Source organism: Camelus ferus, chromosome 6 (assembly GCF_009834535.1).
Source record: "Camelus ferus isolate YT-003-E chromosome 6, BCGSAC_Cfer_1.0, whole genome shotgun sequence".
Lineage (NCBI taxonomy): Eukaryota > Metazoa > Chordata > Mammalia > Artiodactyla > Camelidae > Camelus > Camelus ferus.
In genome coordinates this window covers 86,324,051-86,394,501 of record NC_045701.1, presented here as the reverse complement: position 1 = coordinate 86,394,501, position 70,451 = coordinate 86,324,051, and the positions used below count along the sequence as shown (strand labels likewise).

Below are 70,451 nucleotides of genomic sequence, written 5' to 3'. Positions count from 1 at the left end.
GGTTATGAGAAAGGTGCACTTGTATGATGCCTGGATTTTTAGCCTGAGTACCTGGAAATAGGAAGCTGCCATCAACTGAAATAGAGATGACAGGGTGGAGAAAGCCCATTTTTTGGCAGGGGAAGATCAGGAGTTCACTTTTGGACGTGTTAAGGTTGAGTTGGGTTGGAAATCAAGTGAGGTGTCAGGGGCTGTTAACTATACTGGACTGGTGATGGGGGACCAGGTCTGTGAGATAATGATACACAGCTGGGAGTTGTAATCACATAGATGGTGTTTGGTATTTAAAGGCAGAGGACTGGGTGAAATCACCAAGGGAGCATGGGGACAGAGAAGAGAAGCTGGTGGGCTGCCAGTTGATGGGTCAGGGGGAGACATGGGAAGCTATGGGCTAGGTGGCTCTGATGGCCCCGTGGCTCACTGAGTTCACACCTAGAGCGTATGGAAAAGCAGGGGTGCTCTTCTTTTGCTATTTATTTCAGGACACAAATCCGCAGCTAAATATTTGTTTTGTTATTTGGCAACGCTTTTAAACTTTGCAAGAAACCCTTGGAGTAGCAAAAAGCAAAAAAAAAAAAAAAAAAAAAAAGTTTAATGAATATTTAAGTCCTGAACTTCTGTCTCTCAAGGAAGTTGACTGTGAACGTGGACCGTGCACAAAGTGTCTGTTGATGTTTACATCATGATGGGGACTGGCGATTTCACTGACCACAAGGAAACCTGAGACAGAACTGCTATCAGAAGTTGGTGGGGCAGGGGCGAGGGTATAGCCCATGGCGTAGGGCGCATGTTTAGCATGCGTGAGGCCCTAGGTTCAATCCCCAGTGCCTGCTCAATAAACAAATAAGTAAACCTAACTACCTCCCCTCAAAAAACAAACAAACAAGCAAGCAAACAAAAAGAAGTGAGTCATTTTCAAAGCTGGTGCCCTAAGACATAGGGGCAGGGGATGCTGTCTAGGGTACTTTGGAAGGATAACTTTTTGCTTACAGCAAACAACTCTCCTTTAAGTTAATTCAGCTCATTTTTGGTTCCAAGTCATCCTGTGCACATACAAGGTGGAGGGATGGCTCATTAACATGTCTGCTCTCCAAGAGCTTCACGGACAGTGAAACGGTGCCACTTTAGTGGCAGCACCCTTAGACTCCTCAGGCAGAAAAATCAATCAGTCCCAGTCCTGATTCAGTTTTTTTCATCCCATTCACGGAATCAAAGCAAAACTATTGAAAGTTCACTCTGGCGAAGTGAAACAATGGACATTCTGTGAATACTGTCCTAAAGTCAGTTTACATGGTTCACGTTGGAAGTAAAGTTGTGTTTTTCTGATGACAGCGCACCCACAATTTGGCAGGGCACAGTGTCACGGTAACAGCAACGTCCTTGCTAACGTAGGAGGCCAGTGGGGCAGAAGGGCACTTTGGACAGGTCCTGGTGCACACACAATTTCTGTGCATAAATGAGTTTCACTATTTTACCGCTGAAATGGAAACTCAGGAACTGAATTCCGGAAGGCTGCGTTCCCGGAGGGCCTGTGTTCTTGGCAGTGGGCTTCTCATTTGTCTCCTGCCTCGGAGCCTGAACCACTGGGAGGTCTGAGAAGGAACCAGAAGGAGGGGAGGATGTTTGCCGTGGACACTGACTGAGTCCCCACATACGGTCTGCTTGGCTTCTCTCCCTTCCCTCCTCCAGGCCTCCTTGAATACGTAGGGCAGGGGGGCTGAGTCCCCTCTGAGGTGTAGGTGCCTGGGCAGGTAAGGGTGGCTCTTGGGGAGCACTGGAGGGGACTCCCATGCCCTCATGAGGGACCACAAGGTCAGTGAGGGGCAGGAGCTGCCCAGGCACCGCCAGACCAGAGCATGGGCGGTGCCCCAGGGGCACAGTGCTGACGGGAGGGGAGGCTGGCAGAATCACGGTCCCCAAAGAAGTTCATGTCTCAGTCCCTGGGACCTGCCAGGATGTTCCCTTATATGGCGAAAGGGACTTTGCAGGTGGGATGAAGTTAAGGATCTTGAGATGGGGAGATGGTGCTGGATTACGGAGAAGGACTTTATGTGATCACAAGTGGAAGTCATTTCATTTATAAGTAAAAGCAGGTGGCAGGGAGGGAGTCAGAGTCAGAGAGAGATTAGAAGATGCTGTGCTGTTGGCTTTGAAGATTCAGGAAGGGGCCACGAGCTTAGGAACACAGGCAGCCTCTAGAAGCTAGAAAAAGCGAGTCACAGCTTCTCCCTTCAAGTCTCCAGAAGGAGCACAGCCCTGCCAGCACCTTGACGTTAGCCGGATGTGGCTGATTTTGAACTTCTGCCCTCTAGAACTCTAAGATAATAGATTAGTGTTGTTCTAAGCCACAAAGCTTGTGTTCATTTGTTACAGCGTCAGCTGGACACTAATACAAAGGTCAAGACCTCACCCTTCCCAGGACACCAGGGACTGTCACCTACTCGACCAGCAGAGACCTCTTCCTGATCAGTCCAGCGGACGCTGCCCGCCAGCCCGCAGGACCCGGCTGCGTCTGCGGCCGGGCTTTTTTTCAGGAGGTTGCCTTTACCAGTTGCTGCCTGTGTTTACGTGAAGTTGGCCAGAGAGGAGAAATTACCCTTCGCTGCTTCCTAGTTCTAGCTCTGATATTTGCCTGACACGTAGTAGTCAATTAACAGCAGCTACTGATACTACTCCTAATATTGGATCCTACTTGAAAAACTTGGGGGTGATGTCAGGCAAGTCTACTAGAGATGATTCCACAACTTCTGTGTGATATTTTCTGAGTTCTGCGTATTTTAAAGCTGGCACCTGCTACTCGGGAGACAGCGTGCCCTTCATCAACAAATTAGCTTTCTTCAAATTAATTTCAGTTCCAACAGTGAGGTGATGGTAACGGCATTTGAAATACAGATACAGATATTAAAGAATGTCAACCTAGTTACATAATAAGATACTGTTTTCAAACCACAAATAACCCAACCAGTTATTGGCCTTATGGAAGTTTTGTAGGTGACTCTGGGGAGACCAATTTGATTTTTATAAATCAGAATTGGTAGATTGTAACTGGTCAGAGTTTACATGGAGCTCTGAGGGCTGTGTTCATCCTTGATGGGTTTCATATGACCCTGCTGTAAAGAACTGCTGAAAATGCCCTCCTGCTCCAAACCCTCCCCCTCCTCCTCCTCTTCTGGAAAAGCAACTAAAACCCAAAGGAGGCATGGAATACAAGTCTCTTTAATTGACCCAAAGTTACGTTTTAAAAAACCATACACTTACAGAAAGCTGAAAAGTCTGCCAATATTAGTTGTAAAAGGAAGGTTTGTGGATTTTTTTTTTCCTGAGATGGAGATCCTCTCTAACATCTTACTTGTATAAAAGAAAAAAAAAAGGTGGTCATTTACTTACTCAGACAAAATGAGAGCGATCACAACTTCAGTGGGGTTTTCTGATGGTGAGAGCTGGCTTTGGAGGTATTTTCTGCTCTGGGAAGCGCTGTGGAAGTGTGAGGGCCTTAAATTACATAACTCCCACACCAGTGATGTCATTGGTGGGGCTGCCAGAAAAGTGGGCCTTTCAGGAGGGAGCAAGCTGGGATTTTGAAAGGAAGCCTACTTTGCACTTTGGGGCTGGCAAGAGCTGACTCACCCACTATCTCCCTCTTTACTGTGGTAACATCTGGGAAGCCCCACGATCTTGCCCAAGAATGGTACAGCAGCCAACATGCCCTTCAAACACACATGGGCATCACTGAGTCCCCACGAGTGTCGCCCTGTATCTGTGGACACTGAGTGGTGACTTTGCCTATTCGCGCTGGGGGCCTGAATGCTTGGGGTTCTGCGGCAGCTTTTGTGGAAGCTGACTTGATTATCCCCTTTTGAATTTTGGCCATAAAGGGTATGGCGCCAAGAATCCATCACTGTGGACCCTGTTAAACAAACAGTAAGCCAGGAAAAGCTTGACTCATGCAATGTGCAGAGTTGAGTAAGATCGGATGCACTTTTCCCTAAACTCCCCTGGCAGTTCTGAAATCTGTCTTTGATGTAAGTCTGCACGTATCAAGTGGAGCCACTCAGGGCCTCGTGTTCAGACCATCAGAAACTGCTGGTTTTCTGTGAGTGTCAGGCCTCAAGATCCTTTGACTGAATGACGCCTACCTTCTGTCCTGGCTGCTAAAAATCAAGACCTTTCAAGCTCCCCCACCAAGTGCAGGAGATGCTTCTGCACCAGGGCTTTGATTCTGGAAAGTGGCCCCCAAATCTCAGGCCTCAGCACCCCACGCCCTAGTCCTGCCTCTTGGACACTCTGCTAGCCTCTCTTGATGTCACCTTGCACCCAGCGTCTCTGGAGCACAAAACGTCCCCTTTGTTTTCAGAATCTGGCCCCCTTGTCGTGTCTCCCTTTTCTGTTACTGACACCTCAATGGGGACAAACTACACTTTTGAATTTTCTAGCTGCTTTCACCCATTGCTGGACACCTTAAAATTATGGAAGCTGGTTATAGGGGGAAAAAAAAAAAAAGGACCATGCCTAGAGTCAGGAGTGGATCTGCGTTTTAGGAAGGAAGCTGGGATTTACCTTTAGGGAAGGGGTCTTCATGTCAGGAGAGACTTGGGATGTTTTCAGTCATGCTGATGTTAGGGAAGTGCCTGCCATCATTTTGGGATAAATTTTAGCCAGAAAAAGTTCTGCAAATCTCAGTCCTTTTTAGTGAGTAATGTCAACTGGGGTGTCGTCAGCCGGACCCCCTTGGCAGAGGCAGTCGGCTTTTCTCCCTTTGATGCGAGTTTAGACAAGACCGTTTCTGAGAGGTGTCTGTCCTCAGGAGATGTCTTCCTGCCCGGGCACATGTTTCCCCCCCGGAGAAGGAGACCAGCTCTGCCAGGACAGCAGTGCACAGGCCTGATCCTGGCTTTGCCTCGCGCAGAGGGCAGACTGTGAGAAGGGGCCAGTGCGTGGCGGGCCACGTGGCCGGGACTGCCAACGCCTCACGTGCCACCGGTAGGGGCTGCAAGTGGTCTTTTGGGGATGGACTCTCGGGCAGCCTTGCCAGGGCCGGGGGGTCCCCACCCCGTGGGTGGGATGGAAAGTCCTCTAAGGAAGATGGATGTTCTCACGGCCACTCACCAAGGTTGGGAAATAGGCAGTGGGCCTGGATCCAGGGAGGGGAGGGTGTGCCTCTGCCTCTGAGGCTGTGGGGTGTGGGAGCCTGAATTCTGGGGCTGAGGGCAGGATGAGGGAGCCTCACGTCTAGAAGGGCCCACAGGCCCCCAGAATGTGGAGACAATGGGAGGGGGCTATGAGACAGAGCTGAGGCTGTGAGCATTTATCTTTAACAGAGACCATGCTGGTCCCCATGATTGGGAATGCATCTGTGAGATGCAGAACTCAGGGTTTTCAGTTTTCAGAACTGAGTGCTGAAGAGAACTTTCACATTTCTGGAAGACTGAAGGTCATCCTTGACCTGCAAGCAAGCAGAGAAAACCACGTGTAGTTGTCACTGTGGTGAGTTCTATGAAGAAGCACTCAGGAGGCAGTGTGCCACAAAGCAGAGAGGGGGGTGAGCATTCATACTTCAGGATGTCAGGGAGACAGAGGGAACACTGGCGATATGAGGAGAAACCAACGAGCTCAGGGCAGGCAGAGGGAACAGCATAAGCAAAGGTCCTGGGGCTGCTCAAGGAACTGAAGAAGCAAGCGTATGAGGTGGAATGGCTGGAGAGAAGGTGGAGGGTGGGCAAGGCGAGCCCAGACAGAGCCTGGGACAGCAGTTTATGGAGTTCAGAGTTTCCCATGTCCAGTGACGTTGCAGGTTGCAGGTGAGCCACGGGGTCAGGACCTGGGAGAGCGACAGGAAGGAAGAAGGATTGAGCAAAGGAAGAACTGAGCTACAGGGCAGACTTAACAGAAGCCTCCATAGACCTGTGAACATTCTTGAATGGGATGACCCTTCAGAGCTGTCTGAGTTGGGACAAGAGGGCTGGGCTTCCCTCCTCCCCTCAGCCATCGAATGCAGGATGCCCTGGAAGGCGGTGGACCTCAGGTGAAGCAGCACCCTTCAGCTGAGCACTGTCTGCCTGCAGCATCCCTGGTAGTTGGGGTAACAGGTCTCTCGTTCCTTAAAGAATGGATGGCACATCCGCCAGAAACAGGCAGTCACCCAAAGGTTTGAAACATTTGAGAAGAACACCCTGACCCTTGTGTGGCAAATGAGTTGGAAGTATTCAAGGCTGGAAGAGGAGTTGGAACTGGGGATGGATTTGAGATGGTGCCTGGAACTGAGAGTGCCTGGTAGTGCATGGGGAAGGGGGAAGCATTACAGATTTTTCTAGGAGTAACTGGGTGGTACCATTTACCGAGATGGGGAAGATGAAGGAGGAATATGTTTTTTAAAAAGAGAATCAAAAAGGCTGGTTTTGGAATTAAGTTGGAGATGCATGTGAAATAACTAAATGGGGCTCTCCACTGGGCATCTGGGTCAGAGAAGGTTCCTCAGAAGAGAGCTGGTGGCAGAGATGTGCATCAGCCAGGGGTCCCCAGAGACACAGAGCCAATGGGATCTATCTGTCTGCCTGCCTATCTGTCTGTCTGTCTATCTCTCTATCTATGTATGTATGTGTCTACATATCTATATATCTATGTATCTATCTATCTATCTGTCTATCTGTCTATCTCTCTATCTATCCATCATCTGTCTATCAAGAGATTTATTTCAAGGAATTGGCTTACATCATTGTGGGTGCTGACAAGTCCAAAATCTGTAGGGCAGGCCAGCAGACTGGAAACTCAGGCAGGACTTGAGGCTGCAGTCTTGGCGCAGAATCTCTTCTTTTTCAAGAAACCACAGTTTGGACTCTTAAGGCATTCCTACTGCTTGGATGAGGCCTACATTAATGAGAATCATCTCCTTTACTTGAAGTCAACTGACTGGAGACGTTTGCCACATCTACAAAATACCTTCACAGCAGCATGTAGATTTGGGTTTGGTCAAATAACTGGGTGCTGGAGCCCAGGCATGTTAACACATAAGACCAAGCATCGCAGTGTTTAGAGCTGTGATCCTGGCTGGGATTATTTAGGTGGGCCACGTAGAGAGATGAGAAGAGGGTTTAGGATGGAAGGCTGAGGAATTCTAACACTTAAACCTCAGGTGGAAAAGGAGATGCTGGGTAAGGAGAATAGGAAGGAGCAGGCAGTGAAGATCAGGTTCTGTGCCAACCAAGTCTGGGAGCCCCCGGGTTAGGCAAAGTCGTGCATTAGACAAAGCACAGTGGACAGGACTCTTGTCTGCAGACCTTCTCAGGGCCTTGAATGTGTGTCTGTGCAGCCCCATGAGGAAGATGTTGTAGTTGCATTTCTCAGACTCATTTGACTAGTCAGGAGCCAGGCTTTTGTTCTTGTGGTGGTGGTTGTTTGAGAAACTTTCGGAAACCCTGCAGAAGTAAATAATGGCACCAAAATAGCTTGAACATTGGAAGGGGAGCCCTGCAGCTCCAGAAGAAGATGATGACAGGACTCAGGTGAAGAGGAAGAATTTGGGCAACTAACTGGAGCAGGGGTGCTGAGTGAGAGGCACTGTTCTTCGGTGATGGAGCACGAGGGGGCGGGTGGGCTACCCCGAGAGGCCTCTCAGCAGGCAGGATGCCGGGGTCTCACTGCCTTGTCTCCCTCCAGGTGGGCAGGAACTTGGTGAAAGAATCTGATCCCAAAGCCGGACCCCAGTCCTTAAGGTCTGATGCAGAAGTCACGGTGGGCAGGTCCCTGCCATGCAGTCGCTTTGTCAGGGTTTAAATCCCCGCCCCATCACCTCTGAGCTGGGTGGACTTGGACCACTTTCTATGCCACCTCCTGGAACCTCGGTCTCTTTTTCTTTTTCTTTTTCTTTTTTTTTGGTTAAAATTTTTTTAAGTTATTTTACTTTATTTTTAAAATTATTTTTATTATTTTTATTTTAAAATTAAATAAATTAATAAAATATTCATTTTTATATTTATTTTTAGTTAAAAATTTTAATTAAAACTTTTTACTTTTTATTTTTTAGTCTCAGACTCTTAGTCAGTGGAGCAGGCCTCTGCTCAGAGTTTGGGGATCGCATGAGATGGCGTGCTGACGTGGCGGCCCTTGGTCAGCAGCCAGCGGGAGCTGTCCCGGCTTTAGCCCCTTGCGGTGGTAGTGTGGGCACAGGAAGGGCTACATAAGCCGTCCTGCGTCTGGGCCGGGGCTGGGGAGAGGAACGGGCGTGCTCTGCTGCCCACTGAGTGGGCCGTGCCGTGACTCAGCCTGGAGGGAGGCGTCCAGAGGGGCCTCGGAGCCCTGTCCTGGGCCATCTTTCAGGCTTGTTTATAAACAGCCTCCCACTGAGGTGGGCTTGGTGGCTGGGCTGTCGGGAAGCCCAGAGCCTGGCCCTGTGGCCTCCTCTTAACCTGGTCCAAGACTCCCTCCCGGAATGGGCTTGCCTTTTAGGGAAGGAGGAGAGAAACGAGGCAGCCCAGGTCCCGGGTGAGCAGCGACGGGGCACTGAAACGCAGCACCACCGAGCCTGTGGTGCGCACACTGGGGCCCTGGGCCAGTCCCTAACATGCTGCGTCACCTTGAGAGAGGCCTCAGCACCCTCCTTTGGAAGAAATCTCAAAAATTCTGTAAGACGGCATATCCCATTCTCACTTAGGAAACCTTCTATTGCCAACTAGCAGCTCCAGCCCCCAGGAGACCTGAAGGAATCGTCTGGTCCCCTCTTCGTTTGTTAGGGGAGGGGTGTGCACGGACGACCTCCGTGGTGAGCAGGTGCTCAGAGCTGTTACAACTCCTGCATCAGTCTCCTGGAGCGGCCGCATCAAAGTACCCCAGAAGGTGTGGCTTAAAGGAACAGAAATGTATTCTCTCCCAGGTCAGGAGGCCGGAAGTCCAGAATCAAGGTGCTGGCAGGGTGGGTTCCTCCTGGAGGCTCTGAGGGAAAGTCTGTTCTAAGGCTCTGCCCCGTTTCCAGTGGCTCCAGGCAACCCTTGGTGTCCCTCGGCTTGTAGAAGCATCACTCCAGTGTCTGCCTTCCTCTTCTCAAGGCCTTGTCTCTGTGTCTCTGAGAGTCTTTTCTTCTTATCGGGACCCCAGTTACTGGATTCAGGGCTGATCCTTATCCAGTATGACCTCACCTTAACTTAATTACTTCTGAAAAGACCTTATTCCCAGATAAGGTCACTTGCTGAGGTGCTGCATGGACATGAATTTTGGAGGGCAGGGGACACTATTCAACCCACTAGGACACCTTCCTCTCGTTAATCTTTGTAACACCTGGATCCTCATTTTATAGGCAACCCCCCCAAAACTTGGAGCAGTTAACTGATCGTGTCCAAATCCCCACAGCTGGCAAGTGGCAGAGCTGGTGCGTGATCTGGGAACATGGCTCCAAGTCTGGGGGGGTCCCTGGCCTGTAGCTGTTGCCTCTTACAGGTTATAAAGCCCCCTTTCCAGAGTCATTAGCTCTGGGTGACCTAGGCATACTTATTCTATCATCTGCCCATTTCACTGATGAGGAAACTGAGGCAAAGGGCTTAGGCGGGAAATGAGTAAAGTGCTTTGCCAAGATCACATGGCAAGTAGGTGGCATGGTAGGGACTCAAGGCCTGGCCTCCGGGGTTCTTCCTCTACAATTAAATATTACATTTCAGTGTAGGCTGGGGAAAGAAGCCAGACACGGAGGCACAGACTGCATGATTCCATCTACATGTAATGTCCGGCACAGGCAAATCTAGAGACATAAGGAAAGTTAGTGGCTACCAGAGGCCGCGAGGAGCGAGGAATGCAGTGACTGCTAATGGGTGTGGGACTTCACTGTGGGGTGATGCCTGGGCTCTGGAATTAGAGAGCAGGGCTGGTTGCGTAATTCTGTGAATACACTAAAAGTCACGGGAATGGCTGAACTATGAGGCTGGTAAATCGTATCTCAGTAAAGCTGCTATAAAACATATCTCATTGTAAGGTATCAGCCACCAGCCTCTGGGGAGGTGACTTAGCAGGAAGCAGTCACTCACAAGCCCCAGAAGATGCAAAGTCTGTTCACTGGGGCAGAAACAGCCCAAGCTGAGACTCAGAAGCCCTCCATGCAGGAAGGCACCTTGAGCCCTTTCTCGGTCACAGAATTTGCATCCCTCTTTTAAGGCACGAATACACAGAGAGCAGGTGGGCTTCTGGACCACCCTCCCGAAGAACCGCACGGCCTTAGCAGGTTATTTCCCTCTCTGGGCCTCAGTTTCCACATCCCAAACTGGCAATGATACAGGCAGCTGCCTACCTGAGTGATCATGAGGGTCACAACTAAAAGGAACTCAGCAGAGTATAGACATTTTCCTTGATCTCAGCCAAAAACACACAAACAAACCATTAAACTTTCAGCCACTGCTATTGCCAAACTGTGACCTCCTTGCTCAAGCCTGTCCCCCACATCCTCCTGGGGCTTGGCGAGAGGTCAGGGCTGTGGGACGCTCGGCAGGGGCTCAGGGATTGAGGAACTAGGAGGTGGGCAGCACGTGGCTGGGGTCGACAGATGCAGACTCCACCTTCCGAATCATAAGAGCGGTGCTCAGGTGCCTTCATCATCAGCGGTAGCTGCCACCAGCCACAGCAGCATCAGCACCAGTTCCTGACTGGTCACCTGGCAGACAGTTTACACCTCTGCACCTGGCCGTCACCCGCTCTGTCTGAGCAGACTTGGGAGTGGGGCCCATCTCTCGTTTCCGAGTCCGCCAGAGGCTCCCCTGGGCTTCTCGCCATCACAGCAACTTGCTGGGGCCAAGGAGGGTCAGGAGTTGGGATCCGTTCGTGTTGCCTGGCTGGGGTGGGGCGAGGTGGGAGGGAGAGCCCTGCCCAGACTCCTCCAGATTGCAGACTTCCTTGAGTCATGACCCACTGTGGAAGAAGTGCCTTGGATGAGTGAGCTCCCTTGAGCACTTGTGGGCAACTTTCTCCAAGCTCAGGGCCTTGGTGGGAAATGTGGGCACTGAAGGGGGATGGAATATCTGCTGGGCACTGTCCAGGCACTTATGTCCAGTACGGCTGGAGGATAGAGAACGAGCCAGGGACTGGAGAGAGGGAAAGAGACAAGGCAGGGGCCAGCACATGAAGGGTCTTGCAAGCCATGTCACGAAGACAGAACTTTATCCCAAGAGTGGTGGGACCCTGTTGAAGGGTTTCCGGTTAGAGATGCCATCATCACCTTCCCCATCATCTTCATTACAGCCGTCACCCTCAGCATCACCATCATATCCATCACAGCCGTCATCATCACCATCCACATCATCACCATGGGTTGACTGCCAACTCTGTTCCAGGCTAAACACATTTATACTCAAATCCTGTTAACAGTGCTACGAGGTGGATGCCATTATTATCCCATCTTACAGTTGAGGAACTATAGGCTCAGAGAGGGTATGTGAGATGCCCAGGACACAGTAAATAAGAGTCTGAGCCAGAATAAGATGTGGTATCCAGGTCCGCCTGATCCCAAGGCCTTAGCTCCTAAACACTGTCCTTTACTTGTATAGCCTCCCTATTGGCGTATTTGCATTCTTAAAAGATGTCATTGGCTGCCGAGTGGAGAATAAGAATTGGGAGAAGGATGTGGTTAATATCAGAGATGGGGAGACCAATGAGAGATGATGGTTAGACACAGAAAGAAGCAGATAGATCCATGAAGCCCTTAGGTAGAATCTGAAATAGGTGCTAATTCATTGGGTGGAAAGGAAAATGGAGAAGGTGCACTTAACCATAAGCCCCAGGTTTCTAACATGGATGGATGGATGTGTAGACGGAGCACTGCCATTTCTGTAGACTCAGAATGCGAGTTTTGTTTAGTGAATGAGTGAGTGAACGAATACAAAAATAATGAAGGGGTCCCAAAATGGAGTGGGTAATGAATCCCCCGTCACCGGGAGTATGCAAGCAGTGATTAGACAACTATTTGCTCTAGACCTTGTCAAATGGAGAGCAAATGGAAGGCACTTGATATATATAGATCGATTGATCTGTCTGTCTATCTATCTGTCTATATATCTATCATCTCACAAGCATGAATGATTGGATTCCTGTCATCCTTGTTCCTCTAGGGCCTCATGGGGCCTCATGGGCACCTGATGGGAGCTCAGTAATGAGTGACTGGTATCAGAATGTAGGATGGGAGAAAATAATAAAAACTTGTCAAAGTTTCTTAAATTTCTACTTGAAGTATAATTTTAGAATGTGTACATTTTAATACATGTTAATAAATGTACACATTGGGTATATATAATCAAAATTCTTTTACTTATATGGATACGCAATCACTTATATGGATGGCTTGGTCCCCACTGATCCACAGGGCAGAAGCCCTAAAGTAGTTTGAGTGGAAATAAATGAAACTCCTTGCTCCATCAAGGCTTCTAACTGCCTGTGGCAGCGTCCCTGACAAAACTCACTGTTTTGAGAGTTGTAACAAATGAAAGAAGTTAAGCAAAAAATGCCTCATTCATTTATTATGCTCGACAGAAAAGACACATGTTTGCACTGTTCATCCATTTCTCCTCTTTTGTAAAACCCTCCCTCTTTACAATGTAAAAGCTCTTTCACAGGACGGATGTTCTTTATCACAGTATCAACACAACACACCCGGCAGCACCCCTCCCGCAGCCCAATTGCTCCTCAGACCACGCGTGGACCCTTAAATGACCTTTAGGAGCCCTTTAGGGCTGCGATGGGGCTCTGCTCATAGGACACCCTCAGACCATACACACCCGCTGATGAATGAGGGCTACACGTTCGATATCCCAGCCTCCTTTCCCCCCCGCCCCCCCCCCAATATCTGCTTGGTTTAACACAATTCTAATACTAAACTGTTTCTGCTTCTTATTTCGCCTGTTTTCTTTCTCCAGCTGCAGTGTGTGTGCTTATTGGGGCAGAGGGGTGAGAGAGACAGAAAGGAAGAAATGGCTGGGGCAGGGAGGGAATCTTTTTTCACCCTTTTTCTTTTAAAATCCAGACCTAGCTTGGTCAGGATTTATGGGCTCTTTGCCATCCAAATCCGTCTGGTCTTCCAGGTTCCATTCTCTCCAGAGAGAGCCCACTAACAAATCACCCATTTACAGAGCGAGTGAGCTCTTCCCAGGCGACGCCTACGTTACCGCCCCGTGCAGCTCCCCAGCTCTCCTGTTCCTGAGTGCCCCTCCCGGCCTTGACTCTAAGCGGCTTGATATTGGCGCCTGAGTGATGCTTTCTCCCGTGGGCCAGCCACACGAGGCAGATTACAAAACGTGTAGAAAAAGAAGAAACGAAATCCCCCTGGAGGACCTGGGACTTGGGGCCAGGGCTGTCTCTTTAGCTTCTGGCCAAGGATGCTGGTCCAGCTTCTTCCTGCCTGACACCTGGTACCCGCCCTCGGCCCCGCCCACCACGGCCCCGCCCCGCCCCGCCCACCACCCCGCCCCTGCCCCGCCCACAGGAGGCAGAGCTGTTCCCTCGGCAGTTGGTTGTTGGGCAAATGATCGGATGGAGGCAGGTTGGGAAAGGCATTCTCTCATCTCCATTGAAGAGGTGATCTTCCCTGAAAATGCTGTGTGTGGGGGGATGGGGAAGAAGAGGGAGGAGACTGATGGGAAGGACAGTTGGGGGAGGGAGCTGACGTTAATAAGCACCTACTATGTGTCAGACACTGATTGGTGCTTTGCACAACCATTACCTACAATACCAAGTCTCTCCTACAGACCTTTTGCTGAACCTTAAGTAATTCCCTTTCTGAGGGCATAATAATGCCTCACATTTACATAGCACCTTTCATTTGTCAAAGTCCTTCTATGCCTGTTACCTCCTTTAATCCCCCAACAACTTCGAGTTACAGAGGAGGAAACTGAGGCAGGGACACAGCCACGTGCAACTCGTGATCCGCTGAGCTGGGGCGTCCAGCCGTCACCTTGCCACTCTGCACTGCCCACAGTGCCTTGCTTGACCGCTCATAGAACAGCCTTCTGGCGGTTGCAGGTGCTGAATCACTCCCACATGGGTCTGCGAGTTCCTTCAAGACGGAGACAGAACTCTCTTTTTTTCCCCTCTTGCCCACAGTGCTCAATGCTGTGTATACAGCAAGTGCTGGATAAGTGCTTACTGGGCTCTTCTTTGGCACAGACCACCTTGTCTTTCTGTCAGGGGAATGAAAGAATCTCAGTCCCTGGGTTCTTACCAGAGATCTCTCAGAGTTTAACCTTCATTTATTTGAGAAATCATCCTCTGAAGTCCCAGCTGAGTGGATTAAAGAAACGCAAGACAAAACTTCAGCTGGGCCCCGTGTGGATACTCAGATGCTGCACCAAAGCCGGATTGCATTTCTGGAGATCTGGGCGGTCCTGCTGGGGCAGCGTGGGACAGCATGTGGGAGGGAAGCTCAGTCACTCCTGTCCCTACCCCCAGGCTCGCTCCACTCCTGGGAAGGAGCAGACTGGCTCAGGGGTGGCAGCAAATAAGAACAATAATACTGTCGTGTTTATGGGACCTTTGGCTGTGCACCAGATCCCTCCAGCCTCGCAGCGTTGCTCACTGCAACTTGGGCAGGGCGGGAATTTCGCTCTTCTGTTGTGCTGGAGACACCGACTCCCTGCCCAAGGTCACACATGGGATGCCTTCCGTCCCTCCTTGAGCGCATCCTGGAGAGCCCCGTCCATCAATCGTCACGCGCATGAGTAGCCCGGGTACCATTGCTCCCTGGCTGCTCCCTACCCGCTACGGCAATTTGTGAATCTGGCGTTCCACGGAGATGGAGGTCCGCAGCGTGCCCATGGAGTTCTCCATCTGGTTGGGCTCCGACAGGCAGCCCGCTTTCCCGCACAGCCGCCGGTACACCTCCCGAGACTTCTTGCGGAAGCGCTTGCCCACGATCACGTACACCAGCGGGTTGAGGCCGCTGTTGCTGTAGGCGGCGAAGGAGGCGATCTGCGTGAAGACGTCGACCACGTGCTCATGCCAGCAGCCGGAGAGGACGCCAAGGCGCAGCAGCGTGTCCAGGAAGGTGCTGATCTGGAAGGGCAGCCAGCAGATGACGAACAGCAGCAGCACAGCCAGGACCAGAACCGTGGCCTTCCTCTCCGTCTGGATCTCTTTGAACTTCTGCATCTCGTTGTTGCGAAGCACGTTCATGATCTGCACGGTACAGAAGGTGATGACGCTCAGGGGCAGCACGAAGCCCACGGAGTTCAGGAGGATGTTGGTGAACACTTCCCAGCTGTGGGACGGGTAGTCGATGAGGCAGACGGTGACGTTGTAGCCCTCGTCCCTGTACTCCTGCATGGTCCGGAAGGCCAGCATGGGGGAGCTCAGGAGCAGCGTGCACCCCCAGATCACCACGCTGTAGAGCTTGGCCCAGTGCACCCCGCGCATCCGGCCCATGGACATGGTCTTCACCAGCGCCAGGTAGCGGTCGATGCTCACCAGCATGAGGAAGCAGATGCTGCTGTAGAAGTTCATGTAGACCACGGTGTTCACCAAGCGGCACAGGACCTCCCCGAAGAGCCAGTCGAAGTTGTTGGCGATGGTGATGGCCCAGAAGGGCAGCCCACAGGCCAGGAGCAGGTCGGCCGCGGCCAGGTTGCCCAGGTAGATCTCCGCCACCGTGCAGCTGCTCTTGTGCAGGCAGAAGACGCTGAGGACAAAGATGTTCTCTAGAGCCGCCAGGATGAACAGGACCCAGAGGAAGGGGGCCTGGGTGGTGTTGAGCCAGCTCAGCCACTCGGAGTGGGCGCAGGTGCTGCTCTGGGGAAGGGTCCTGTTGAGAGCAGGTTGGAGGACTTGCGAGGTGACATTGAACATTTTGGCGCTGCAAGAAAGTGGAGAGGAGGTTGTTACACCTCGAGGGCACAAGAGGAAGGAGAGACAACTGATGCAGGAGGAGAGGGGATGCTTCCAGAAGGCGAGGTCAGGGGTGGTGCTCAGGCCCTTTCTGTGCTGTGTTCAGGGACAGGTCCGGGCACAGCTGAGTCCCTAGGGTCTTAGAAAGGTGCCTCTGCTCCTTGGGCCTAAACTGAGAGCTCATGTTCTTCGCCTCCAGGCTCCACTGGGATGTTTCCTTGGCCAGCATCCTTCACCCACGTTGACAAGCGTGAGTCTTGGACCCGGGACCTCCTTGAAGCTTCCACAATGGGAGGATACACAGTGTGTTCCTTCCTTATTGCACGGGCTCCTCCCAAGGGAGCTGGTCTCTGTCAGCCACTCATGCCTGGGCTGTGGGTGAGTAATTTATTAGAAGAGAAAAATGATATCATGCCAGACAGGGAGGTTCCAGCCTGGCTCCGAGACCACAGCCCACCTGCCCGCACCCTGTCTCCCGGCAGAGGGCAGTGTAGTGCTTTGGTACCTTCCATCAGTATAGTGTTGATGATGATAAGAGGTTGCTTGACAGAAACGGAGGGCAGGGGCTTTGGAGTCAGACTGTCCTCTGGGTTCAAATCCTGGCTCTGTCATTAGCTGTGTGACCTTGGGTCAGTTAATTAATGTCTCTGAATCTTAATGTCCTCCCTTATAAAGTGGGAATAACAAAATCTGCTTCTCAGGGTTGGTTGTGGTGGGGATCTGAGACAATGGTGCGAAAAGTCCCAAGCACTATGCTTGTTTCAGTAAACATGAATAATTACCTATTTTTTGTGGTCTTATTAAAATAATCAAACTCCTGCACCACTGTTGGCAGGTTCTTGCTCCTGTGTTGGTGACTTCATCATTAACCCACTGGCTTCTCTGTCACTCTGGGGTGAGACTCAGACCATGGAGCAGTTCACTTTCTGGAAGTGTCGCTGTTAAGGCCAGTGCATCTCTGCCTTCAGCAAAGAGGTATGAGGCTTGGACAGACCTGGTGCTGACCCTAGCTGTGTGGACTTGGGTAAATTGTTTGACCTGTCTGAGCTTCCATTTTGTTTTCCTTGGAGTACAGGAAAACTCTTTCCCTGACTTGCCTGGCAAGGCTGTTGCAAGGTTCAAATCCAAGAGTAGGAATGGAGATGTTGAGAAGCCAAAAGTACAACGCAGAGGTGGGATGAAGGGGGCATTTTCTTAGCGCTCCGTGGGGTGAATGAAGAAGGTGGAGGCAGAGGGGCTCTTCTTCGGCAGTTTATTGTTGGGAAGGCTCGGAGGGGAGGAGCTAAGCAGCAAATTATGGGAGGGAATTTCCTGACTGCTTCCGGGATTTCCTAGGAAAAGCCCCCATACGTCCTGGAGCAGCTGGCTGGCTTTGAGGGGCCAGATAGGGGAGCGGGGATTAACTCATTCATAGATGCATTTATTTTAATGTTTCTTGAGCATCTCTGCCATGCTGAGCTCCACCTTGGCCGTAGGGACCCAGAGGGGCCACCACACATCTCCTGCCTTGCCTGAGTGCCCCACAAGTGTGACCCAGAGTGCGGTGAGGGCAGAGGGGTCGGGGGAGGGGTGAGTGGAGGAGGTTGGAGGTGACTCTGGAGCTGGGTCTCAAGGGCTGGAGAGCATGTCAACAGGCCCCAAGAAGGAGGGAGGGCAGGTCAGGCAGGAGGAGCAGCTTGGGCAGAGGCACGAGTGGGGAAGGTGCTGGCATGTTCTGGCAGGTGGACTCCATGTTGGATGGGGAGGTGGGAAGTGGCCAGAAATGGGCTTGAATAAGGGAGTAAAGATGGTCTTCAGTTGGGTGCTAAGAAAGCGAGGCTTTGTCCCTGAGGGCTTTAAGGAGCGAGTGATGGAATGGGAAGCATCCCCTGGAAAGAATCTGCCAGTGGAGTGGTGGTTTTAATATATTCAAAAATTCTCTGATACTCCTTTCAGAAGGCAGAATCTAATTCCTCTTCTAGTGAGTGTGGCTGGACTTAGGGACTTGCTTTCCACCCAGGTGGCTGTGATGGTGTGTGACTTCCAAGACTAGGGCAGAAAAGCATTGCAGCTTCCTCATTGGCTTCTTGAGTTGCTTGCTCAGGGGGAGGCCAGCCACCGTGCTGTGAGGACACTCAAGTAGCTCCTTAAAGAGGAACCAACTTGCCTCTTTGGACATGGATCCTCTGGCCCCATTGAAGCCTTTAGTTGATTCTGGTCCCCCAGCCTTTGAGTCCTCCAGCTGAGGCCCCACATATCATGGACTAGGGACAAGCCATTGCCACTGGGCCGGAAATTCCTGACCTGTGGAAACCGGCAGGCTTCTCTGCAGAACCTCTGAAGGTAAGACCTCCCTTGCTCAGTCCCACTGGTCCAGGCTTTGGCCCCATTTCTTCAGGTACAAAAGTCCTGCCTCCTCAGTGCCCCAGACTTGGGGTGTTGCCTCTCAGGGCCTAGCTCCCCAGAGACCCAAGGGTCATACCAGGTGCTACTTTAATTTCCCAGCAAGGGAGGCCCTAGCCGACAGGATGGCGCCTGGCCTGTACCTGACTCTGAGAAGCCACAGGATGGTCAGAAGGTGGCCTGGGGAGCACTCGGATGGGAGTCGTAGGGCCCGTGTTCCATGGCCCCAGCTAAGATGGCCATCCAGTCATCTCCATGGTAGGTCACACCTGCCACTGGGCCCGCTGCCCTTTGTCTTACTAACACTGCCCCCCCTCAGGACTGACCCTCTCTTTCCTCTGCTTCCATTAGGGATCAGTTCCCCCTACATTCTCTCTTTGGAGTGTCCTGACCTTCCCCGGATATCAGCCATATGTTGGAAACATCTGGTCTTCATGGCCACTGGGCACCTCTGTGATCTCTTGGACTTGACTCCAGAGTTTCACTCTTTCCCTATCTACATTCATCTGGGGTCACTCATAGGTGTCCTCCTGCACACCCCTCCCCCAGACAGAACAATCCACGCCCTCTGCCCCGGCAGACCTCTGGGGATGTGAACACTAGCCCCACTATCCTTTGAGTAGTTTTGTCTTTGAATGCAACTTTGCCTGTGGCTTTAACTGCTGTCCAGCGGAGGAGGGGCTCGCTCTCCTGGGTGTTCCTGGCTTATCCACCTCCCACCACCAAGAAATAGTAAATCAGGGAATCCCTTTGACTCACCCGAGAGAGGCAGTGGTGGGCAGGGCGTCCTCATGAACAGACAGGAACATTGGTCTCTTCCAGGCAGAGAACATTCGGATGCAGAGGGGGACGTGAGCGAGGCCCTGCCTGGGCGACTGGAGGAGAAAAGATGGTTAGATGGTGGAACTGGGGAACCATAAAACACACACATTCTCCACTGGGGGAGGGGAACGGGGCCTCCCTGTAACAGATACTCACTAAGCATCCCTCACACACTGGGTGCCAGGATGTAACGTGAGAGCAGCATCTGCCCTGCAGGAGTTTATGGCCTAGTGGAGAAGCCCAGGCATTACTGTGTCCCTAAGTGACCGAAAACTGCTGTAAGTGCTCTGAAACAAAATGCAGGGCCCTGTGACAGTACGGAATGTGGGGCTTTAAGCCCGCCTGGGGTGGGGGTGATGAATATTTATTGTGAGACCTGGGAGAGCTGGGTGAAGGGATGGCAGTGGAGAGGAGGGTGTCTGGGCAGAAGGAGCAGCAGGTGCAAAGGCCCTGAGGCAGGAAGAAGCTTGGTGTGAATGTGTGTTAGGCCCTAGAGGCTGCTGGGAGACAGGACTGTGGCATGGGTAGGGGCTGGGGGGGGCGCAGAGTAGAAGCAGGGAGACTAGTCAGTAGGTGTGGCCCATTCTTCCAGGCACAGGATGAAGGAGTTTGAAAAGGATGCATTCCAGAGGTGTTCAAGGAGTAACACTGACATGTCTGGTACAAGACTGGATGTGGAAAGGTTGGGGCTGAGTGTGAGGAAGGTACCAAGGATGCCCCCACCACTCTCTTGTGCTGCCACCTCCTATAAAGGGGACGAAGAAGGACAGCTGACTTGGAGAGAGAGGCTCCTGTGTTTAAACTTCAGCCTGTTAAGTTTGAGGTGTTTGGAGACTTGCAGGTGGGTCTGGAGCTCAGGGGAGAGATCTGGGCTGGGGGCAGTTTCACTTTGCAGCGCTGGAGGTGACATAGACACAGGATCTCCAGGACCTCGGAGTCTAACAGGCAAGTTCAGATGAACATTTCCAATCCACTGCGGTGGGCATTGCTCCTACGTGCTCTCAAGTTCTGAGCCCCAGGGGGAGGGTGGAAGCCTTTCTCCCCAGGGGGGCTGGCACTGACACAGCCTCTCTACCCCTCTTCAAGTTGAACTGCACTCAGATCCAGGGAGGTGGGCATCGGCGGGATGCTTGCTTTGCAGAGGGGGAAACGAGGTGCAGAGCCAGAGGGTGACCTGTCCAAGCGCCACTGCTGCCAAGACCTGGAGGTGGGACTTAAACCCATCTGGTGCTAGACTTCGACCTCGGCCCAGCATCCTAGGTGACCTCTCGCTGCTTCTAGGAAGGGCCTGAAAAACCGAGCTCACTCGTGCACGTGTGTGTGCGAACATGCGTGTGTGCATGCGAGTGTGTGTGTTTGTTTAGCCTTGGACCTGTCCTGCCCCAGCTTTCGGCTGCCCCTCAGCTAGAGGAGTCTGTGAAGACCCCAGCTTCCAGAAGCCCAGCTCTCCTAATATTGTGGGAGGGGGAGATAAGGCAGTGGACCATTCTGGAAATTTGAACACGTTGGGAAAAAAAAAATTGAGGCTGGATTGGTAAGCAGGAAACGAAGCAGAAGATACTCAGTTAACACCCAGAAAAGGTTTCCCCAAACCCCTAAGCCGAGCTGAGGTCAGGATTTGAACTTGCAAGAGATGAGATGCGTAGCAAATCCTTTTGATTCTTCAAGGAGGGGGCTCGGGGTAGGGGAGAGAGACTTAGTAGGGTGACCTTGTGAGGGGCCCTGCTGGGTCCTGGAAAGAAGATTCAACTGGGGGGGTCAGAGGTCATGTCATGTGTTCAGATCACTCCCTCCTCAGTGGCAATTATTGTCCATTTTTCCGGTGCTGGAGAGTCAGTGGGGAAGAATGGAGACGAGCTTCCCCTCCGCCCTGTGGGGCTCAGCTCCCGCCCAGGGACCTCGGCCGGCCTGCTCGCTGGACCTCCCAGCTCGGCCTCCAGGGGAGGTGGCCTGCTTTCCCTCCCTGGCTGTCCTCTGTGATGGGGCCACCTGGTCTGTGGTGTCCCAGCATCTTGCAGAATCAGCCCACCTGTATCCTCACTGTTTGCCAGCAACTGTCAACAGTGGTCTCGTTTCCAAAACAAAGTTGAGGGCTTTTCTCTCTATGGTGTCCAGAGAGCAGGGGTTGGAGGACAAGGGAGAAGCTGGGGGTCTGAAGCCCCTTGAGGTGTGGTTGTGCGTCTGCTTTGGAGGCCTGCCCTGGGGGAGGATGGATGGGATCGCACACCACCCCCTGCTTCTCCTCCTGGGGGCGCGGGGACTCTATTCACCACAAGGTTGCCTGGCTTCCTGTGGGGTTTGGCCCAGAGGGGCACCTGAAGGAGGCTGAGGGACAGAGGACAGTGAGCGAGAGGCAGGGGCTCCCATCCCCGCCTTGGGGCCTCCAGGGCCAGGCCGGGCCTGGAGCCCTGACAGCACCCATCAGGGGCCCTTCCCAACTTGCTGTCGGGTGATTCTGGTAACCCCCACCTCCCCTCGCTGGCTCAGGCCCCAGGCGGGGAGGGAGCCGGGAGTGGGTCCTCCCGCAAGGCCTCTGCTGTACAGGCTCTGAGGCCCTGGCAGTAAATAGACCCTTAAAGTAGGTAACTAGACTCTCTGTTGAACAGAGCCTCCACTCTGTAAATAGACCCTCTGTTAAGACTCTTCATATTAGCCGGTTAGAATGTGCTCTCTCCTACTGGGACCCTGCCTTGGGGTTATAAACTCGGATGTCAGGGAACTATTTAAGGGACTGTGGCTGGGGGGGGCGCCGTGGTGTGTGGTGTGGCGGGCACGTGGGCACTGAGGGTGGTGGCGGAGGTCAGGAGTGCGGCCCCCGGTCTGTGATCTCGGGGAGGTCCCCTTGCACCCCTGGGCCTCGGTTTCCTCTTTCCTCGCCGACACAGCGGGAGATGGGGGGGCCATGCTCCCCCGACCCTGCTCCCCGTGGCTGGGCGCGGGTGATGAGGCCATGAGTCGGCAGCTGGGCTTTCCCCTCATTTTTCAAACTGATGCTTTAGGAGAGACACCCAACCCCTGGATTCACTTCACTCTAGCTCCCTCAGTATTCGGTCCAAGGAGACTTACTTTGAAAGAATTTCCTTTGGTTGAATCACATACACACTGGCTCTCAGGGCAGGAAGCAATTCCACTTTAGTCTCAGAGGGAGTCTATTCTGGTCCCCCAGGAAGCCATGTCTCAAGGGCTCTGAGGCTGTGGCCACCCTAGAAGGCTCAGCATCCCTTCCTCAAGGGCCAGCTTTTGCCTTGTGCGGGGCCCTGTCCCTGCTCCCAGCCTGCGTCCGGGATTTTGCGGCGGCGGGCTGGAGCCGGGAGGCATTTCCCAAAGCGAAGGCTGTGGACTGGATGGTAAATAACCCCAGTCATTGAGTCGCTCCTCCCTGTTAGCCCTGGAGAGTGTCCAGTGATGCTGCGTGTCTTCAGCACCTCTCCGGTGTTTGTCATTAATGGAAAAGTGGTCCAGGTGACATCGACAGGGCAGAGCCTGTGCATGGAGAAGGGCTGGAGGAGGGAGACACGGCCCTGGGGAGTCCAGCTGAAAACTGGTGTCACAAATGGGAGGCCCAGCCTGGCCGTCAGGCTCACGGACTCTGGAGCCGGAACTGGAATTGGCGCCTCTCCCTCTGGTCACGGTTTAACCTCAGGGTGGCTCGTTTTTCTCAGCTGTAAAATGGAGGCTGGTGTAAAAAGTGTAAAACCTTCTGGGGCCACTATGGGAGCAGAGGATGAATACAGATGCACAAAGCATGTGGGGAAGGTGCCCAGATCGGGGGCGACTCCACCCGCACCAGCACGGGGGCCCGTCTGCTTCAGCCACACTTGGGGGTCTGGGGGTGGGACCTAGAAGCCCCGCATGTGGCCCCGCATATGGCCTGCTCTCCCTCTCCCAGCCCCTGCTGAGGTTTTCAGGCACCGTCCCACAGCAGGATAGAGAGACCAGAGGGCTGCTGGGACATTCCTGGCCCTCCGATCCATGGGAACCATTGAGACTGCACAGTTCTAGCCTCTGTCTGGCGCGGGGCTGTTCCCCTTGTGGCTTTAGCATCCCCTCTCGCGGTGAGCGGAGGTCTGTGCGCGCATGCGTGCATATCCCATTGTAACATACACATCTGCCTTGTTCTTCTTCTCCTCCACCCCGCCTGCTGCTGTGTTTTGCAGACCCCGATCTCTTGGAAAACATTTGCTCCATAAGTAAATAAAATCTCACAGACCACCCAGCAAATTGGAGTCAAGGCCACAGCTGGAAAGAACCAAGGTCTCCCGAATCCCAGTTCAGAACCCTTTCCTGGGCTCCTCCCAGAAGAAATATTCTAAAATCTGCTTGATGTCGTCGCTGAGTAAGGACACAGTTTCTGGACAGTCACAAAGGCAAAACTCAGGCCGCAGTAAATGCTGGGGGTGGCGATGGGGCATAGTGCACCGGGTCAGCCTCACTGCCAGGGAGAAGCGTGGCCAGAGGACAGTTTCCAAGGGCCTTTTTCTCCATTTCCCTGCGAAAAGGCCAGAGCTGTCTGTAGGGGAAGGATGGAGTTTGGGGAAGTCAACCTCTGTTCCAGGAGCACCTATAGAGAGCTAAATCAGAGGGTCCAATTCAGTCTTAGACATATGCATGTGGGCCCTTCTGGCATTTGGACACTTTATGGGCCTGGAATGTTTTGGAGACACCTACCCTGTGGGGGAGCAGGGAGCTGGCGGGAGGTCCTTGAGAAGTGGAGCTCCTCTCCCGCTCCGCTTTCTACAGGAGAGTCTGGGGCTATCTCCCTGACCCCTCTCACCCTCAGACCCCGGGCTCATGTCAGTCTTCACCTGTCTCCTGTTTCTTTTGCTGAGGTTATTCTGTTCAGCACGTCTTGTTTCTTTCCCCCACGTTGGGTTTTGTAGTTTTCATGAACGAGCAACTTTATCTGATACCCTAATACCAATTTTTCCGCTTAAAAAAATTACAACTCCCTTTTTGTTTTAAAAGATAATATAACCCCAGTAAATAGCATTTTAAAGTCCTGGAATCTTCCAGAGAGCTATCCTCAGACAGCTCTTTTTATGTCCCCATTCAACCGTTCTTTTGTCTCCTGTGGTTTTATATAGAATAGTGTTTCAAGGGAATTTTCCCTTGTTGTTCCACAGTTTTCATTAAGAGGCCTTTAAAAGAAATTGCATTTGTGCATTGTTATTTATTAAACCATTCCTTGATTTGAATCCCTTTGTATATACTGTAATGTGTTTTCGTGGGACCCAGCCACGTTGACCTACATCCACTCCCCAGGATATTTCTTTTCCTTTTTGGGGGGGGTGGGAGGTGGGGAATGCAATTAGACTTACTTATTTAATTAAAAAAAATGGAGGTACCGAGGCTTGAACCCAGGACCTCATGCCTGCTAAGCACACACTCTACCACTGAATTATATCCTCTCCCACCCAGGGATATTTCTCACCTTCCCACCACCTCTGCCTTTGCTAGGACTGCCCCTTCTGCCTGGATGCCCTTCCTAGCTTTTGCCTGTTGAAGTTGAGGCCAACTCAGTCACTAACCCTTCCATGGAGCCTCTTAAGTGCCCTGCAATGGTCAGTTTCACATGTTACCATGTCTAGGCTACAGCCCAGTTGTTCAATCTCATACTGATCTAGGTGTTGCTGTAAAGCCACCTGGTAGATGTTACTGAAGTCCCTAATGAGACTTTAAGTCAGAGAGATTAGCCTCCATTATCTGGGTGGGCCTGACTTAATCAGTTGAAAGCCCTTAAGAGCAGACCTGAGGCTTTCCAGAAGAAGGAGAAATTCTGCTTGAAAGCAGCAGCTTCAGTCCACGCCCGAGAGTTCTGGCCTGCTCCTCGGGCCTTACTGATGGATTCTGAACTTGCCTAGCCAGCCATACCATCACATAAGCCAATTCCTTGCAATAAATCTATTAATACGCATCTCCTACTGGCTCTTTTCCTCTGGTTGAATGCCCTGGAGCAGAGGAGTTCTCTCCCTCTTGTCCTCCTCCTCCATCTCCCTGACATTGATTTAGGGCATGTCTATTAGAGATGCCTGCCTTGCGTCTTCCTGTCTCTGTTACATGCCTGACGCCTATTAAGTGCTCAATAAATGATTGCTGACTGACTCATAGAGGGCAGGGTGAGCCTTCTTTTTCTTTTTCTCCCCAGCAAACACATTTGCAGGGTAGAGACAAAGGGAACTAGAAGAACTTAAAAGTGAGCCCTGCCTGTTACATCCTGAAGACCTGCCTGGGTGGTTGGCCTGGGTGGTTGAAGCATCCTTACTCCCACGCTCCAGACAAGAAGGCAGAGGCTAAGCTGAGTAACCTGAGGTGGGTCCAGCTCACACGGCCAGCCAGAGGCAGGGCCAGGATTCAAAGCCAGGTCTGCTCGAGTTCAAGCACCAAGCTATTTCTCTTGTACCTGACAGCCTCCCCGACTCCAAGTTCCTGGTCAGGTCACCCCCATGGAACAGTTGAGGGATGAAGGGGGCTGGCGGGCCTGACAGTTCCTGGCCTGAAGGGGGCGCTGTGACTTCATTCCTCAAGGGACGATGTTCTGGGCAGGCAGCTGCAGATGGGCAGCATAGACCCGGCTCAGAAGGCCTCACGGGGGTGGCTCGGGGATCAGCACAGGGCGGGAAATCACAGCCCCTGGGCTTTGGTCACTGGGATGCTTTGGTGATGTGGGTTTCTTAGCGCAAGAAACCTTAGTCTCTCAATCTTGCCAGTCACCTGTGGTTTGGGCCCTGAGTGGAGCTTCAAGGAGCAAGCCATAGGGTGAGTGTGTGCATGTGTGTGTGCATGTGTGTGTGTGTGTATGTATAAGAGCATGTGTCGTGTGCCAGGAGATGTCCCAAGGGTTGGAAAGACAAAGGAACTGGGGTTTAACTACTGAAATCCAACCAGTTCAGAATCCCAGCTCCAGCACTTAGCTGTGTCTAACCTTGGACAAGCACCCGAACCCCTCAGGGCCTCAGTTTCTTCATCTGTAAAATGGGGAGGCTAATAGCACATACTTGGTGGGGTTGCTCTGAGAATAAGAAGGTTAATGACTGTCAGGGGCTTAGAACAGTGCTTGACACCCTTTAAATGCTCTGTAAGTGTCAGGGTTTCCTGTCTCTGCTCTGTAGTAGGTTTCTGTGAACAACGTTCTTGGAGAAAAGAGTTCTGCTTAAAAAGAAAATGTTCACCCTACCTGCAGCCCCTCACGACAGAGAGGGAAACTGAGGCTCAGGGAGGTGGGGGGATGCCTAAAGACACACAGCGAGTAAATGCCAGCCTGCAAGACGAGCCACAGCCTCGTCTGTCTCCTGCTGGAGTGGCCTTTAAGGAGTCTGCTCCGGGCCGGAGGTGACCAGGGGTTGGGATGCACTTACAGGTCTGGGCCCCCTGGGGACAGAGCCGAGGGCTGCCTTAATTGAAGCCTGGTTTCCTGTCCCAGGCTTACTCCCCTTTCCTTCTCCCCCTGTTCTGGGAACCTTTCTGGGTTAACCCGACAGGATCCGGGAAACAGCTCTTGGACACTGTTTCATCAGCCCCCTTCATGTTACAGAAGTGGACACGGAGGCCCAGAGACAGTGGTGGGCATACTCCCCAGACACACAGCCAGTTAGTGGCAGAGCTCAAATTTGAACCCAGATCCTGGCATCCTGGTACTCAGGCCCCCTGTAGTTTTTTTTTTTCCAATCATCCCACAGCTGCCCCCATCCTGTGTGCTAATGTCTGATTGTAAACGTGTTCAGAAACCGAAACCTCATACCCCCAGCCTGTGCAAAGGTGTGGTGGAGCATGTACCGAAACCGTATGAGCAGCTGCCCTTGCGTGATTAGAAAGATGTCCTTCTGGGAGAAAATATTTGCAAATGATGCAACAGACAAGGGAATAATTTCCAAAATATACAAACAGCTCCTACAACTCAGTAACAAGAACCAAACAACCCAATCAAAGATCTAAATGGACATTTCTTCAAAGAAGACTTACGGATGTCCAACAGGCACATGAAAAGAGCCTCAATATCGCTAATTATCAGAGAAATGCAAACCAAAATTACGATGAGGTACCACCTCATACCAGTCAGAATGGCCACCATTAAAACTCCACAAACGATACATGCTGGAGAGGGTGTGGAGAAAGGGGAACTCTCCTACACTGTTGTGTAGGGAACGTAGTTTGGTGCAGCCATTATGGAAAACAGTATGGCGAGTCTTTAAAAACCTAAAAATAGACTTACCATATGACCCAGCAATCCCACTCCTGGGCATATATCCTGAGAAAATTCTAATTTGAAAAGACACATGCACCCCAATGTTCATAGCAGCATTATTTACAATAGCCAAGACATGGAAGCCACCTAAATGTCCATCAACAGACATAAAGGAGATGTGATGTGCATATGTATGTGGAATGCTACTCAGCCATGAAAAATAATGAAATAATGTAATTTGCAGCAACATGGATGGATCTAGAGATGATCATACTAAATGGGATAAGTCAGAGAGAGGAAAACATGTATTGTATGATATCACTTATATGTGGAATCTAAAATATGATACAAGACAAAAACAGACTCACCGACCTAGAAAACAAACTTGGTTTGTTTACCTATGGTTACCAAACGGGAATGAGGTAGGAGTTTGGGACTAGCGGATACAAACTACTATATATAAAGTGGATGAACAAAGTCCTACTATATAGTGCAGAGAACTATACTCAGTATCTTGTAATAAACTATAATGGAAAAGAATCTGAAAAAGAAGACATACATACATATGCATATGTAACTGAATCACTTTGCCGTATGCCTAAAACTAACACAGCATTGTAAATCAACTCTCCTTCAATTAAACAAATTAAAAGAAAAAGAAAGCTGTCCTCTTTCCACTTTCCTGTATGTTCTGGGGTTTCTGTCACAGGCTTGCAAATTATTTATTTATTTATTTATTTACTTACTTACAAATAAAATATTCTTTTTTATTGAAGTACAGTTGATTTACAATATTATATTAATTTTAGGTATACAACAACATAGTGATTCAATGTTTTTATAGATTATACTCCATTTTACAATGGGAGGAAATAGAATTCTTTGTAGGAGAGCAAAAGCAGAAACCACATGAGAAAGGAAGACTGCGGGTCCAGAGGGAATGTGTTTTCCAGAAGAGCCTTTGCCCAGGAGCAGCTCAGACCCGGGGAGCTGAAGATGCTCATTTCCCTGCAGACGCTATAGCTCCCCAAAGGTCCTGGTGGCCCTGGGGGTGGCCAAGGCCCTGCTAGGGTGGGAGGAGAGGACAGCTGGCCAGGGGCTTCAGCCACACGCAAGTGTGGGCTGTGGCCTGTCTTCCCACTCAGCCCGGTTTACAACACAAGGCGGGGGAAGACATAATAAACCGAGACGCTGAACCAGCTGCAGAGAAAAAACTGTCCTTCTTGGCACGAAGGGGGTTGGGTCCTGCCCCAGGCGCATGCAGGAGAAGCGGTGGACACCAACTTGGAGTTTTATCCTTTCCCGCAGAGGGTCCTCACAGGATGCCCTGGGCTCCCAGGAGACTGGTACGCATTCACCTCCCGGGAGTAGCCTTCCTGCCCATTCATTCATTCATTCAGTCATTCAACAAACTTCTATTCCCCATGTATTTGCCATGCTTAATGTGAGATGTAGTGAGAAGAGTACAGGCATGGTGGGCAGGACAAAAAGAATTTAAACATCAAACCCAATCTTGATGCCATCCTTTAAGGACTATCTCAAATGTCACCTCCTCTGAGAAGCCTTCCTGACCTCTCAGCCAGTAGAGATCCCTCCCTTGTCTGAGACTGTGTAGCAAAGAGGTGGAAGAGTCCAGGGCTCTGAATATCAGAGCCCTCAGTTCTAGTTCTGCCTCCGTCACTGAGTACCAGGTGTGACCTTGGACAAATGCCTTGACATCTTTGGGACTTCATTTCCTCATGGGGAGAAGGAAAGATTGTCATGGTGATTCTGGAGACCTTTGCATAACCGTGACCCTAAAGAGGAAAGGAGCTGTGGAGGGGAAGCAGTGAGCTCCTGGTTCTGAGAAGCATGCAAGCAGAGGCAATAGGGTTGGCACACTGCATTTCAGGGGTACATCTCCTCACTCAGTGGCATCCAAAGGCTCTTATGAAGATGGAAGAATGAGTCAGTCTCAGCAAGTTTCCCTTCGCTGCCTTCTTGCCTGGCTCCCTAAAGCCACCAAGGATTCTGAGTCCCAGGTACTGGCCTTATCCTGTCAGGCCTGCATGAGTCAAAGCCACAGTCAAGTCAAATACGTGCCCCAGCCACGTGACTGATGCCCTCTGCCCAAATCCGCTGCGAGATGCTGATCCCCTTGGAATGCAGGGACTCAACTTTCAGAATTTCAGAGCTCTGGGTTTGTCAGTGTTACACCTTTTCTAGAAAAGAGTGGAAGGGGAGCATGTTTCCTGAGAATTGACCTGCAGAGAAATGGGTCTAGAATCCCCCACGACAGGAGAAGCTGAGAGGATGGGAAATGTTGGCCCTGCGTCCCCAGCCCAGGCACTCACATCATCCCCGGAAGCAGGGGTCAGGCAAACCTGGGATGTGTCTTGGTTTTGTCTGGCTGGATAACCTGGACAGGTGATGTAGCCTCTTGGGAAAATGGGCATAAACTTCCCTGAAAAGGGTGTCGTGAAGCCCGGTAACAATGTGTAAAAGTGCCTGCAACTTTCGTTTTGTTTGCACATTTCTGAGTACATCACAGATAAACCCCTGCATGTAGGGATGATGGTAATCATCCCTATTTTACAGATGAGCAAACTGAGGCACAGCCAGTAAGGTGGAGCTGGAATTTTAATCCCAAGTGGTCTGAGCCAGAGCCCCAGGTTTGATTTTGGGGTTTGTTTTGTAGCTTGTTATTAAGGAAAGTTTTGAATATACACACAAGTAGATAGACTAGCATCTTGAAACTATGGACCTATCACCCAGTTTGAGTAACTGCCAAATCACAAAATCAGGGCTGATCTAATTGCTTCCATCCCAAACCCCAGCCCCACCCCTTCTGGAGGATTTGAAGCAAATCTTGCACGCCTATCACTTAACCTATAAATCTTTCAGGATGCATCTCTAACAGATAAGGACTCTTTTTCAAAAAGCATAGCTTCACACCCATTATCACACCTAAAAGGCAGCAACAATAATTTCTCACCAGCATCAACCATCCAGGCAGGGTTCCAGTTTCCGATTGTGTCATAAATTTCATATAATTTTTTTTCAGTTATTTTCTAGAATCAGAATCCAAAGTCCTTCACACACTGGTTTGGTTGCTATGTCTCAAGTTTTTTTTTTTTAATCTAGAGGTTTTTCCTGATATCTCTCATTCTGTCTTTTCTTCCTTATTAATTTAATTTTTAAATTTATATGTTAATGAGTCTTGGGGTTTGTTCTATAGTTTCCCACAGCCTAGAGCAGTGCTGTTCAACGGAAATATAATGTGAGCAGCAGAGTAATTAAAATTTTCAAGGAGCCATATTAAAAAAATCAGGCTATATTAATTTTAATAACATATTTTTAACCCAGTGTATCTATTTTTTTAATTGAGTTATGGTTGATTTACAACATTGTGTTAGTTTCAGGTGTACAGCAAGGTGATTCGGTTATACATATATATGTATATATCTATATTCTTTTTTTTCAATTCTTTCCCATTATAGTTTATTACAAAATATCGAATACAGTTCCCTGTGCTCTACAGTAAGTCCTTGTTTATCTATTTTACGGATAGTAGCGTGTACCTGTTAATCCCATACTCCCAATTTACCCCTCCCTCCCTTCCCCTTTGGTAACTGTCAGTTTGTTTTCTATGTCTGTGAGTCTGTTTCTGTTTCGTAAATAAGTTCATTTGCATTATTTTTTAGCTTCCACAAATAAATATCATATGCTATTTGTCTTCCTCTGTCTGACTTCACTTAGTATGATCATCTCTATGTATGTTGCTGCAAATTAACTCAGTCTATTAACCCTAATCTAAAATATCATTTCAACATGTCATCAGCAAGCTCTTCCCTGTTCGCACTTCATTCATTCAGTCACTTTATGAGCGCCTACTGTGTACGGGCTACCAGGACATGGTAATAGCTTCAGCTTTTAGGGCTTATTCTGATTGCCCAGCAGTATTCTAAGTGCTTCTTGTGAGTCAATTCATGCGCTCCACATCCATCGTAGATGGAGGTCCTATCATTATCCCCATTTTACAGTTGAGAAAGCAGAGGCATGAGAGGTGAAGTAACTTGTCTAGAGTCACACATCTAGTAACTGGTGGAGCTGGGCCTTGAACCCTGGCATCACTGCACTGTCTCTGTAGTGTGAGGACAGTGGTAAACAAGACCCGACACCTGCTTTCAGGTGTCTCCCAGGTGATGGGGAGTATGCCCAAGGCGGGGCACATGAGGCTCCCTGGGGAAGATCTCAGCCCCGTCCACAAGCGCCAGGTGACTCAACAGTGTAGCATTAACATTTGGCTCTCCTCTCTTTGGCTTCCCTGCTAGGACACCTGACCCAGCCAAAGCATGTTCCTGTTAGGGTAGGACTGGAATGAGGGGCCGGCTAAGTCTGGAGGCAAGGAGCTAGGGGGCTGGGCAGCCAGGCAGGAGAGATGATGGCACCAGAGATGGAGTTGGGGATGGAGGGGGGAGGTGCAGGAATGGGGAGATGCAGGGAGGGAAGATGGAGTCCAGAGAGGGTGAAGAATGGACTGACCAGGGACGGTCCGTGACCTTAAAGCAGGTGGGAAGAAGGAAGGCAGAGCAACGGAGGGTGACACTTTGGGACTCAGGCTGGTACCTCCACTGGCAGGATCTCAGGGGAGCCCCAACTCCTCAGAAGGCAGACGGAAAGACCTTAATGGTTTCTCTGGTTCCCAGAGAGCTGTCAGCTTCCTTCCACATCTGCCCTTTGTAGCTGACTTCTGGCACTCCGGGACTATCTGTCCTGTGGGTGGAAAGCTTGTCCCAGAAAGACACGTTCATGCCTCATTCACCTTTGGGACCCACTGTCGAGCCCCTGGCATAAGGTAGACTCCTGGCGAAAATTTTTTTTCCAGTAAATACTCAGTAAATGCTCCCTCTGACTGGCCCTAGACCACCATTCACAGGAATAGGCCCTGGCAGCCCTGCCTGGCACCTCTGGGCACCTCTGGGCACCTCTGAGCAAGAGTGGGCTTCTTCGGACAGACTGAGAGGGGACAGACGCAGTGGTATGCTGGCACGTGTCAACAACTGGACCTCTGGGGAGGAGAAGCCCTAACTGTAGCATCTGTGAATTTTCGTGATGTAAATATTTCTACCATGGCTGCTTTCAAGTCCAATTGACCTCATAAAATTCCTGACAATGTTTTAACAATTGACTCCACGCCTCCCACCTCCCGAGCCCCAGCTTATACCATGTCAGAGGACCACCTCCCTGCCTCCTTGCCCATCTCCCCTGCTACACAAGGCAGGAGCCCTTCCAACTCCTATTCATCCTTCAGATTCAGCTGAACATCACCTCCTCCAGGAAGCCTTCCAGGACCCTGCTGAGTCATTTCTCTTTCATACAACTCTCAGCATATCATAGGTAAACAACTTGTTTAGTCAGCTCTCTCCCCGGTAGGCTGGGAGCCCCCTGACTGCAAGAAATGTCTGAGACTTCCCTCTACTGTATGCTCATCTCCAGGTGCTGGGCCTGGCCCAGGGCAGGCACACAGGAAATATTGTGGAAGGGAAGGATAATGATGACAATGATGACACTGACAGCAATGCATTTACCATCTGCTGGATGACAGCTCTCTTCTGAGCATGTAACAAATATCAACTCATTCAATTCTTACAACAACTCTAGACAGGCATTGCCAGCCCCATTTTACAGATGGGAAAAATGAGCCCTGGCAAAATTCAGTGGCAGAGCCTGGCCTGGGACACTGTGTGGAAGTGCTATGCTCAGTCCTGTAAAAAAGGTGGGGCTTACAGCCTTGTCCTCATCTTAACAACAAAACAAGCTTGCATTCCGGAGAGGGGCTCGTCCAAGTTTAGGTAAAGGCTCTTGGCCAAGGTCATTGCTATTAAGTGGGTTGGGATTGTGTAGGATTCAGACTCAGGGGTCTCGGACGCAAAAGTGCTTTGTAAACTGCCAAGTAGCACAGACCTGTCAGGGCCACGGAAGTTCTGAGCCAGAAGAATATCGCTACTCAGAAATGTTTTAGTCCAACCCTACCTAACTGAACAGGTGAGGAAACCAGAGCCTTGAGAGGGAGGTGACCTGTCCCGAGTCATGCATGAAGCGTCCCGACCTCAGTCCTCCACACACAACCTCATGATGCCAGTTACTTAGTGGCAATGGGCATGGCACTTCACAGTTTATGCCAGGGAGGTTTGCACATCGGTTCTTTCCCTGAACCTCACGATTTTCCTGCAGAAGGCCTATTAGATGCATTATATAGACAAGGAAACAGAGGCTCAGCAAAGTGATGTATTGAAGCTCACAGCTTCCTAAGTGGGGACCCAGGGGACCACTCCCAGAGCCACCAGAGAGTTGCAAAGAACCAAGAAAGAGCCAAGTTGGGTGTGTCAAGTGTATCAGGCAGACCCTGCTGGAGGGGCCTGGAGATAGGGGCTCAGGAAGGGCTTGTGAATCCCTCCTGACCCCTGTCCCCCAGCTGCTACAGGGCTGCCTCCACAGGGCTCTCAAATGTCAGCCTGTGGCCGGGGCGGTGGGAGGGCCAGGGGGTGACAGGTCTGCCTGGCCCGACCCCCAGTTCCTCTCTTCCCTCTGAACCTTGGCTTCCTCATCTGCAAAGTGGGGAGGGTAACTGCGCTGCCCCTGGGGTTGTCTGGGGAAGAGAAGAGCTGATGCCGTCAGCTGCCGAGCCGCAGGGCTGGTGTGGAGCTGATGGCCCCCCAGGCAGCTGCCGCCTGATGTGCTCTTATTATTACTATTATCTGACCTTCCCCGGGCCACTGACTCCACCTTTGAGCAGGTGGCTTTCCCTCCGTGGGGCTCAGTTTCCTCATCTGTAGGGCCAGGAGTGAGGTGATCACCAGATTATTTTGTAAGGTCCTCCCAGCTGTGACAGCCTGTGATCGGCAGCTTTCTAAATCTGTCCGTCCCAGTGCCAGTGTGGGCCTCCTCCCTGCAGTGACTATCTGTTAATACATATTCCCGGTGTTGTTGTTCCCATGTACACACACACACACACACACACCCCCTGACTGCCACACTGTCAGTCACTCAAGCACAGAGCAGAGTCTTTGCTTCTCTGAACCCCTGGTCCTGGCAGCGTAACTGCTAGTTGAATGTTTGCTGAACTGCACTGCTATTATTGGCAGCAGTGAGTTCCCGACCCTGAAAGTATTCAAGTAAAGCCTGGGCAGTGTTTTTGGTGTATTTGGGCCAAGATTCCTTAAATCCTGTGGGTTTAGCCCTAGGACTACATATGGCCACCCCATCCAATGCCACGGCCCCCTTAGCCCCTTGGCCTTTCTGGTTCAAGACACATGTTAAATTTACATGATTTGAAGGTGCTGGGATTGCTGACTGTGTGTCAGTGCATTCACAGACCTGACCTCCCGCAATTCTCCAAGAACACTACAGGAGCGTTACCCTGGGTGTGACACCATCCGGCTTTAGGGTGGAAAATGAACTTCAGAGAGGTCGTTGACCCCCAGAAGGCCGCTCTGCTGTGAAGCAGGGTGCGGCCTCAGACCACCCAACACCTGCATTTCTTCTACTTGCGGGAGAGGGAGAGAAGTAGCCGGGCCGGGAGCGCTGTTGTCCCTGCGAGGTAACCCTGCAGAGGAACTGTGGTTTACAGCTCAGCTGGCGCCGCGGCGACCTGGCCCGGGGCTCTGAGACCGCCCTGGACCCTGCTTGCGGGGGGCCGAGCCCTGGGGTTCATTACCCCTAGTGCTAAGGCAGGTGGAAAATTCCTAATTTGTGAGCCTGGAGAGAGGAGAATTTCTGACATGTACAAGCTTGCCTAGCCCCCGGGTATTTCACAATTTGGGACGTGGAGAGAAGAGCCGTGGGGATGCCTGTCCCGCCGCGGTGAGCCTGTGCCGGAGGAGGTGGGGCGGAGTCGGGGGGCGGGGGGCACGCCTAAGCAGCCCGCCCTCCCGCACACTCTGCCGGATGCGGGGGAAGCGGGCCGCAGTCCTGTGCCTCTGCTCACTGCCACGTCCCTTAACCTCTCAGAGCCTCAGTTTCCTTGGTTAAGTGGGATGGGTTTTTGGGGCAGGTACTTGATTAGCAATTGATTACCATTAGCAGGAGTTTGCATCTGCTCAGATGCCAGCTCCACTGTCTCCAGACTCTGGCTGCCTGGCCCTGATCCTTCAAGAACCTTTGGAGCTAAGACAACATTATAAAATCTGTGTTGCTAGGGCCAGTCGCAGGCTGGGGAGGCAGGCGGGTGGCACAGCTTCTAACTCCTCTCTGAATAGGGTCAGGCAGAGGGGGTTGATAGGCTCTCAAACTGGCCTCCAGAAAATTCAGTTTTGATAATTCGGTGAAGCAAATCAAGAACTTAAAAAAATATCCTTTACTTTTTGCTTGGCATTTCTGAAGACAATCAAAAGGACAGGAAAAGCCTCCTGTCTTTCGATTAGGGAAACAAGAAACAACCGAAGTGTTTCAGACCAGGGGACTGGTTAAATATGAGAAAAATGACACTTCAAAGAGTTCACCAACAAAGAGAGACTGCTTCTGAGTTCACGTCAGGTGGGGAATAGAGCTGGGTGCTAACTGGTATATATGACACGGTAGGGAAAAGTCTGGAAGGCAAAGTACCAAACTGTTCCTGGTGGTGGCTGCTTCCAGCGATGGCATCCTGGGTTGCTTCTGCGTTTTCTTTCCTCTTTATAGTAGGCGCTACATTTTCCACGAAGAATGCTGATTTCTTTTGGAATGAGCCTGTTTAAATATTTAAATAAACCAAGTATTCTCTCCTAGTTTTTTCTCTTAAAATAGAGAAGGAAAGAGGGGTTAGCTTGTATAAGAAAGATGATCAGCCAAGAAAAGACCTTGCTTATGTGAAAACTGCTGAATCAATGCACAATCACGTTTACATTTAAAATGAAATGTTTAGCGTATTTAGGAGCTGTTTCTTCCATGATTTCCTGCCTTACCGAACCACCAGTCCTGAGCAGGTGAATTCAGTGAGCTGATTCCTGTTTTTTTTTTTTTTTTTTTATTAAAAACGAACTTTTATTTTTAATGGAGGTACTGGGGATTGAACCCAGGACCTTGTGCATGCTAAGCAGGTGCTCTACCACTGAGATATATATACCCTCCCCTCTTCAGTGGGCTTCTAAGAACCCAGGAAAAAAGCAGCCAGATGGAGGGCTGCTGAGGGAAGCTCTGGGAAGGTGGGATTTCCTGCTGGACCCAAGAGCTACTCGTGGTCCTGACAGTATGTGGGCTGATTTCCTGAATTTGGGGTCCCTGTGGATCCACAGGTAAGTAAATCCTTCCCCAGACTCTGTTCTTTATTTTGACTCCGATCTCTGTCGCCGGAGTTTCATCTCTGAGTGATTTTTGCACAGCGCTTGCAGGGATGGGATGTCCTCTGAGCCCTTTCCCACAGGAGCGTGGCTTCCTGCTGCCTTCACTCATGGAAGGCCCTGTGCTGTGATAACCTGTTTCTCTCCTAGGTCTGGAGATGCTCCTCTGTTGGAGTGGATGTAGCGATTGATCACTAAAGGGTGTTTGTTTAAGTTCTTGATTTGCTTCACTGAATTATCAAAAGTGAATTTCCTGCAGAAAACCTGAAGCCGGCCTGATTTTCCTTCCTTTGTGTGTTGCCTGCCACTGTCCCCTGTCCCGCCACCCCTGGTTTATCTGGCAGCCTGTCCTCACCACCTTAGGCCAGCTCTGGCCCTTGAGGCAAACCCGCAGAAAAATGGAAGAGGCTGGAGAAGAGAATGACTGTGAAGGCGTCCAGATCCCAAGTCCCACTTTTACGAACAGCGTGACTGAGTGAGGGCCCCTGCTCTGGGCCCAAGCCCCCCACTTGTAGGACTGGGGACATTATCTCCTGGCTGGAGGTTGTGGCAAGGACGCCGGGAGATCACCCCTGACAGTCAGGATCTCATTTGCCCATGGCAGCCTTTCCTGCCACCTCCGTACCCCAGCCCCGGGTCCAGGACTAGTCTGGGTGGTGACTGCCCCAGGTTCCCCCGCCCTCCAGCCACAGCCACCCAGTCCAAACACACTCTCGGAAGAAATTCCCAGGCCGCTTGCAAGGAAAGTCCCCATGGTTGAGGTTTATCCTCGCAGTAAGCACGTGTCCACTGCTGGGGACGTGCGAGGCGTCCCAATCAGGGCAGTGGGCACCCAGCCGGGGCTCGGGGTTTACCCCCAGAGTAAGAGCCGGGCCCAGGCTCCCAGCGGCGCGTCCAGCCCTGGCCTCTCTCCCCCGCCGCCCCCAGCGGCAGGGCCCGTCTCCTCCCTGGCCTGAGCCCACCTCCTGATCCCCACCCTGACATCCTGGCCAATCCCGGGAGGCACAGTGTCCTCATGGGAGGAACCAGACCAGCTCACAACCCCAGCTCAGCCTCTGTCCCCTCTCAGAGGGTTGCCTCAACTCCCCCCAACTCTCGAGGGGGGAGCCAGCCCTGCTCTATCAGAGTTTAGGGTGACAAGGGTGCTGGATGGGGCTGAGATACACACTCACGGGGCACTGGGTGTCTGCGGCGCCTGGTCTGTCCCACAGCTGGGCCTGCCCCACCTAGACACACGCTCCGCTCCACCTGGTCCAGGACCCTCGCGGGAGAGAACGTGAACCCTGCCCACAACGACAAGTCAGATAGTGTAGACGTCACGAGCTTGTGGGGACACTGAGGCAGCAGAGGAGTAGTGTCTAATGTATGTGTGTGTGTGTGTGTGGTGTATTTTTATGTGTGTGATGTGTGTCATCACATGTGTGATGTGTATATTTATGTTTTTATGTGTGTATGGTATGTGTATATGTGTGGTGTGGAAGTGTGTGTATGTGTGTGGTGTGTGTGTCTATGTGTGGTGTGTGTATATGTGTGGTGTGTGAGTGTGTGTGTATGTGTGGTGTGTAAGTGTGTGTGTGTGTGTATATGTGTGGTGTATGTGTATATATGTGTGCTGTGGTGTGTGTGTGTATGTGTGTGGTGTGTGAGTGTGGGTCGGGGTGGCAGACAGGCCCAGGAAGGGAGGAGTGGAGACCCTGCCGTTGGGCTCTGGACCCAGGAGGCCTGGGACCAGCTGTGGAAGTGACTGTCCCGGGTGCTCCGGGATGGCCCCGGGGTCGCAGGTGCAGAGCGCTGCCCTCGAGCCCTGGGCCCTGGCCTGTCTGTCCCGCAGGCGCGGTGCTCCTTGTGGGCAGCAGCCCCCGAGCTGGGAGCCCGGAGCATGTCCCCTCGGAGGCCCGGGCAAGAAGGAGCAGCTGAGCCTGTCGCACACAGCCCTGCTGCAGCAGCTGCACAAAGGCCGCGGGCGCGCTCTTGTCCCCTGTGCAGGTGGGGAGGCAGAGGCTCAGACCAGTCAGCGACCTGCCCTGTGCTGCCCAGCAAACAGTGGGTCCAGCGTACATCAGAAGGCTGGGCTGTCAGACTACGAGGCTGGTGTCCCCACCATGCCCTCTGTCCCCACTGTGCCTTTAGGGAAGCCGGCACTCGGGGTCCAGACGGACCTTCAAAGCAGGGACTTTGCCGAGCGATGAAGGCCCACGAATGGCTCCCGGGGGCCCCCGGGGGCTGGACCCTATTCCCTTGCAGAAGGCACCCCAGGCTCAGAGCTGGTAAGCTCAGAAGTGTCATCGTGCCCCTGAGCCATTAGGACACAAGGGAAGAAGCCTGGAAACTCGCCAACCAACTGCTAGTCTGCGGTGACAGAGAGGCCTCCTGGGAACACCTGTTCCCCACAGGAGGCCAGAGGCCACACTGAGGGAATTCCAGTGCTAATGTCCTGGCTTCTGATGGCCCGATGCCCTTCCTGCCTCAGTGCAGAGTCCTACCCGGGTACAGTCCCCACCAGCTGGGAGGGCGCTCAGGGTCTGGCTCTGGGCCACCTTGCAAGCTGCTGCCCGACTCTGTGCGAGGCCCAGAGGTTATCAAGGTTTCCTTTAGGGCTTAGAACATAATCAGTTTCTATGAACACTCCTTGGCATGTATTTCCCTTGTCGAGTACAAAGTAAGATAATTTATAATAATCACATTATAATATATTACACATATTTATGCACATGCTCTTCTAATGGTTAGCTTTAAAATTTTAACAAACATATTAAACCTTGTTTCTGTACATTAACATTGAGCAGAAAAATAACTATTCTTGCAGGTAAGAGAAAATCTTTAGCACACTTTTCCTTCTTCCTTCTTTTTCCCTTCCTACTTTCAGATTTGGTTGAAGTAATGAGAAATTTTCATTCCAAGGAGTTTCCTAATTTTTATGTCTCTTTTAAGCCTCCTGTCTAAACAGTGACTTAGCTTCACAACTGCATTGCAGTCTATTTGTCAGTCATACTTTAGAATTGAACTGGTTTAATGAGTCAACTAATTTTTCCTATAACATGTCTTGAACTATTTGGTGGGATTAATTTCCCATGTGGCTGAAAGGTACAACCCCAGAGGCTCTGGAAGGACCGCAGAAGCCTCCCCTCCCAGCCCTGAGTTCTCAGGGAGAGGGTGTCTGTCAGTTTCCGAGATGAGGTGGGAGGGGGCAGTGAGGGAGCCCTGGGTGCCAGGGTTTGGGGGCCCTAAATCTCTCGACTGTGGGGATTAAGAGGAGGGGCCTGGGGATGGTGGCTTTGGGGTCCAGGGCAGGGACAGGGCTTGAGGTCCTCTCAAGTTTCTCTCCCCAGAAAGCCCTTTGCTAAGGCAGTGTGTATCAATGGCTGGACTTTTCCGGTCAGGCCACACCCACCCTGGAACATAGTAGCTCAGGGGACCCAAAGGAAGGAGAAGATGTGACGTCACGGGTGCACATCAACACAGTTACAGCACAGAAGCGGCGGGGCCGCCCGAGTGCCTGCCCCTCTACAGCTTGCAACATGTGATGTCCGGTGCCGGCGCTGTGATTTCCAGATGTGGACTCGAGGGGCGGCCAGGCCAGCTAGCGAGTTTAGATCAGGGTCTGGAAGCCAGTTCTCTGCACCCCGCCTCCCAGCGCCCCACTGGCCTCAGAGACCAGAGAGGCCCAGAGGCGCTGGGCTGTGTGGGGTGGAAACCTAAAGTTTGAGTGCACCCACAGATGCATTGCCTAGGAATCTGAATATGGGCATGCTGGGGATGCCCTGTTCCCTGGGACTCCCAGGCCCTCACTCCTGTCCCCAGAGGCCATCCCTCTGCTAGATGGGCACCTGCGGTGAGCCTGGCACCTGCTTGTGCTGCACCAGCATCATCTGAGTTAAACCTCATCATGGTCTTGGAAACAGGAATGACTGTCCCCATTGTACAGTTGAGAAAACTGAGGCTCAGGGAGCTTCTCCAGCAGTAAGTTATCAGAGTTCAAACCCAGAGCCCATGCTTGCTCAACTCTGCTTTGTGCTGTGATGATTTTTTTCAAGGGGGTTCACATATTTCTAGCATCCAGAATCCTACAGATCCCAGAGTCAAAGAAACATCTTACTCGTTGGGTTTGTTCTGGAACGTGTATTTTGATTAAGGAGCTGTGGATGCTTGGCTCAGGGAGAACCCATAAGGATGGGAATTATACTGTCCAACTCCAAGAGATAGATGGTGGACCAGTGCTCAGTGGGAGCGGGATCTAGCTTGTCTGAGAAAAGACTTTTTAACAGGCCAGTTCTCCAGGGATGGAGCAGGCTGCCTTGTAAAGTGCTGAACTCCTCGTTCCTAAGCATGTGAACTAAGAGGGTTGCTCAGGGGTCCGGGGATTCCTGGGATGGGTGCGCCTTGGAAGTGATGCACTCAGTCTTACTATCAAGTCTTAGGGAGTTCCGATCGTTTGACTCAAGGTCCTGGGGTACCCTAAGTGCCTTCTGAATCCTCAAAGCACAGGTCTGCTCTGTGCGCTTAAAAAAGTTTTAAAATAGACTTTATTTTTAGAGCAATTTCAGGTTCACAGAAAAATTGAGCTGAAAGTACAGAAAGTTCCTGTACAGCTCCTGTCCCACACGTGCACAATCTTCCCCAGTTATTGACATCCTGCGCCAGAGTGGTGTGTTCATACAAGTAAGGAACCTCCACGGACACATTGTATCACATGGTTTACGTTGGGACTCACTCTTGGTGTTGTATATTCTACAGTTTGGACACATGTATATAGCACTATATATGTGCTATTATAGTTCCGTACAGAATAGTTTCACTGCCCTGCCCTAGAAATCCTCTGTGCTCCGTGTGTTCATCCCTCCCTCCCCACAACTCTGGCAACCACTGATCTTTTTACTGTCTTATAGTTTTGCCTTTTTCAGAATGTCACACAATCGGAATCCTGCTATATGTAGCTTTTTCAGATTGGTTTCTTTGACTTAGTAATATGCTCTGAGTGCTTTTAGTGCCTGCCAAGTGATCAGTGTTCATTTATTCACCCATCCACCCATCCATCCATCCATCCGTCCATCCATCTACCTATCCATCTATCCATCCATCCATCCATCTATCCATTCATCCATCCACCCATTTATCCATCTACCTATCCACCCATCCATCCATCCATTCATTCATCCACTATTCAGTCTTTCAGCAGATACTGACCAGTGCCTGCTTTGTGCTAGGCTCCTTTCAGTGGAGGGGAGACAGCTATGAATGGACAGACATGATCCCTGCTTTCATTCTGAAAACCAGAATCCCCTGGTGGGTCTGCAGGGCATTCTCCCATGTCCCAGGTATGCCCCTCTCTGACTCTATGGTGGCACAGGTCAGAGGGGCAACCCCTAGGTTTACCCTTAGACCTCCTCTGAACTTGTATCCAGACACAGTCACTGTGTTAGCAGAGACCACATGGCACAGCTGTTTCCCCTGCTTGGAGCCATTGGTCAGCAACTCCTGAACTCAGTCTAATTCCAGGTCCTTAGTCTCACCACCAGTCAAGCACCGGAAACTTCCCTTGTTTACAAGGGACAGACCTGAGGCCCAAAGAGGTTGAGGTGTTTCCCTAGATGCTGAGCAGAGGGCTTTTCTCATTTACGTGCTGGCTCTGAGGCTCAGTTTCCTCATCTCTTCTGTGAGGGTCTTGGAGCACACGACTGCAGGGGTTTTGTGAGTCCAGGGCAGAGCTGGGATGAGACCCTGGGATCCTGCCGGTGGGGCCAGCCTGGGCGCCTTCATTTTCAGTGTTTTCCAAAACCCCTTCTCTTGGCTGTTCCCTACACCTCGTTTGACTCCTGTCCTAAGCGAGCAAAAAGCAGTAAACCCTTCTTTCAGGTTTGTGAGGCTCCTGTGGTGGAAAAGTCCCCCTCACCCCCACTGCTGCCAGAGTCCAGAGGGACACACAACGGTTTTCCTCCAGAGAAGGAGGGTGGCCAGTGTCCTCTGGGGTCGCTCACCATGCCCCAAGCCACCCACTGAGAGAAGGAATAAGAGGCAGGGTAGGCCTGGGGCCCCACCGCCCCACCCCCGGGCCAGAGTTCCCACTTCCTGTGGGCTGGCGGGAGCTGCGGGCCGCCTGTGACTCAGGGAGGCACATTCTAACCTGCCCAGGAGAGCAACGCCCACCTCCCACCCCGACCCAGGCTCCTGAAACCACCTGTCCACAGCAACTCTAATAACGGCTAACACTTACTGAGTGTCTACTGCATATGTGACGCTTTGTAGGCGTGACCCCATCTCTGTCGTTGCCACCCTCCACCAGGTCAGCTTTATGGTGCAGGGAACTGGGAAAAGACTGACCCAGAAATGTTTCTCAGGGGGTGAGAGCAGAGCTGGGGAGCCAACCCTGGCTAGATGCAAAGTCCATGCTCTAAGCCAACACACTGTCTTATCCCTCTGTCCTGGACAACGAGGACCGGATGGGAGGAGACAAGATGCTTGTCTGAGTTAACGCCACAACCGCCTCAGTGCACATCAGCCAGCGTTTACAAACCCCCTTCCATCTGTGGTCTGACTAACCCCAGCCACCCTACAAAGTGGGCCAGCGGGATACTTGGCAGATGAAAAACTGAGGCTCAGAGAAGTTAAGTAACTTGTCCAGGGTCACACAGGGCCAATGAATAGCATGGTGATGAGTGAAAAGCCAGATTCTGGGGTCTAAACCCCACACCTTCCCTGTTGCACCACATTGGCTCGCTTCTCCCAGGAATCCACCCAGCGTCTATAAAAGTCACATCACTAAACTACTAATACAAACGCATGCCTGCCTGTCAGTCTCCCTGATTCAGGGAGAAGACAAAACTAGCATTCCTCCCGCTGGGAGGTCAGGACTAGGGAAAGAAGGGAACTTCCCCCAACTCCCCAGGACCCGAGGAAAACTTCTCTCCCAGGCTGGGAATCAGCGCCAGTGTCGCCGGCCCGCCCTCCCTCTGTGCTGGGTCCGCCTGTCCTCCCGCCAAGGTGAGGCGGCCGGACCAGCCCCTGCCCCGCACCCACCTTGTGCGAAGCTCAAGCGCGGGCCCTTCTGCGGCTCCCTGGTCCAGCGGGGCTGCCCGAGGTCCCCAGTCCTCCGAGGAGCCTTGCAGTGGAGCTGGAGTGGCGGCGGGAACAGCTCATCTTTCAAGGGCTGGGCCATGATGTCATCGCCCTCCTGGGCACTTCCCCCTCCACCTCCAGCCTCGCCCAGCGCTCCTGCCCAGCGGCCGCCCCAGCCCGGCTGGCTACGGTTTCCAGAACCCAGACCTGCAGAGGCCAGTGGGGTGGCTGTAGCCGTCCGGGCTCCGCATGCCCCCTGAGCCTGGGTAGCTGGCCAGCCACATGGAAGATTTCCAGGCTAGCCCCAGGAGAGTTCTGCTGTGCAGACAAGCTGCCCTTCGAGCCTCGGAGTGGCAAACGTGTCTGGGCTCCGAGTCAGCCTGGATCTCAGCCCCAGTGCTGCCGCTTCCGTGGCTGAAAGCCTCGGGCAAGTGACTTAACCTCTCTGAACTGTAAATGAGGCCGATTGGGACAAACCTCAGAGTAGGGTGCGGTGAGGATGAATAGCAGTCCCAGCACGTGTATAATTTTTACTCTGTCAGGCATTTTCTAAGCACATAAGTGCACCAGCTCAGCTAATCCTCAGGGAACCCAGGCGGTCTGGCTGCAAAGTCTCTGTCCTTAATCGCTCTGCGATTCCCTTTCTCAGTTAAATGAAATGACTCAGGATGTGGGCATTGGACGCACGGCAGGTGACCCCTAAATGCTGGTTCTCCTCCTTCCGGTATTGACATAGCAGCTGCCATACCACACAAGTGAACACATTTGTCTAATATCACATTTTTTCTTGTCACGATTTGTTTCCCCTGTATGGTTGTTTTGGGTCTGAGTTCAGGTGTCAACACTGGGGTTTTACACAGAAGGTGTAAACAGAGGATGGCTGGGGTGGGGTGCAGGGGAGCTCTGATTTTTTTTTATTGAAGTAGAGTTGATTTATAATAATCATGTGTCAGTTGTATCTATGTATGTTTTTCAGATTCTTTTCTATTATAATTTTTATTGAGAAACAATAAAACAATTTTATTTGTTATTATTAGAGATACTGAATGTAATTCCCTGTGCCATACACTAAACCCTTGTTACTTATCTACTTTATGTATAGTAGTATGTATCTGTGTATCCCCTTCTCCTAATTTATCCTTTCCCCCCTGCCCCCTCTGGTAATTGTAAGTTTGTTTTCAAAATCTGAGTCTATTTCTGTTTTAAATATAGATTTATCTGTACTATGTTTTAGATTCCACATATAAGTGATGTCATATATAATACTTATCTTTCTGTCAGACTTAACTACACTAAGCAGACAATATTACTGCACTGATTTTTTTAATGTCATGCATACCTCTCAAGGGATGATGGCAGCAGAAACTCAGAAACATCTTCAGAGACTGAACACTCCTCCCTGTTCCGCTTTCTGGCCACACTTGAGGGTGTGTGCCTGGGAGACTCAGCTGTTTCTTTGGGGGTGGTTGGCTGGGGCTTCCTCCCACTTTAACAGAGACTGGCTTTCTTGGCTTTGCTCTGGAGACTTACTGACAATCCACAGGACTGAACAGGTGCTTAGAAGCTGGAAGGTTCAGGGACTTTCTACCATTTTTTGAAAGAGTCTTAAAGTCTTTCCTTCAAAAGAGAGCCGATGACGTGGACCCGGAAGGGCTGGGGAAGAGACAAGAGGGTCAAAACTGCACCTGCTATCTCCCCTGCCCCTGTAACTTCTTCAAACCAAGTCTTCAAACCAGCGATCCAGTCCAACGTCATCATCAGAGATGGAGAAACCGGGTCCCAGAAAGTCTTGTGGGGAGGCCTGGGATGTAGGCCTGGCTTGGCTGTGAACTGGTTGCCTAACTTGAGTGAGGTCCCTTCCCTGACCTCAGTGACCTGCACACTGGCCCGTTCTGCTGCACTAGGACTCCTCAGTCTGGGCCCTGGCCCCCCAGGTTGGGGCAGGGTGCTGTGGAGAGCCTGCCTCCCGGAGTCCACTGCCTCTAAATGGTCTGCAGAGCCGGGCTGCGTACTTTTTCCAGTAGAGGGTCTACAGCCTTTGTCAAATTATTGGGAGGATCTTCTATGATCCAAAGCATCTTGAGACCCTTGAATGTCAGACAGAGACCTTGTGAGGCCCCTTCCAGCTCACGTGCTCTGGGTTCTACGTCTAGGAGATGAAGATCCTCCAAGACCTGAATTCAGTGCTGATGCTTCTGTAAATTCTGTTGACTGAGAGAACTCCAAAAAGCATCCTTCCACCTGCACACTTCTCCATCCATTACTGTAATATAATTTTTGGGGGGAAAATGCTGTCTTGACCCAGTTTTGAAGTCCTGGCTGGGGGCCAGTCAATTATTCTTGAGCAGCTATTTTCACTCCCCCATCACTGCTCTCATCGGACTCTCACAATCTGGCCACTGTGCACCTGCCCTAATCATGCATGTCAGGTACCAAACAACTATGCACAGCCCTTAGACCCCGGAATTTGCAAAATTATTCAAATCGGCCGATCCACAGGAAGCCTGGGAAAGCTGGCTGACCATTGTGTTTGTCACACAAAAGCTCACCTTACGGCTCCAGTTTGCTATTTCCCTGTCCCTGGGTGCAACCTCTGTGTGGCCCTGCCTGGAAGACTTTTCTCGTTCAGAGCTGTAAGTAACAAAATGTTCTGCCTTTCATCTGAGTGTCATTCTGTTGTGTCTCCCCATCAGAAGAATCTATAAATCCTGTAAAATAATCAACCATTCTTTTATTCACCTACGCTTGTATCTATCTATCCATTCATCTACCCATCTAGCCACCCATCCATCCATCCATTCATCCATCCACTTGCCCATCCATCCACCCACCTACCCATCCATTCACCCATCCACCCTCCCATCCATCCACCCATCCATCCATCCAACCCACCCGCTCATTTATCAGACAAGCATATAGCTGGACTGTGTGCTGTTAGGTGGAAGGGAATAAATCAGATGCACCCAAGCCTGGGTGGAGCCTACCACTGAGGCCAGTTGCCTGCCTAGCGGCAGAGCCCAAGTGAGGGACTATTTCAAAAGGAGCTTCTCAGAGACACAGGAACAACCTACACTCATTTAAATCTGAATCAGCGTGTCTTTTGTATTTCATTTTTGCTATGAGAAAATTTGGCTGAACCCCTTCTGCAAAATCTGACACCACTGTCTTATTATACCCCTTGCCATTCATCTGCTTGGCTGGGGTCACCAGGGGGCTCAGCCTTGCCAGGACTCAGGCTCCAGACAGCCCAGCTGTTTTCAGAGCGAACTAGAGGAGGGGCCAAGTTACTCGTGCGTAGCCCTGAACGCCTCCCCACTAGGCCAGGACCCCTCTGCGGCTTGGTAAGAAGCAGCCCGCCGGCCTCTCCGGCTCATGTCCAGCCTTAGGCTTTAGCATCCCGGAGTCACCTAAGGCTCCGGAAGGCAGCAGAGGGCACTCGACTCTGCCCCCTTGCGTGTGCAGTGACTTCTGCAGGGAGCGCCTTTCCTTTGCCCTCACTTGGAAACTCCTGTCTTTCTTAGGAGGCTGAGGAGCCTTTCGTGATGTGCCTGGTGGGGGCTGCACCTTGTCTGCACTCCGCACCCTTGCTGTCTCCTGCTACAGCTCCAGGATTTTCCTCTGTGCCCCCTGGACACAAGCCCCATGAGGCAGGGACTCCTGTCTTACTTACCATGGTCTCTTTATCGTCTGGCAGGCAGCAGGCACCCTGTGAACTTCTGATGAACAAAGACACAGCTGAGTCTACAAAAAGGCCCCCAAATCCAACTTCGCTGGGGTGGAGAAAAGACCACACAAAACAGAACAGCACAAAGCAGGCTATAGACATGTATGTACCCATGTTTGTTTATGTATGTCTGCCCCTCCACCCCAGTGTTCTGGAACATTCGCTCCAAATTACCTGTGTGTGAGGCTGAGCTCCTGCACCCCCCAACCCCCGGGAAGGCCATTTTCCATTGGCCTCTAGGACTGGGCTGTGCTTTCGGCCAGAACTCCAGGGTCCTGCCTAAAGGGCAGCCCCTAGTCTCTGTGCATCAGCAGCCGCCCATCGAAGGGCTGGTGTTGAGTGCACCCCAGACGGACCAGTCCCGGAAAACTGGGTAGGCGCTGATTTTGATTCAGAGAGAAACACGCACGAAGCCAGTAGTTTGGACTGGCTGGCACTGATGCCCACATCTTTGGACACTGCCAAGGGTGTCCCGGCAGGTGTACAGCCCCCTCATCCTGCCCCTGCCCCCACCCCCAGGGCCCCCCACCCCCGCCCCAGCCCTGCAGGAGGCACAGGCCGGCACTCATTCTCCAGCTCTGGCCCCGGGCTGCCCACTGCCCGGTGATGAGTGACTGGCTCTTCAATGTCCTTCTGAGTAAAGATGAAAAATTCAAATTATTAGCATGCATTTTCCCATTCACATTTATGGTGCTCAGTGCTGGTTTTAAGTGCAAATACCAGTGCGTTTAATTCACATTTGAAATCACCAGAATAACACCATTCATGTTGTGCAGCTTGTACGTGCGTGTGTCTTTTGCTCTCTCCAGATCAGTGGAAACATGGCAGGAAACAAACTCAATTGTTTTTATTTAACCTTTTGATGTGGGGGTTTCCCCCACCATTTCTGTTCGACTTGACTTTCCCACAACACCCCCCCTTAGGTTTAGGGAGTGGGCGACTTCCTTCCTATTCCTGATGTGAAGACTTTCAGAGGTGAGAAGAGAGACGAGCTTGAGGGAGGAGGGGAAGGCGGGGCACCGGGAGGCCCATCTTATCTCTGTCTGTCTGTCTGTGTGTCTCCCCAGTGCCCAGGGAGGTGGATGCGGGGCTGGCCCTGTTGGGCAGATGGTCAGTCACCCGGGTTTGGTGGGGAGGAGCCCTCGGTCTGCCAGTCACCCTGGACCACTTCCTAACTCTGTCCTTGATCTTGGGGCTGCCGCCACTCTTAGGCCTAGAGGTGATTATTCACTTCCCGCTGCTGGGACGGCAGGCTGGGGGCTTCCGAGTCTGGGAAGTCCTCACAGTGAGGAGCTGAGGTGGGTTCCTGGCATCCCCAGCCCCTCTTCTCCTGGGACAGGCCACTGAGCCGGGATCCCCAGGGAGTCAGCTCTGCCTGCAGGGTCCTCGTGCCTCCCTTTGAACGTGGGACCCCCTTCCACGGCCCAGCCTTGGCAGCCGGCTGTCTGATTAACCACCTGCCACCCACCAGGCTGGCTCCGTGCCGAAGCTCCCCCCCTCCCCTTCCCACTCCTTCCCCCTCATCCAGAGACTGAAACTCAGAGCTGGGATTTACTCTAGTGAACGGTGTCCTTGGATTTACTTGTTCTGGGTATTTCATGGAAATGGGACCCTACCACACCCGGCCTTTCAGGTCTGACTTCTTGCACTCAGTGTAACATTTCTGCCACGCGGTAGCAGGGGTCGGTCCTTCATGCCTGTTTACCCCTCAACAATGTTCCTTTGTGCGGATGGACTCCATTTTTTTTGTCCCTTCCTCCACTGATGGACATGTAGGCTGTTCCCACCTTTTGATGGTTGTGAATAATGCTGCCATGAACATTCCTGCAGAAGGATCTGAGTTCCTGTTTGCACTTCTCTTGGGTATGCACCCAGAAGAGGGGTCATGGGTCACATGGTAACTCTGGGCTTAACTTTCTGAGGAGCGACCAGACTGCTTTCACAGCAGCTGCATCCGCAGTGCCCCCTTTGCTGTTCCCCGCTCACAGGTTCACTTAGCACACTGATGCTGTGTGTGTGGGGCTGGGGAAGGCACTGACAGGGGCTTTTGAGTTTCTACTGACTCAATGGACCAGTCCTTTATCACTGTCAGCATTAGTCTCCGTTTCCCTTCATCCACTTGGTTAGAGTATTTTCCATTCACTGAGGCCTACGTGCTATTCATCTGAGTATTGGAAGGAAGCAGAGAGGTCGGGTAACCTGCCCAAGGTCCCCCAGCTAAATAGTGGCCGAGTTGGAGCAGGAATCCCAGCCTCCCAACCCCCGAGCTCTGGTCTGCATGGTGGGCGGCTCTACCCCCCAGCGGATCCCCCCACCCCGCAAGCCAGGCTTCCCTGGGAGCTGTCTGCTCCGTACCCCTCACCCCTTTCTGCCCAGGTGGGTGCTGCAGGTGCTGCCCAGGTGGGTGCTGATTTCACCCCAACTCAAATGCTCCCGTCTCCCGGGAGAAAAACACTGAGTACACAACATCCTGGGCCACATTCCTGTGCCTGGGGGCCTCCAGCCAGATGCCCTTCACTGTTGAGTCATTCCCCTTCGGTTCACCTTCAGGTCTGTTTTTCTAACTCGGCCTCTGCAGCTCCCAGCCCCCACCCCACCCCGGGCCACAGGGTCGCTCTCCCCGAGGCACCCTGAGGTCAGTCTCAGCTTCCCTCTGGCAAAGCACAATTGGCAAGTCTCTCACGTGCCAAGCCCCTTGCTCCTGACAGACCCCTAGGCGGGCTGCAGGCGGCATCTCCAACCCATGCGGTCAGCTTCTAGGTGGAAACCATTGCAGCATGTCTCCCACGAGGAAACAGGCCCCCAGAGGGCAAGGACCTGAGCCCCCACCAGCCCAGACCCAGCCACCTTCACCCAGGTCACTGCAGTCGGCCGGCTGGCTTCCCACTTCCCCTCCTGCCCCTCCCACCTTCCTCCGCACAGCTGCCAGAGGGATCTTTTCCTTAATGGTAAACTAAAAAAAAAAAAAAAAAAATTGCATGCAATAAAGTTCCTTCTTTGTGACATCTGGTTCCGTGGGTTTTGCCAAATGCAGAATCGTGTCTCCACCACCCTCATGCCCCACCAAACGATTCAATCACCCTACACATTGCCCATGGGCCCCTCTGAGGTCCACCCTCCCGTGTCCCCTACTCTCTGGCAACTACAGATCCGTTTTCTGAGTAGAGGAATTTTTAAGAAGGTAAAATCATTCTCAAGTGGCTTCCGCTGTATCTAAAATAAAACAGCTCCAGGACTCTTGCTCACCTGGGGCTTCCCTGCCACAGGACATTGATACCGCTGGCTTCTCCCCGGGAATGTACTTCCCTCTTCTCCCACCACCAACTCCTCTCCTCCCCAAGGCGCAGCCTCAGTGCTTCCTCCCCAGGGAGGCTTCGCTGCTGTACCGGGGCAGCTGCCCTCCTTCCTCTTTCTGTGTCACCTGGGGGCCCTTTATGTGACATCCACAAAGTGCAAAGGTGTGTGTGTGCTTGTGTGTCACCTCTGTCTGCCGTGAACTCAGCTCCGAGAGGGCAGGGCCGTGTCTACACTACCTGCCAGTCGACAGGCAGGAGGGTACTAGGTGCTCAGGAAACACTGAACAGATGAAGGAGGGCTGCCCATGGCGGTGAACTCAGTGTCCGTCTGAGTCTCAATCTGTACCTTTTCTCCTGTGTCTGGTCGCCTCTCCAGACTTCGGACTCATCTGTCCATCTGTCCATCTGTCTGTCTGTCCATCAAGCACCTGCTGTGGCCAGCTCTGTCCCCTCGTGCCAACCCAGGTCTCCCAGAGCTGGTTAAAGCTGGTCTCTGCTTTCTCATGGTCAAGATTAACAGCCCGCCCCGCTGCCCCCATCGTGCACTTTAGAGTGGGACAGGACACTCCCCACCCCCATCTATTTCCTTATGTGGCCTCCTCCTCACAACCCCGTGAGGTGAGTGACACTAGAATTATCAACCGAAGGGCAAGTGACCCGGCCAAGGAGAGCGGGACCTGGAGACAGCGCAGGGCCCCCCGGGTCCCCCAGAGCCACGCAGCGCTCTCCGAGGAAGGCAGGACGTGGGCAAGAGGATGGTCCCCACACTGTGTCCTCAGGTGGGCAGAGTGGGAGCCTGGAGCCCCGAGGGTCCACAAGAGAACATGGGGCGGGAGAGGCGCCTCAGCGCCAGAGGCCCCCTGGGTGCCCAGCGGGGAACCTGGGGTCCACAGAGGACATTTTAGTCATCCTGCCCATCCTCGCGCGTCCCTGTGTTTCTCGGTGGACCACAAGAGCGGACGTCCTGGAGCTGTGGGGGAGGGGTGCCCTGGGCCCAGGGAGGAAGCCGCCCCGACGTCAGGGTGACAGTGAGCGAGTACGTCCTGGTCCCGTTGCCCCATAAATAGGCATCAGCTTCCTAAACACCTCCCTGCCGTGGACCCTGAGGGTGCGGAGGTGGGGGCAGGCTCAGGGCGCCCTGCTGCCAGAAATAGGTGGGCCCCCCCCGCCCCCCGGTAGGAGAGCCCGTGTGGGCGGTGGCTGGCTGCCCTTCCGAGAACCGAGCTGTGTTCCCTTCCCAGACCTGAGTGATTCACAGAGTGGGAGGTGACCTTTTCCTTTCCTGAGGGTCACGTTTTTCATCCCTAGGTTTATTTGGGCCTTTTCCTTTTTCTTTCTTTCTTTCTTTCTTTTTTTAGCAATCTAATGGAAGCCAAAGTGAATTATGTCGAATTATTGAGCGTGACACAGTGCCTGATCCCAGGGAAGTGTGTGGTGAACAGCTGCTGGTTGAATAAACGACGGCCTCTCTCCCCGCCCCTGTGTGCACAGAGCACTTGGAGACCCGGGGCAGGTCTGTGCCCCAGCGCCCGCGAGAGGCTGTCTCAAGTCTGGGGGTGGGGGTACCAGGGGGCCAGCTGGTGTGGGTGCAGCCAGGAATGGTGCCCAGAAGCCACTTCAGAGCTGCTCCTGTGCAGACTCTACTGGCCCCCTGGGCACAGATCTCGCTGCTGCCACAACTGATGCGCCCAGGCCTGGTGCTGGATGTCACACTGCTGCCCATGTAGCGACTGCCACCCTCCCGGGATGGCTTCCCAGGGACTCACTAGCTTTTTTTTTTAACCTCCCACATATTTGTTTTTAATAGAGGTGCTGGGGATTGAACCAGTCGTGGTCACATCCCTGCACCCCAGTTGCAAGAGAGCATTTGCGGTCTCCCAGGACTCACTGGGTGGGGGATCTCGTGAGATGCAGGGGGACCGACAAGAATAAGCACGTTCACGGCAGTCCCCTGAGGACATCCCGCGCCAGCCAGCCCACGTGTTGTGTTGCTGCCTTTGAGCCTGTGCTTGTGCCGCCCTCTGCAGCCGCCTGACATCCCACTGCAAGTCCCCCATCTCTGCATACACACACACACACACACACACACACAAACACACATATATACATATATTCCTCTTGCTCTGTTCCCCGATTTCTCCCCATATGATTATGTAAAAACTTTGGTGACATCAATCAGCAGTTTTCTTGTTATTGTGCCTCTAACATGGACCGTGATGGGGCCACGTTGTTACTGGGGAGCCGACTGTGGCACCATGATTAGATTTTGTCAGATTCAGGTTTCCTGTGGATGCTGTAACAAATGACTGCAGCCTGAGGGGCTTAAAACAACAGAAATGGATTCTCTTTCAGTTCTGGAGGCCAGAAGTCTGAAATCAAGGTGTCATTAGGGTTGTGCTCCCTCCCCCAGCGGCCGGTGGCTGTCAGCATCCTTTGGTTTCCTTGGCTCACGGGCACATCACTCCTGACTCTGCCTCCCATGGGGCCTTCTCCATCTGCTTTTCCTCTGACTCCCTCTTACAAGGACACTCGGGGTGATATTTAGGGCCCACTTGGATGATCTGATATAATGTTGTCATCTTAATCACATTAGCAAAGACCCTTTTTCCAAATAAGGTCACATTTATCATTTCTTTGGCAAGTGTATCCCTTTGGTTTGCTTCTGTTTCCTTTTTTTTTTTTTTTTGAATTTCTCTTTCTCAGATCTTGAGCCACCTGGGTTGAGTCTCTAACGCTTAGAATTAAAAAATTCCTACTGTTTATTGTTATGGTTGTTCTTTTGGGGGGATCTTTTTATTGTTAATTTTATCTTAAATTTTTGTTGTTGTTATTAGGCTGGAGGTAATTAGGTTTGTTGATTTATTTATTTATCTTTAACGAAGGTACTGAGGATTGAACCCAGGACCTTGTGCATGCTGGGCGTACATTCTACCACCGAGCTATACCCTCCTCCCTCTTTTGGGAACGTTTTTTGCTATCTTCCAATCTTTTTTTTCAAACATTTAAATGTCAGTTGTCATATTTTTAAACAGCTTTATTGAGGTATAATTGACACATAGTTAAACATGAGCCACACAGTTTGATAAGTTTTTATGTGTGTATACACTTTTGAAACCATCACCACAGTCAAAATTACAAGCACAGCCATCACTCCCGGGGCCCCTTAGGATCCTCCCTCCCAGGCCTCCCCCACCAACTCTCTTCACCTTCTGTGACTGTAGGTTAGTTTATATTATTTAGAGTTTTATAGAAATGGAATTATATGAAGTGATTTTTTTTGTTGTTGTTGTTCTGGCTTCTTTAACTCAACATAATTAGCCTCACTTTATTGTGCTTTGCAGATACTGATTTTTTTTTTCAAATTGAAGTTCTGTGGCAATCCTGCATTGTAAGATGGTGATTAGCAGTTTCTAGCAATAAAATGTTTTTAATTAAGTTGTGTACTTTTTGAAGACATAAAGCCATTGCACGCTTGGAGGACTAGAGTCTAGTGTAAACATAACTTTTATACGCACCGGGAAACCAAAACATCGGTGTGACTCATTTTATCACGACATTCGCCTTATTGCTGGGATCTGGACCTGAGCTGCGGCATCTCTGAGGTCGGCCTGTATTTCAGGATTCACTCCAGTTGTGGCGAGTGTCAGCTGTTCATTATGCTTCGTTGCTGCCTCAATGGCTGTACCGCTCTTTTTCATTTGTTTTTTTCCAGAGGATAAATCTCATATCTTGGGGTTGGAGGTGGCATGGGAAGGAAGACACGGATGCTGGCATCACACAGGGGACTGGGAACCTGACCCTTTTGTAGAGAAACTTTTATCCAGTCTCCTCCCATTTTAGTTCTGGATCCAGCACACTCCTGGTGTGGTACCTGATGTCTCAGACCCTGAGCCCCACCTACCCTGCCCAGGGTTCTGTGGTCAAGTGGTGTGTTTTTATGGGAACTCCATCTTGATGCTCTTGCATGGAAACCATCCTCACTCTGCCAGGTCCTTCTGCTTTCAGTTGAAGGACTGAAATGTCCTGAGTCTCTCAGCTGCTAGTGCAGCCTCTCTGTGTTTATTTTCTTGCAGAATAATACCTTTTTTGGGGGAGTAATACCTCTATTAACATTTTGAAAGTGTTTTGGGGAGAGGGAGGAGACCCATGGATGGAGAATCTGCTACTTTTAGCCCAAATCAGCATTTCACTTTCTGACTACGACCTCCCTCCTTCCCAGATGACGTGTGTGACCCCTCCCACTGCCTGTTCTCCCCCCGCACTGGGACACTGCCATTGTCCCTCCCTGTACCCCTGTTCCTCACTGCCTTCCATGCCCTCTCTACCAAGCTCAGCAGAACCCTGATGCCACTGTCAACTCAGAACTGCCGACCCCAGTGGGACCCCTGAACATGCCCAGAGCCTCCCACGGTATCTCATCCACTGGCTCTTCCGTTTTCCCTCAAGTTCCAGATCCTTTTGCTTCTCACCCCAAGCAAATGACCCTCCTGCTACTTCGCAGGGAAAACCAAAGTCCCTAGATGTGGGGTCCACCTGTCCTCATCACCCCAGACTTCCCATCATCCCCTCCAGCCTGGGTACCATCTCCAGCGCCACATCTGCCCCTCCCCTACCCAGTCTCCACCCAGCAGCCCAAGGGCCCCTCCGAAAACAGACATCGGCCTCTGTCGTTTAAAACTCTCAGTGCGTCTCATTGTTCCTAGACTTTGCCCTTGTCATCACCTTCTGTGTCATCTTGTCAACCTCCCCCTACGCCTCTCTACTCTTCACATAAGCTTTCTCTCAGTCCCACAAGAGCATGGACTCAGCATTTTTACATCTGCTTTTCCCCGGGGGTGCTATTAAAAATATTAAAAGTGGCAGTATGCCACCATTGTTATGTTCTCCTAGAAGTCACCCCTCTAGTATTTGGATCATGGAGAGGGTGTTGGTTCCAGGGGGACACTGCCACAAACTGAGCGAGTTAAACAGCAGAGATTTATTTTCTCGGAGTTCTGGGGGCTGGAAGTCTGCGGTCAAAGTGCCAGAGGGGCTGCGCTTCTCCAAGGAAGGGTGCGTCCCAGCTCCTTGGCTGTGGCAGGTTAGCTGCAGTCTTCGCACTGCGTTCTCCTGGTATGTGTGTCTGTGTCTAACTGTCTTCCCTTCGTGAGGACACACTCATTTTGGATCAGGGACCCACCCTGATGACCTCATCTTAACTTGATTATTGCAAAGACCCTATTTCCAAATAAGGTCATGTTCATAGGGCTTCAAAGCTTTTCTGAGGGGACATAATTCAATCCTGATGAGTTGACCAGGGCATTAGGGGTGGGCATGTGGGAAAGTATCTACTTACTAACGCATGTGGAATTACGTCAGTATTTTAATAACCAGGATGTCCTGGCTGAATATTTACTCAGTCCTGGAACTCTTCTTCATCACTCACCTTCCCCTTCACCTGGTGGCATCCTCAGCTTAACCATCTGTGCCCCCTGGAGCCTTTCCTGGAGGCCCTGACTGCAGGCGCTGATAGCCACGTCCTGAGCACCCAGCATCCATGCCTCCCCGCCTCCACTGCCTGGATTGAAAGGGATTATTTTCCTTCCCTGGGTGCCTGGAGCTCAGCAGGTGCTCCATGGCCATTTGCATACGTGCCTTTTTCCCAGGGAGTCCGGGGTGAGGGGGGCAGCGGCCCCAAGCTCTTACGATCAATCTTGTCAACCTCGCCAGTGTTGTTGGCACCTGACAAAAGGTGATGAATAAACAAATGCTTCCGTGAACAGATTTTGCCCCAGTCAACCAAGAGCAGGTTATATCAGCAACCTTGCTCTGTGTCTCCCTCTGAGAGGTGACACAGAACTCATAGGCCAGCAGGTAAGGGACTTAAAATTTGAGGGAAGGGAGGTTTGCTGCGCAAAATAAAGTCTAATCTCCTGGGCTCCACTGTGAGCAGGAAACACAAGCTGCTGGTGGGGAACACAGATCACAGACGGAAGGTCCCTGGGGAGTCAGGGCTCTCTGAGAAAGGGGAGGAACCCGAAATCTATGGTGGTCATCATTCCACAACATGTGTAAGTCAAATCATTGTGTTGTGCACATTAAATATACATAGTGTGTTCATGTGTGACGGAAGCATTATGCTGTGTGCCAGAAATTGACACAGCATTGTAAACTGACTGTACTTCAATTAAAAAAAAAATATAAGCCCCTTACATAGTGCTGTATGCCACTTATATCTCAAAAAGCCTAGAAGCCCATACCTGGAGCTTCTACTCCCATAAGCACAAGCCGGGGTCCGGGATTAGCACGGACAGGTCCCCAGGTGAGGCTGATGCTTCTTGCCCTCAACCCAAAAATCACAGAGAGTCAACAACTTCACGGTAAAGGGGGTAACGCCCAAGCCCAGAAATGTGTCTGTCTTCCCTGGCAAAGTCAGCAAACAGCCAAGATGGACAGAAAACCAGGTTGTTGACTCCCAAGTCAGTGAAACCTCCACTGCAGACGGCCTCTGGGACACTCCCCTGAAGAGAGGACGCCCGCCCGACCTCACACGGATTCTCCGAACAACCACGGGGGTGAAGAATCGATAACTTGATGGTGTCTCATCTGGCCTTTGTTTCTGTGGTATTTGAATTTCTGATTCCAGAATTAGCCACGTTCTTGTCCTCTGCAACCCAATTTTGAACCACCAAGCATTCTGTCTTGTGTGGGGACATCTGATCTGTACATACAAGTAACATTTGAATCACACAATTATGAAAAAAATAATCACAGTATCATTTAAGACCTTCTTAATCTTCTTTTCCAATAATAAGGGGTTCTCAGGACAAAGATCTCCTATTTACAGCATCACTTTTCTCTGTAGTAGCTCTCTGTTGGAAAACTGATTGTGAAGGGACCAAAAAACTTACCATGTTCACTGAGAGTATGGAATTTCAATATGTACTGGGAGACAGTTTGAAAAAAAAGAAAGAAAGGAGAGGCAGGCTGGGGGCCGTGATGCGCTGCACGGGGCAGTCTGAACAACGACTTGCATGGGAGCACAGGGTTCCTCTGGGTTCCTTTGTAAGCTTCCTTTGGAAGTTTTGGTTCTTTGCGGCTCAGAGGACTTGGCAGCTCATTTCTGTGTTTGTCCTCTGCCCACATCTGTGGACCTTTGAAGGAGAGAACACCCCTCATGTCCTTTCACCAGGAATGACCCCGAGTGACAGGCGGGCCTGTGGGTACCACATGCCAGAGCTGTGTCCTGGGGGTGGCCAGTTCAGATGGTCACCCTGATTGTCCTGTCTTCTGTGGCCAGCTCCTTTGGTCACTTAGGCTAAAATGTCACCTCTCCAGGAGGTTTGCCTGACCACTCGATCCGAAAATGTCTCCAGGGGGAGGGGCAAGATAGAGGTAGAGGATTAAGAGGTACAAACAACTATGTACAAAATAAATAAGCCATAAGGATACACGGTACAGCACAGGGACTACAGCAAACACTTTATAACTATAAATGGAGCATGACCTTTAAAAATTGTCAATCACTATGTTGTACACCTGAAACTAATGTTGTAAATCAACTGTACCTCAATAAAAAATGAAGTAGCCTCCAACACCCTGGCGCGCACACACACCCCACAGCCCCCCAGTACACGCTGCACACACATCACAGCAACACACGTGCACTGACACACCCACCACACATCACACACACGGTAGGTAAGGCGGTCCATCCTTAGCTCAGAAATTACAATCTTAAACCGCAAATGGAGGCTCCAAGAGGTTAAGCGACAGCCTCTGGGGTGTGTTCATTTCTTGACTCCGCCCTCAGACACAGAGATGCTAAGATCAGGTGTCTGTGCTGTGGGTCTCCTCCACCCCACCAAGCCCAGAGGCTGTAAACCCAGGATGCGGCCTCCCTGACCACCGGCTCTCTGCCCTGGGGTCTGTCTCAGAAACCTCCCTGGAACTCAGGGCACTGGCACCCGGTCCCCTGCTGCACCATGAAGTTTGGTCGTGGACCCCGAGGGACGGGCATGCAGCCCGGGGGGAAGAGGGCTGCCTGGGCCACACTCTGGCTCTTCCGTGAATCTCAAGCGAGGCCCTTACCTTGCCCTGGCTGAGCTCCCTCTTCTGTCAAATGCAGATGGAAACAGCGCTGAGCTGATGGGCTTGTGTGAGGACTTAGAGGGCAATTGTGTGCAGGCTCCTCTCAATTCCTATTACCCTCAGGACAGCGGTCAGGGCAGCGGGCAGCAGCGAGAAGCTTCTGGAACTGCCTTCCTGTGTCCACCATGGGGGAGAAGGCAGATACTTGAGCCAGTGCGGTTAAGGCCGTGTGTGAGCGGAGGCAGCCATGTGCCCTGGACAGAGGCCGGGTCCGGTCACTGCGGGGACAGTGCTCCCTTCCCCGCCCCCGCCTCCCCGGGGTCACTCCGGCCCCAGCACACTTCCTCAGTATTATGCTTATTTAATTACAGTCTCATTTACTCAGGGGACAACGTCCGGACAGCGCAGGGCCTTTCAGTCCCTGCTGTTCGAGGTCCTGCGAGCTCAGGCGCAGCGCTAGGACTGTGGCCGCCTGCTCTGGGGACTTCACCGGAACCAGGACCTTCCTGAAGATACAGGCCAGGGATGTGCCCTGCAAAAATCAGCCAGCCACCCCCACCAGTAATAAACGATTATAAGCTGTTACTTGGCATCTCTTATTGGACAGAACTAGGCCTTAAGGCTTTCTGTAATTGTTACTCTACTTTAAAGCACACCTGCAGAGTAGGTATGATTAATTGCCTTTTACATCTGGGGAAACTGAGGCTCGGAGAGAAGCAGTGAGCTGCTTCAGGTCACACAACTAAAGAATGGAAGGGTCAGCACTCGAACCAGGTCCTATATCTCAGCGCCCACGCGGGCTCCGGACCCCCCCCCCCCAACCATCCTTCTGTTAGTCTGGACAGGTACCTTGGTCTCTGTCTGCAGCTCTGGGCAGGTGGGGTTGGAAGAAACTAGCCGAGTGGTAGACTCGGAGGGATACTGGGCACGGGAGTAAGTACCCCCGAGGCCGGAGGTTACGGAGGGCGGGCGAGGGCTGGCTGAGGCCAGGAGTCAGAGGCCCTGTCGGGTTGCCCCAGGTCCTGGGAGGAGATTGCCCATTCACACGGGAGGGAGGGAAGTGGGAGCTGCGCAGCAGGGACAGGAGAGGGGCCTGGCGCCTGGGAGCCAGAAGGTCTTGCAGGAGGGTGGGGGAGCACGTCGAGTCCCCCAGAGCCTCTCAAGGCTATTGACTTTGAGATACGGGAACCCATGGACTAGGCTAGGCCAGAAGGGGCCTCACTGTGGGGGTGGGGGGAAGGAGGGCTCCCAGAGGTGGGAAGGGGACCCTTCTGCCTTCTTTTATGAGGCTGAAGTGGACCAAACTTCTCCCCGTGGCTTGGCAAGGCTTGCTGCTGGCTCATCCCAGCAGGTCAGGGGTGAAGCCATGAGAGCCCATGTGGCTCCTCCTATCCTGCTGCTAAGCTGGCCAAACACGGAACCCTCTGCCCACAGACTGGCAGCAGGATGGGAGCTGGCTGTCAAGGATGAGGTCACGGAGGAGGTTTGGTGCCCACCACCATCTCTGCAGCTGGATGAGAGGGATGCTGTGTTAGGGCTGTACCCTGTTGGTGGCAGGCCCTGGAAGGGGAGCCTAGGCTCCTCCCATCCCTGCTCCGAGCAGCTTCCCCTTCTTACCCGGGCCGTATCGCCAGGCTGTGGAGACTGAACACACTGTGCTGAGGAAACATTTTGTCGAGTTTGGGGGCCACGCAGGTGGCAAGGGCTACCCATTGGAGAATGGCCCTGGCAGGCCCCAGCCTCTGAGCCCAGCTTCTCCATCTGAAGAAGAGGCCAGTAGGAGAGAGGATTCAGGCCCGGCTGACATCTCACCTCTGACTCAGTCATGAAATCCCCCACGTGGCAGGACAGCTGGAAAAATACCAGCATTGGGGGATAGCGTGCGACGGCCAGATGGTTTTCATCTTGGTGATGATGGAACTTGGGACACTGGGATGCAGATGGAGACCCAAGGCTCTGATGTGGTGAAACGTGGTCCTTCCAGCCAGCCTCTTCATGCTCGCCGTCCCGCACTCTCTCTCTGTCTTGGAACCTAAGGTGTTTCTTTCATGTTGATTTCACCTTTTTTTTTTTTTTTTTTTTTGGTCCCTGTTTCTCACTCTCTTCCTTTTGTGTCCTTTTCTTTTGCCTCTCACCCTCCCTTGCAGTCCTTGGAAGTTACCCTCTGGTGTCCTCAGCAGCAGCAGGGCTCACCCTCCTTGACCTTCATCGGGCTGTGATGCAGTCTAGGGGATGGGTCGCTATGCTCCTGCCCCCCAGGTCTTGTCCGTCCTGTGTGTCGCTCCTGCACATTCCCTGACCCTGGCTGGGGAGTAACAGACAAATGTGCTAGTCCATTCAGGACTCACGGGGGCTTTCCAGGAGTGTCTCCTGGGCATCCTGCACCTGAAGCCCCAGCTGCTACACACGCGGAATGTGACTTGGCCGAGATTCGTTAACTGGTAAGCGTTTCCTGGTCCCGCATCTCACCCATCAGAGGGTTTCTCTTCTGGGTACTGAGACAAATGTCCTTTGGATTGGCAGGCGTATTAGTTAGCGTGAGTACAGACATGCTGCAGCAAAGAGGCTTCACCCCCCAAGGACGGCTACACGCATGGAAGTCTGTCTCTCGTGCTCACGTAACGACAGTCCTCAAGTGAGCCACCTGGGTGGGGTGATCCTTGCAGTCACTCGGGGACCCGGGCTCCTACCCCACTGTTCCCTAGGTCATAGGTCATTTGCTTGGTGGTAGTTGGGTCACTGCCATGTCTGGGTTCCATCTTATGGGAAAGGAAAGAGAATGTGGTGGAAGCACTCCTTGTGGTCTAAATTCTAGACCCCAAATGGCACATGTCACATCCACAGCAGCCTGGGGAATGCAGCCTAACCAGGCAGCTTGCGCCAGCTACATGCGTCCGTGACTCAGAGATAAGGGCAGTGGGTCTGGGTGGACAGAGAGCCACCTTGGTCACACGGGACAACAGAAAGAACTATTGTTCTGGTTCCGTTCCCATCTCTGCCCTCTTTACTGAGATGTGGAGCTGAGGGTTCCAGCTACAGGCTGGTCCCATAGGTGGCCTCTTTGTAGGAAGGACTCAGGAGCTTCTTAGGAAATAACTCACCCGAAGGGAAGAATCAGTTGTCGCTGGGTTCGAGGCAAAAATGGTCAGGAAGGGGGGACAAGTGATTCTGAGCACAGCCTGCTGTCTGTCACTCAGATATTGCTCTGGGTCAACCCTGCAGACCCACGCCTCAGTCAGAGAGGAGGTACAAGGAAAGTGAGTCAAAACCAGAAGGATCTTCTTCAAACACAGGAGAAGGAGGCAGCCTTTGGGGCAAGTCCTCCCAGGGGCGATGCTGCTTTGCCTGGCACTCAAGCCCGTGTCCTCTGATGACAGCCCCCACCCACCCCCAGCTCCCTGCTTGCCTTTAAGTCAAGTGGTGGCATGTGTTGGTCTGATCAGAGGCTCTTTTCTGGGAACTTGACCTTTGAGTGGTGGGTGTGAGGCTGGACCATGGTCGGGACACTGTGGTCCAGAGGGGCACATAGGGGTTTCTGACCTGCTGGCGATGTTCTGTTCCTTAACCTGGTAGCGGGCACATGGGAGGCCAGTTTCTTACTTTGTTCTTGACACCATACTGATATGTTATGAACGTAATTTTTTTCTAGTCTTGTTGAGAAATAATTGACTCACATCACTGTGTGTTTAAGGCATACAGTGTGATGGTTTGTTTGATTTATATATATTGTGAATGAACATGATCTTTTACATGTAGGATATAATTCAGTGACAAAAATGAGGAAGTGGCGGTGGGCTGATTTGTCTTGCTTGTGGAACTATGAAGACACCCGTTGGTAGTTTCCACTTCTGGGTATCTGACCTGTGTCCTTTGCAAGGCCTGATTGTCCAACTTCTGTGATTCTGGGAGATTTTCCAATTTTTCCTCCTCATCCTGGTCCTCCCTGTCTCCTCCTCACATAGGCCAGAATTGGGTTCTGTGGCTCATAGCTGAAAACCCCACCTGAAGCAAACATGATGCGAATGCGTAGGCGTGCGAGCACGTGTGAGCATGTGTGAGAGTGAGTGTGCACGTCTGAGAGTGCTGTGTTGTGTGTGTGTAAGACCCACTGAGGATCACTGACTCAGTTTCTGCAACTACAGGTGTGGAAAGAAGAAGGAAAATCCTGTTTTCTCTTTGTGGCCCCGAGTTTACCTCCAGGCCGGTGTGGCTGGTGTGGCACTTTTTGGTGGCTTGAGAGTTATTTGGGGTGGAGAGGTGAGGGATGGATTTTGCTCCCAGGCAGAGGAAGTCTTGGCGGCGAGAAGGGGCAGTCGGGCCAAGATGCAGAAGGAGATAGAGGACTGTGGGTCCCACAGAGTCAGGGCTGAAGGGCCCCTGCCGTCCTGATTCAGCGTCTCACCTTGCAGAGGAGGGACCCGGCCAGAGAGGTTAAGTAACTTGCTCCAGTTTACACAGAGAGTTAGCAGCTGAGCTGGATCTTGAGTCTGAATTTGCCATTAGGCTGTTCCAGCAGAAAGGAAAGGTGATCATCTCACTTACGCCCGTCAAAAAGGCCATCATTAAAATGTCCACAGATGATGAATGCTGGAGAGGGTGTGGAGAAAAGGTGGGAATGTAAATTGGTGTAGCCATTAAGGAGGGCAGTATGTTCCTTAAAAAACTAAATGTAGAGTTACCCTATGATCCAGCAATCCCACTCCTGGGCATATATCTGGAAAAAAACATAATTTGAAAAGATATATGCACCCCAATGTTCATAGCAGCACAATTTACAATAACCAAGACATGGAAGCAACTTAAATGTCCATCAATGGATGAATGGATAAAGAAGACATGGTATATATTCACAATGGAATATTACTCAGCCATAAAAAAGAAAGGAATAATGCCATTTGCAGCAACATGGAAGGAACTAGAGATTATCATACTAAGTGAAGTAAGTCAGACAGAGAAAGATAAATATTATATATCACTTATTTGTGGAATCTAAAAAAATGATACAAATGAACTTATTTTCAAAACAGAAACAGACTCACAAACATAGAAAACAATCTTATGGTTACCAAAACAGAAGGGAGGGAGGGATAAATTAGGAGTTTGGGATTAACACACACACGCTACTATGTATAAAACAGATAAACAACAAGGACCTGCTGTAGAGCACAGGGAACTATATTCAATATCTTATAATAACATATAATGGAAAAGAATCTGAAAAAGAATATATGTATATATATGTACATATATGTGTAACTGAATCACTTTGCTGTACACCTGAAATGAACACAACATGGTAAATCAACTATACTTCAAAACAAAAATTAAATTTTTTTTTAAAAAAGAAAGGAAAGATGAAAGCTGAGTGGGCCTGGGAGCCCCAGCAACTGAGATAGGAATGTTCAGGCAAATGACACGGGCAGGAGAGGAGAAGCGGGGAGGGGCTGGGACGGAGGTCGTCAGACGCACGGCTGAAGGGTAGCTGGTGGGGTTGCTGCACTGGACAGCACGCTTTGGTTAATCAGCGGTTGACCATGGACTGGGCAATAATGGAGAAATTTTTGAGTGTGCCTCTGTCATCCAGGCAAACACCATGTGATCAGGGATGAGAAAGCACGATTCTTGCTGTACCAGCTGGAGATACAAGTTGGATCATAATAGATATTCATATCTTCAGCCTTTTAAATTGTAGGCAGGCCTACTATGTGCCGGGCACAGGCATGAAACTGTAGGCCTACCCCGACGTGCCCAGTCACTGGCCCTGGGGACCCCATGAGAACAGAGAAGGCTCTGGCAGCTCCTTGCTGGTGGATCTAGGTTTTGGGGGGAGACAGGTATTAAATATGCAGTTCGGTGTTATGTGACAGGGTACCAGTTCCTGTGGAAGTGACACTTAAGCTGCTGCCGGAAGAAGGAAGGTTTAGCTGGGAGGCTCCCAGGTGGTGGAAACAGCATGTGCAAAGACCCCGGGGCTTGGAGAGTGTGGCTCATTGGTAGAACTGAAGAAGGCTTTTGTCAGGGACAAGAGAAGATGAACTTGGCTGTGGCCTGGTGTGTGTGGGGTGGTCGTGGGCAGGTGTGGGGGCGAGAGGGTCTGGAAGTAGGAAGAAGGGGAGGGGGAGGAAGGCCTCATCAGCCATGGAAAGGAAATTGGACTTTGTCCTGGGGTCAAGGGAAGCCACTACGGGGTTCAGTGTGTGTGTGTGTGTGTGTGTGTGTGTGTGTGTGTGTTAGGGTTCTCCAGAGAAACAGAACCAATGGGATATGTATATATAGAGAAAAAGATTTATTTTATTTTATTGAAGTATAGTTGATTTACAATGTTGTTAGTTTCTGGTGTACAACAAAGTGATTCAATTTTATATATATATTGTTTTCCATATTCTTTTTCATTATAGTTTATTACAAGCTATTGAATACAGCTCCCTGTGCTATGCGGTAGGACCTTGTTGTTTATCCATTTTATATACTGTAGTGTGTATCTGCTAATCCCAAACTCCTAATTTATCCCTCCCCCCACCCTTTTCCCCTTTCGTAACCATAGCTTATTTTCTATGTCTGTGAGTCTCTTTCTGGTTTGTAAATAAGTTCATTTGTATTATTATGTTTTTAGATTCCACATATAAGTGATACCATATGATATTTGTCTTTCTCTGTCTGACTTACTTCACTTAGTGTGATCATCTCTAGGTCTATCCATGTTGTGGCAAATGGCTTGATTTCTTTTTTTTTTTTTTACGGCTGAGTTGTAGTCCATTATATATACATAGACCACAACTTCTTTATCCAATCACCTGCTAATGGACATTTAGGTTGCTTTCGTCTTGGCTAGGCAATAGCAGTCTTACTTGCAATAGTAATTTCTTACATTTATGATTCTAGTTCCTTATAGTTTTGAAAGCACTCTTTTATGCTTAATTTGTTGTGTCATTTAGTTGCTCTGTAAGCTCTGATCTGACCCACTTTCTACCAGGTCCTGGCGAGGCCCTGGATGGCACAGAGGGAATATAGTCCCAGGAGTCATTGGTTGATCGGCTTTCATGCAACTGATAAATTCAGGAAGAAAGTCATGAATGGATTTACTGATTGCCTGCCAGGTGGGTCCCAGATCATAAGGAGTCTCGGATGCTGTGCCCTGAGGTTTGGTTGGTTTCTTGTTGGCACCGGGGGACCCAGAAGCAGCGATCTTGGGCCATCATCCTAGGTTTCAGAACTCACTGAAACTGAATGCTGGTTGCAGCTGGGTAAACACAGAGGTGAGAGGTCCAAGAGTCATCAGGGGCTGAAGCCCAGGGTATACCAGGAGTCTGAAGATAAAGGTCTGATCTGAAACCAGACCCAGACCCAGAGGCTCTTTCTAGAAGCTCATTTCTTAGCCATCAGATGGCTTGGTGACTGTGCCATCTTCAAGCACTTAGAAGGACTCTCTGCACAGCTGGACCTAGAGCCCCATGGGTTTTTATATATGACTTTGGAGCTGGCCAGAAACCCTGCAGGCAAACATATTGTTCAGATTTATAATTTGTGTATCACAGAATCCAGAGAGCATAAACAAGGCCATGTCTGCCACCCACTCTTAGGGATGAGTCAGGATGTCCCGAGCCAGACCTGTCCACCCGAACTTTCTGTGAGTGGGCGTGGTGCACACACACACAGACACATCCCAAACACAGTCCCCAGGGTTGTCTGAGAAATCCTGGAAAAACAGAAGTGAGGAGGGCCAAGCACAGGCTGAGGTCATGAGCACCAGGCTCCAGTGCCCTGCTCAGGTGCACTCAGAGACTCTTGGGGATACCATGGAAGGGACACCTTGGATGCGAAGATCTGCTCATGGTCTTGGTTCTGCCCTGGCCCTCTCAGTGGCTCGGTTTCCCATCTGTAAAAATAGGATGCTTAAGGATGTGAAAACACCTGAGACCAAAGGACCCCTGCTCCTCCCCCCTCACCCCTGTGAAGGCTGGTGGAGGGTCCCCGCTCCCCCGCCCTCCTCACTGCGAAGGCTGGTGGTCGCTGGGTTGGTTTCTAGTGCTACGGCTCCATGGGGGAAGCTCACTATGGATAAAAGATAATCCTTGAAAAAATATTTTGGGAAGATTTAGGGACCTCCCAGAAGAACCGCCGAGGCTGCTCTTCCTCATTGCCTCATAATCCTTGACTTCAAATCAAATTTAAGTCATTATGGACTTTTTATCTTCAAAGTTATTTTGGAAACTTGGGACAGATCCTGGTAAGAAGAGAATTTTGAATTTGCATGCAACTGTGTTAACTCTTTCAAGTCCGTGACTGCCATTTTCAAGAATTTGGTAAAAATACAGCTGGAAGAGATCTTTCATTTTACAGATGGAGAAACTGAGGCCCCAAAGGTAGAAGGAGCCAGTGGGGGGGCCCAGTATTTCTGACTTTGTGTCTCTGTAGGTAGCTTAAGAGCAAGGCCTTCAAAGTAAAAATGACTCTCTTGGGAATCCCAGCTCAGCCAACTCAAAGTCCTAAGATGGTGAGCAAGTTATTTAAAATCACTGAACTGTAATTTCCTCCTTTGGAAAAAGGAGTAGTTCCTAGTTCACAAGGATCATGTTGGGATCAAATAAGATGAAGGTTGTCAAATGCTTAGCCTAGAGCAGGCACAAGGAAGGTGCTGGAAATGTGTTACTCCAGTACTATTGCCCCCATTGTCTGGATGAGGAAACTGAGGCTCAGAAAGGTTCAGCTTCTGGCTAGGGGGGATCCAGAGCCTGTGTCCCTAACCACTAAACTACATGGTCTGTACGGAGGGAGAAAAATTATGCTTCTTGAATTCCTTTCGATGAGAGCGTTTTATGTCTTGGAAAGAAATTCCAGGGCAAGCCCGCTTGGGATGCTAGTGTGACTGAGTCCAAACTCATTCTGCTCAGCACACAACAGGCCAATAAATTGAGAGATGTGGTTTGGGGAAAGGAATAACAACTTTATTTGGAAAACCAGCAAGTAGAGAAGATGGTGGACAAATGTCCTAGAGAACCACCCTCCCTGAGTGTGAATTCAGGCTTCTTACATACTAAAGAGGGAAGGAGGAAAGTCAAACCTTTCCTGTTTCCGGTTGCCCTGGGGGGGGGGGATGTGCTAATTTCCTCTTTCCTGCAGCCATTCACAGGTGGGCCTGGTCAGGGTGTTTCCTGTGAGCGAAACAAAGGTATCTTAGCTAAACACTCATTACCTGGGAGGCAGGGGTCCCAGAGATGGGCCATTATGTCTAATTTAAGCTTATAGGCAGCATTCCTTTGGTGATTGACAAGCAATAGAATTCAAAGGTTAAAGTAAAAGAAGCAGATCTAATACAGAGTCAGATTTGTTCTTCCCTGTGATAGACGCTGAGCCTCCAGAGGCCTGCACGAGGGCACAGACATCCTGCTGCCGACCAGGGGAAGGACGCTGCTTGTCTGACGTGTGTGCGTGTTGACAAGAGGGAGCTGGGATAGACAGAGAAAGGGAGGAGCCCAAACCTGGGCAGAGGGAGGTGAACCCCTTGGCCACACTTGCCGTTAAATACTAAACCCACAAAATGTGGTCCCGGGGGCCCTCCTGGGCTTTGTGTGCAGAACACTGAGCCAGCATCAAGCCAGCAATCCAGGAGACAGATGCACAGAGCTGGAGAGAAGTGCTCAAGGAAGCAGGCCTTCGAGAAGTCAGGAAAATCATTTTGTGGGTGGCAAGTTGGGATGTGGAGGGGAGGACCCTCTGGAGACTCAGAGGCCATAAAATAGGAGTTTGGATATAATTTCTCTAAATCTGTGAGGGGCCAGGAGGCCCAGATGACCCCTAAGTTTCGTGTGTATAGGTCAGTGTAGTTAGTTTCCATGAACCTGGAGAAAGCCCGAGAACTTTGCTTTTTCCCTCCAGGACGGTGCAGCTCCCTTGGCTGCACCCAGCACCCTGGGGTCCTCCGGGTAGTCTGAGCTCTGAGTTCCAGGATCCATCCTACCAAGCTTTAAATGCCCCATCGTCTCAGCCTCTGGCAGCATGTGTGCCTCGTGGATCACCCAGGACCACCCACTTCCTACAGATGCTCTGAACATTCCTAGTCTGACCCCATCATCCACCCTCCTCTCCCACCACCCCTTCCTCTGGGCCCTCCAGAACTTGGAGTCAGTCTTGAGTTCTGAGCATTTCACTTTGTGCTGGTTCAAACCCGGGCTGCTGGGAGCACGCCTTCCCTCGCAGTCTTTTTTCAGAGGTGGATTTTTTTTTTTCTATCACTCGCCACAATCTCAGGACCTGGGAAAAGCAGTCAGCACTGTTGCTCTTCATCTCATTTCCCTCCGCCTCCCTCTGAACTGAACTTGGGTCCACTTCCCTGCGTGCAGTGGAGCCAATCTACCAATGAAAGAGCAGCGTTTACGGCAGGTGCCAAGCAAGGGGCCCAGGCAGCTAGTGCTTAAAAGACCCCGAAGACTCAAGCTCCCCGAAGGTTTTCAGGGAAGGGTTTTTAAAGACGGAGTGAGGGAGGGGGTTGTGGGTTGTGTGATCAGCTTGTGGACATTCTTTTGATGGGTTGGTGGTGAGGTCACCGGGAGTCACCACCATCCACCTCCTGGTTCCAACCGGTCTGGGGTCTGCGTGCCTGTGGGCAGCAGACAGTTAACGTCTTCCACCCAGAGGGGGTTTCAGTGCCTGCAAAACGGCTCAAAGGACATGGCTCGGAATATTCCCTATCGCCCTTGAGGAGGAACTAAAGGTCCTTGACTTTGTTTAATGGCTAAACTATTATTATTTTGTCTTGCCTGACTGTTTTGCTTTCTTTGGCGAGTCCTCCCAGGAGAAAAGGGGTGAGGATAGGGCAGGTGGAAAAGCTAAGAAACGAAGCAGTCCCGGCTGGAGACCAGCTTTTGCCTGATCCCACGGGGAGCTCCGGAGCATTAACGCACCACTGAGCTTGTTCCATCTCCAGGGAGATGCCTCCGTACCTGCCACCAGCCTGCCACTGGCTGAGGTCCACAGAGTGCAGGGACTGTGACCTCCTGGGATCTGAGCAGCAGTCACTCCCCCGCCCAACCCCAAACAACCTCCAGTTGTCTGATCTCAAAGGACAGCCAATCTCCTGCCACCCGTCTCGGCCACCCATTGGCAATCTTGATTTGAAGCTTCCACCTTTTCTGACCACCATCTCCTATTCTTCCAACTCACTTCGTTCCAAAACTTCTCTTTTCCAACCATCTGCTCAACCCTCCGCCTGCACCTGTAAGATGAAGATGAAGATAGCCGGGAAAAATAACGCAGCTGAGCTGGCTGCTCTCACTTCAACTGTGAAAGCACAGCCCTCCAGAGGCCGTGAACATGTTCAGTAGACCCATCTCTACTTTCCTAGAAACTCCCACCTCCATGTTCCCACCTCTTCCACGTTGCTTTCTTCCCTCCCTCTTGGCTGATGACCTCGTCTCAGATTTTACAGAGACAGTCGATGTATTTAGATGGAATGTCCTGTCACCAAGTCCCAGGCTCCCAGCATTGCTCTCCACGTGCCCCACAATGGAAGACATGTCTGTTTCCATCACTTGACTCAGGATTTCATTCCCTTTCATGCTCTTAAGGTCTTTCCTTCTGTAATTATCCCCTCTCTTTTCCCCATCACCAGGGACACCCTTTCTGCTGAACTGCCCCAGTATGTCCAAAGGGTAGCCTCTGAAACTCTCCTGACTGCACCTCCTTCTCCACCCCCCACCCCACACACCTGCTTCCTTCCCAGCACTGCATAAGGTTGTCTTGATTAATTATCTCCACTTTCTCACCTTCTCCTCCAGCCTTTCTAACCG

The 70,451-nt window shown here is 51.3% G+C and overlaps 2 protein-coding genes across 3 annotated transcripts in view; both read right to left on the bottom strand.

Moving 5' to 3' along the window:
- Positions 1 to 4,840, bottom strand: part of BDKRB1 (bradykinin receptor B1) — a 10,476-nt gene extending 5,636 nt beyond the window's left edge. The window contains 1 exon segment of the mRNA XM_032482579.1: positions 3,388 to 4,840. The gene's annotated coding sequence lies outside the window, so the exon portion shown is untranslated.
- Positions 4,841 to 13,442: 8,602 nt separating this feature from the next.
- BDKRB2 (bradykinin receptor B2) lies at positions 13,443 to 43,915 on the bottom strand. Of its 2 annotated transcripts, XM_014558818.2 has the most exons (3): positions 43,537 to 43,915; positions 18,979 to 19,094; positions 13,443 to 15,805 (listed from the first exon to the last, which is right to left on the bottom strand). In XM_014558818.2, exons 2-3 carry the CDS (start codon positions 19,050 to 19,052, stop codon positions 14,716 to 14,718), a joined length of 1,164 nt encoding a protein of 387 aa, XP_014414304.1. In that variant the 5' UTR covers positions 19,053 to 19,094; positions 43,537 to 43,915; the 3' UTR covers positions 13,443 to 14,715. The 2 variants fall into 2 exon arrangements, with proteins under 2 accessions (XP_014414304.1, XP_032338469.1); XM_032482578.1 differs by lacking the exon at positions 43,537 to 43,915 and having other exon boundaries at positions 13,443 to 16,209.
- Between the last annotated feature and the right edge of the window lie 26,536 nt (positions 43,916 to 70,451).

Excerpts from the sequence above, each read along its gene's own strand:
- BDKRB2 (XM_014558818.2), bottom strand. The coding sequence starts at position 19,052 with ATGTTCTCTGCCTGGAAGAGACCAATGTTCCTGTCTGTTCATGAGGAC. Across the intron at positions 15,806-18,978 it reads CCCACCACTGCCTCTCTCGG|CGCCAAAATGTTCAATGTCA; the intron begins GTGAGTCAAAGG and ends ACTTTCTTGCAG.